Raw genomic sequence first — 72,089 nt, 5'->3', positions numbered from 1 at the left:
TTCTTACCAACTATAAAAGGAAGGCTACAAAACAAGAAACTTCAACCAACGTTCGAACTGACACAATGTCTAACAGGCCATGGCGCCTTTAACTCATACCTGCATCGTTTTGGGAAGAGAGACTCCAATCGGTGCGAGCTAGACACTGAGAACGAAGAAACAGTCCACCACTTTCTTTTTGACTGTAAAAAATATGACAACCTGAGAACACACCTGGAAAAGACAAGTATCGAAGAAGGATTCAACTGGCCACCAGGTGATTCGAACCTTTTCTCCAACAACAAACTGCTAAAGGCCCTGACAAAGTTTGTCCGGGATTGTGGGGCGCTGAACCCCTCCCTCAACAGAACGCAACAGACATAAACTGGTCTTCAAGTTGTTCATCGCGACTTTCTGTAACTCCCTGACTCATTTTGTCCAATTTTTCCTGTTCTTGAAAGTGACTTTTAATTAGCTGGACAACTTCTCTTTACACTGTAACCAGCTTTGTATTGTATTCCGGTACGGGGCAATGCTTGTTTACCAGCAAATTGCTGAGCTTTCAACCCGCGCCTTAAATGTGTCAAAAAAGTTTATAGCACATGTTTCCTGCACCACATAACTCTGTGTTGCACCTTGTATATATTGTATTTACTGTAAATGTCTTTTTGGTTCAATAAATGCCGACGCGGGTGAGCGTGGGGTCCGATGAAGGGCCCCCTGGTTACTTCCTTCACACTTTTCTTTCAATCTAACTTCCTCTTCCTTCTACCTTCTTCACTTTCTCCCCCTTCTTTCCATTTCAACAAGGGTAAAGACCTGGCCAATGGTCAGCCCTTCTAACCTTTAAAACTGAATGACTGGATTAGAGTTAAGGGTAGCTCGAACATTCGACTGATCGAACCAACGTCGGAAAGCAGTCAGCCGATAGTCATTTTGCCGGGTAGGTGGCTGGGCATAGGTGGGCTTCCAGAAACTGCCCCGATCGTTTTGTCTCCCCGAGGAGGTCCTATAATTGCGTGGAATAGTACCTCGAGTAAGCCCGTCCATTCAACCTCTAAGTTCTTCCAGCGTCTCCGTTAACTGCATTAAATCATCTAACGGGGGATAATCGGTTGATCGCAGGTTAATTGTCCGCATGTTCCTGCGCGAATGCACGGTGAGTTCTTCAATTGTTTCCTCATTAATCGCGGCATCTAGAGCCTCATCAAAGGTTTTAGGGGCACGGCTCATTACCCTTTGTTGAATTCTCGGCGTGATTCCGTTCAAGAATTGTACCTTTAAGCGTTCGTCTAATTCCAAGAATTGTACCTTTAAGCGTTCGTCTAATTCTTTTCTCTGTACTCGCTGAATGATAGCAGTTTCTGTCACATCCGCACCGGGTTCTGGCATGATTTCTATCTCTGTCGCTAGCGCTTGCAACCGGGCGGCATACGCTTGGACATCTTCATCCCTTCTTTGAACGCAAGAATAAAATCTAGTTAATCTAAAAGTAAGAGGCACTCGATCGAAGCGCTGGAGCATAAGTCTTTTGAATTCATCAAAATCGTCAACTTCCTTCATTCGCCGATCCTTTCGTACGAATTCCCAGGCTATCCCCGCTAGTTTTAACTTTGCTACCACCAGCATTTGTGCTTTCGACCATATGGCAACCTTCATGATATCCGCTAACGAATCAAAAAAAGTCTGTTACACGGGGGCCTTGCGGGTCTCCAGAGAATATGGGTAGCAATGGAATTATTCCGCCTAGACTGCCCAACGTAAGGGGGTTTGGTCCGGGGTTCGCTGGGTTAGCAGGCCCTGCCACGGGTTGAGGATTAGGTTCCATTATTCCCACTTATAATTAAGTCCCTAATTCGACTCAAATCGACCTCGTTACTCGAATATGGCCTTCTTTTCCTATCGATAGTGCAAAGGAGTGACCACCCCACTCCTGACACCAATTTGTGGGAACGCCGTGAGGTTAGACTGAGTCGTACCTCCTTCTTTTCGGCGTTTAGGTTGGCAAGACCCACCCCACTGTCAAGGATGGCTAAATTTTTCGCGCTATCCCGACTCGTCGGGATACATTAATGAATTGTCAGGTCAAGTGGAAGGAGTGTGTGGGGTCGTCGATAAGGAAAGGCAATATTTGTAATAACAGGACAACACAGATAATGGTTTATTCGAATATAGAAACTACTACAGAGAAGCTACGCATCCCGTCCCTAATCACGGAAGAGCGAGTTCACAATGTTTGGGGGAATCATACCTTTTCAATATATCGATAGCGATCGCCGGTTGTTCTTTGACGCTGGCGGTGGACTCGGGCAGTAGGCGGAGGGGTGGTCAGGCTCGTCTTCGGCGGTGTTGGCATCTTCGGATTGGCCCTCGCTTTCAACCCGGTTTCGACAGGACGGTTGTCGTCTTCGTACGTTCAGCCACCCCGTTCTCAGATATCGCCCCCCTATTTATACTCCCGATCTCGTCAGCTGCGATCACCAATCGCGACGGAGGGTGATGATTCGGGCTCCGTGACTCAGAAGTCGGATCTGGAGAGGAAGGAAGCGTGTTTGACGGCGGAAGGCTGTACATCCTTCGAATCTTGATCGCTATCTCTGATCTTGATCGTTATCTCTCGAGAGGTTTGAAGAATAAAATTTTAAATTTTGATAATTTTCATTTATAAAATGTTAAAATCGGACTGGCCGGCTTAATTCGGTCCTCACACAGCCGAACCGCATATGTTTGTACATCCTCATCGCATTTTTGTATACATGCATAGAATTTTTGCAGTCTAAGTGCATATGGCTCCTTTTCAAATCGCCGTGTCATCTGTTGTTTGAACTCATCATACATGTCGATCGCTCGCATTCGCTCGTCTTTCCACGCAAAATCTCTTGCTATGCCTGTCAGTTTTAGCTTCGCAAATCCGAGACATTGCGCTTTTGTCCATCCTGTTAGTTTTGCTATTTCATCTAGCGAGTCAAAGAAGTCCCTTATACGCAACCCTGATGTGTCTCCTGAAAATGTGGGAGTTAAGGGAATCATTCCCGACATTCCGGAGAATGCGCTTCCTCCTGGATTACCGTCTCCAGTTGTCTCCATTCTCGATTCTTAGAATTGCCGGAAAAGATGGATGGGGGTGAGATGTCGGAAAGAATCGAAAACAGATCCCACTTCTGACCAACCAGTGTGAGGTTAACCGAGGGTAAAAGGTGGAAGATGATTCTTACCTTCTCTACCTCTTAACGGCACAAGACCTTTAGATCCGACCTTGTTTGTCGAAAGGATGACTAGGGATCGAGCGGTCAAAGTTATTTATGGACGAGGATCGTAGGATCCTGTTCACGTCAGGAACTGACACCAATCTATCAAACTTCTCGCAAATAGATACGCGTTATTTTCCGAATCGTGGGATGCCGGATGATGGCAATGGAGGAAGAAACTCACACTCTTCTAATATTAAACAAAAATACCCGTTTATTTTGAGATTGATAGGGAATACATCAATTAACATATTTGGAAGTATTTATATCATCGAATCGAATTATTAAGCCGCGTCTCGATTGATTGCAGAGAGAGAGTTTACAAAACATCGCGAGTAGGATAAATACCTTAGTGATCCTGAGATTTGCACAAAGTCCGAGGAACGAGAGTTCGCTTAAATATAACAGTCAATGGACTGAAGATAGATGGGATAGACAGCTTCAACGGCGGGAGATGATAATCCACGGCACACACACACTTGACAGTTGTCGAAACTTTTTCTCTCTGCGTCATCGTTCGTTTTCCTTTTATTTCGGGATTTCGGGTTCGAGATTTTGCGAAGTACGTCAAGGGTGGAAGTCCTTTTTGACCAATGGTGAATTACATGATATAATTATTTTTCAACAGTTAACTCATCTTCTATAAGGAAGTATTACCGTGGGAACGAAGGTTTATGATTAATTTTTACGAGAAAATTTGTCGGGTGTTTTTCCGTTTTTGTTTCTGTGTTTGATTTAACCCTAACTTTCGAAAATCGGTTGGCAAATAAAATAAAAAATTTAAATCGAAACTCGTTACTCTTATATTCGGGTCCTCACATTATAATTCGAGAAGATATATAACTATACTCACATAATATACATGAAAATGTAGAAAACAAAATTCTCCTTCTAAATAGCATATAGCAAAACAGGAATTATAAGTTTATACGTTATGATGTTAGATCAAATTTCAGTAAATATACAAGTTTTTAATGTAAGCAAGAAAAACGAATTTTTTTTTTTTTAATAAGTACAAGCAATTGAAAAATATACCATACAAAACTACTAATACTTGCATATTAGCAATATTTTTTTCATATTTCTATTATAACAATTTGATTTTATACGAATTTTTAAAATAATACTAGTACATTGACCTTGATGACCTTAACATGAAATGGTCACAGGTAAACTACTTGAGACCACGCCCCCGTGATCTTAGAAGGGTTAAATAAATAAAGTATTTATATCAACCGAACAGTTAAAATAGATATATTTTTAGATTTAAACAATATATATATATATGTATTGAGAAAAAATAATTATAAATATTAAAAAAGTATTTTAATTAATAAAACAATAAACATTTCACATAAAACTGTGTGTTCCACGAAAATAATAATTTCATATACTGTAATTATATGTTTTTAAGTTCGGAAAATACGCAACGCCATTGTTCGTTTGAAATAGTCATTATATTTCATATAAGAATTTTTGTATAATAATAATCAGATGCCATCTATCGCAAATACTTTGAATTATTTAAACGTATTACGAAAAACCGGCAAACAAAATATATTTTTAAAAAGAAATGTGCTTACATTCTTGAAAAATAACAATAAAACATAATTATCTGAATTATATAGCTAATTTGATGTTTAAATAACTCGAATGTTTTATTATTTCGAAAATATCAACACAGTAATAAATTATATAAATTATAAATTTAAAATGTTTTTATATAATAAACTAATCTATCTATTAAGAAAAACCATTTAAAACAATTATGAAAAAATAAAAAATTAAGTGAAATTATTGTTTATAATGACGAAACACGAAACACCTCATCACCCAAGTTCACGTGAATACTCTATTTCCGCTACGTCAAACTAGTCTGACCAGTAACGGTTTAAATCCCTTTGTGTTTAAAAGGACAAAGAGAAATTTTTCTAACCGTTATATTTTAAAACTTTCTGTAATAAAAAAGAAATTTCAATTTAATAATACGCTAAACTGAAAACATATTAAATAAAATATATAAATGAATATTATACAACTAAAATTTAAAAAATAATTATAATATTGCTAAAAATCTACAATTTATGTTATTAATATTTACAGATTAATTAAGTAGGGGAGAGCGGGGCTTACAAGTTCTGTTTTTTAATCAACCTTATATTTTGTTAAGGAAACGTAATTCTAGCATAAGTATTAATGAGTTTAAGAAAATGTAAAGTGAAAGAATTGAAAATCACATTAGTTGCCAAACTATATGCTTCATTTAAGATTGCACATGTACGTAAGTCCCCATCGTAGCAAAGACAGAGTAACGTGAGTGAAAATAAAGATTAAGACTTAGCGCAGACATTACATATTTCGCGAGAACCTATCCACTTGATTAACGGGGCATTAATAATTCTAAAAGAAAGAATTTACACCCTTGTACCTTAGTTTGAGAAATTGAAAATAACAATAATAAAAACCCAACTTACGATAGATACGGTTCCGCCATTTCTTTAATATGGAATTTTTTTTTTTTTTTTGCAAGCTGAATAAACTGTTTGAGAGGAAACTAGAACAGTAGAACTGATTAGCATTATTGGTCATGCCACAAGAAAATTTAAAATTGGTTGCTATATACCTATAACGCGGGGAAAAACTATAAAATTTTTTTTAAAAATCTGCGCTCGGGTGATAAACAAAACGAGAATCGGGAAAACTCAAAACAAACATTAACAAATAGGTAACAAAAAAGAGAAGGCAACACTCTACACTATATAGTGTATTGTTTTTCTAATTTGTAAGAAATTGTATTTTTTGTGTAAAATGACTGTAGTTTGTAAGTACATGTTATTCTAATACTTGCTTAATTAATCTACTTTATTATTTAGGGCAATAAAAGTCCTTAGTACAGTAGAGAGTCGTAAATCGGCACCCTGGTAATCGGAATGGCCGGTAATTAGCACGATTTTCAGTCGAACTGTGTCGTGCTGAATCGAACGTTTTTGATACTAAATTTACTTCTAAAGTATAATTTTCATGTTTTTATATTCTTCAATATATTTATTTTGTTTGTACAAAATGAAGAAATAATTTTTAACGATACGATAGCCCCGATTATTATTATAAAAATTTTCGTTAGGCTTAAAATCGACGAAAGATTCAACACAAAGCGACACGCAACGGAGAAAAATTTGAACATCGGACAGGTTAATATATTTTTTCGTACATAGACCGTAATCGGAACAAATCCTTAATCTGAACAACCCCAGTCCCCAATTGATTCCGATTTTCGGTTCTCTACTGTAATTCAATTATGTGAAACTTTTTTGTGAGTTACAGTTAATTGTTCTTAAATATAATATATTTGTTTTCTTTTTAATGAAATTTCATCTAAAATTATTTGTTTTTTTCTGCACGGACACCGTTAAATACTAGACAATACAGAGGGGATATACCCAAAAAATTTCTCCCTCCAAAAAATGTCTGAACTGAACACTATACATTGGGCACACTTATTGAAATTCACCCGAATTCCATTAGGCTATAAAGCGATATTGCCAGTCCTAAAATAAACCAAATACAGCTTTCCATAAAACAAAGTTATGTTTTCTAAAAAGGATATTATGCAAACGATCGATTTCAATTTGATATTGCAGTCACGTAACGAAATTCAATTAGTAGTTGTTAGTATTAAAACATTAAAGCTACAATATCAATATCTTAAAAGGATCTAATGTATCTGAGTAATATATTTACCCATAATGAAGCTCACTAATGCAGTTCCTTTTACATGGCTGCAACATAACAAAGAAATCAATTGTTTGCGTAATATCTTCTACTTGTTTCCTTAACGAAATATTTTGCAATAGAACTGCGAAACTATAACTGAATCCAGATTCAAAATTCGTCATAGTTACATTACGTCCTTCCATACTAAAAGAAAAACATGTATCTAGGTTACCCGAAGCGCAGTTTGTGCTGTGTGTGTTTTCTACGACCAATCCTTGTAACATTAGAGATATTTGGTATTAAAATGATGTATTGCAATTGCGAAAAGTCTGAAGAAAAATGGAAATATCTGTCGAAGTTATATCCTTTGTACCAAACTGCTATCGAGATATTTATGTGGACTAACGTTGTACTTTCTGCTCAAGAGATAACAGACAATTTGGTTTGTGTCGGATGGATCAGAATGTTCCCTAAGAATCAGATACTAATAAAATTTATTTTATTTACAATTAGTATTTTTACAGTTTTTCAATTCAGTTTGTTTAAAAGGAAGAGACTCTATTTACCTAGAAATAACAGTGGATATGAAGGAGAAAAAGAAATGACAAATGCTATTCAGATATTTTTTATTGCTAGCCTTACAGTTTTATTTTTTCAAATAATTACAGTTATTACTGTAATTGGCTTGTTTCTTTATCCTACTTTAAAGGAAATAACTAACTCCGAGTTTGAACTGGCTTTCTGTCATCTGAATATCACATTAATGTGCATTTATGTAATTGGACAATTAGATTGCTGTATACTTGTTATAGGTGCAGCTGCAATCCTGCTCTCGAAAAGATTCATGTATTTATCTAATGTAGTCGATAAATTGAGAAAAGATGACATTTTCCTAAAGACTAAAATCGAAACCTTGATCGAAACTCATTGGGATTTATGGACTTATATACAAGAAGTAAACCTAGTTTGTGAAGCATATATTCCAGCCGTATATTGTTTCGGACTGTATGAGACAAGTTTTATCTTCTGCGCTGTGTTTTTCTTTGAACTTGATGATGTAATGCGTCTTGCAGCTTCTATTTTGTTAACAACTTTCGTTGTTTCATTTATAGTTCTATCTTTCCAATTATCTCGGTTCTCATCTTTGGTAAGTTAAAACTTAATTCTATCTTGTCTTATTAACTAGATTTAAAAACTCTTTTGAAAAATAAAATTGAAACTTTCGTTTACATGAGTTTTTAATGGTAGTTATAACATATTTATAACCAATAAATTAATATTTTATTCTATGGTAAGAGTTTGTTAAAAAGATGAAAATATGAAACGCTTTGCATCGTAATCGGTGAATGAGTGTTCAATTCTGTTGAATAAAAGAAAATGTTAACAATGTGTTAAATACACAGGCCTAAGCGCGCTCAAAAAATTCTTGAAAGTTAAATATATATATACATATTTACATATATTTGCATCTGAAAGTTCAAAATGCATTCCACCAGTTTGCCATTAAAATTTTATCACATTTTTTTTGTAGATGTTCGCATATAGTTATAAATATAAATTAGAAAAGTTATTTATGCTAGGCAATAACATCCATATTTTAAGAGGAGAAATATTCCTGTTTGTATTCTTCTTTCCTACCTCAAACACACACTCAATAACTGTATTAGAAAAACAAGTATTTCCGTCACATATTTTTGCCACTGTAGGTTTGGCACAGGCCATAATTTGCTATTGAATGCAAAGTTCATTGAAATAGGGGCAAATACATTGAACATATTGCGATATGAAAGGCTAGAGATAATGATTGAAATGGTATTTTACTTACATTTGTAAATTTAATCATTTCTTTGTAATAAAGCATTAAACTTGATGAGCATCGTTGTTTCCATTCCGAATATTCGATGACAATTTTTTAAGAAAAAAGACGTGATAACTAAATTAGTAAAACGTTCTGATTTATTGGGAAATGTACATTTGACTTGCATTTACAATAGAATTTTTACATTAATTGCGATATAGTGTATAAGAGCTTTATATACCAATTACACAATTCTTGTTTATTTACGAAATTAATTTTAATTTTTCAAGTTGTATGACAAGTTCATTGAAATCGATAAATTGTGTTCTGCTGATCTGCCGTTAGAAACTAAACTGAAGGTAATTGAAATAAATTCCAGTCATTTCCATTGGTTTATATATTTAGTATATTAATTAAAAAACGATTTTATTTCTTTCAAAAGATGCTGAATTTTATGAAAAGATTTGGTAAAACTCCATTTGGAATAGACGTCGGAGGATTCTTCTATGTTAAGAAGAACTTTTTTATTCGAGTAAGTTATGACAGTATATTTTGTTATACTGTACATATAATTTATAAATAACAGTTTTTAAATATCCATTTACAGTGTCTGAGTGCGATATATTCAACGATGTCACTATTAATAGAACTTTTAGTAGCAAAGAAGACACCTTCTTGTGACGTCAAGATTAAGATTAAAGATCTAATACAATAATTGCCTTAGGCTGAGTGAATAACTGTCGTGAGTCTGTGAATATATTTAGGTTTATTACGGTAAAATGAAACACAACAATGGGTTCGAAAATGGACTTTGAATGTAGACTTATCAGAAAAATCTGAAAATTGAAAATGTCAAAGATTTTACGACTTACGAAACGTCAAAATTCTATTCTCGGCGCTCACAGAACGTTATACGAGTATCTCTTCGACATTGAATTTAATTAAGCGTTACCTTCTGTTTTTTTATTTTTATTAATTTGTTTTGAATTATTTTAATGAACAGCATCTTAATTTGTTTTACTGTTGATTATTTATTTATTGGATTTTAAAAATATTATTTACTGATTGCATAATGAAGATATATACAAATCTTAGTTATTCACACACATTTTCAGCAGCAGAGTCCTTTGCAATTTGAATTGGTTTTGTTCGTATATTTTGGAGCTTACTTTCGCTTCCAAAGAACAACATCTTGCTCGACTAATATGTTTGAAATTCTTTTCAACTTATTTTAGTGAATGTTAAACTTTACGGACCGCCTCGTTGTTTGCTATCTGTCATTTTCATCGTTTTTCACTCACTACCAGAACATCAGCAACAGTGGTACGTTTCCAGTCTTTCTACGATTCTGTAAACTGTCCTTTGTGTCTACCCCATATCCACAAAATGCTTAACTGTAAAATGTATAATTTTTTCCAAATATTCGTAAAATTAGCAAACTGCAGTTCTTGATTGCTCTTCACTGGATTGTTAGATTTTCGCTCACGTTTGCAATATTGTTGCTTTGACAACATAAATCTACGGATTGGGAGCAAGAATCTATGACTTTCACATCTATTTTTGAAAAAAAGGATGGCAAATATGCCGCCTAAAATTGTGCAGATTTTATGACGAGTAAATCTATTTATTATGATGCATTTATAACATTTATTATTAAATTACAAGAAAAATCAGATTCTAGTTTTTCGTGATTTTGTGTATTGAAATACTACTAATTCACCAGTATATAATTCCCTTATTAATGTAGTCTAAAACAGCGTTTCTTAAACTATTGGTCGCTTTAAAATTTTAATGGATCGCGAAATAATACTACGTTTTTACAGAACTAGCTGTAATGCTTGTATTACCGAAACATTCTTTGAGAACTGGGGGCCCAGCTCTAGGGGCGGACAACCCGGACAATTGTCCGTGACGGCATTGTGACAAAGTATTTATAAGTTAAATAATTAATTAATCGAAATTTATATTTGTCGATTATTTTCTGTGGCTAAAATTACCATGCAATTTACATTTCGTATTTATTACTTTTGCCTAAAAGCTAAGAAAATATTTGCATTCTTTAATTCTAAAGAAAACAACCATAAAAGAGGGCTTTTGGGCAAAAAGGAAGGAATAAGCGACAATGTTAAACTTGATTGTTAATTGTCTACTTGGACTTTACTTATTAATAGGACTTTATACTGGTGTTTAAGGATTGGCACAGTAATGAAAGTTAGTTGAGGAAAGAACAAAATTTCTTTATTATATCACCTGTAGTAATAATTTTTGTATTATTACTACAGGTGATATAATAAAGAAATTTTGTTCTTCCTCAACTAACTCTCATTACTGTGCCAATCCTTAAACACCAGTATAAAGTCCTATTAATAAGTAAAGTCCAAGTAGACAATTAACAATAATATTAGATTTATTTAATTTTCCGTCGGATGAATAAATGTATTTTTTACACAAATAAAAGACAAGTCGCTCCAAAATTTATTAGACAATCACCATTTACTCTGATGTTCCAGAACAAAATTATAGACAGCTGGACCTACCTTTTTAGGCTACGCAACTGCCTACTCTTTAAAAAGTTCCTTTAAAAAACACAGAAAAACCAATAAAGTTTAAAAAATCTTTAAAATTGCTATAATATGGTATTTTTTAACTTTATTGGTTTTTCTGTGTTTTTAAAGGAACTTTTTAAACAGTAGGCAGTTGCGTGGCCTAAAAAAAGGTCAAGCTGTCTATAATTGTATTCTGGAACATCAGAGTAAATGGTGATCGTCTAATAAATTTTGGAGGAACTTGTCTTTTATTTGTGTAAATAATATTAGAATTTAAGGACAGTAAAGCTTTTACAATTAATGTTAAAGTTTGTCCCAAACCTTAGTGTTACCTTAATAAATGTGTGTTTTTCTTATTAAATGGTGTCATTTATTAGAATATCGCCGTCGTCTTATCGACAATCTCACTCTCACCTCCTCCACTCGACCAGACCAGATTAATCCGGATTTCTCGGGACCCTCAAACGCAGTGGCGTGCCGTCATTGGAAGCGGTGGAAGCGCCGCTTCCCTTGTATTCTCTAAAATATAAATTTTCATATTTTAACGTAGTTTGAATTAATTAAAATTAATATTTTATTATAATTGCATTATGTATCTTATTACAAATTTCTATACTACATGTGAAATAAGCAATAAGATTGCTATTGTATGTTCGAATATCAGTGGCGGAATGGAAGTGCTGTTGTCGAAACCGGGTACTTAGTATTAAGTTTAACATGATTAGATTTTTACAGCAATGGTGAGAAACGTTTAAAATTTACAACAACCCTGTCGCGTTCTTTGAAGTACACTAGTGATGCGACAAGAGGCATTTGACATTGACCGGTATCGGCACCCTCGGAATTTGGCATGCACACACTGCACACTTACATGAACCGTCTCTGATTCCATCCATTAGCCCAGTGTTTTTCAACCGGGTTGCCGCGGCACCTTAGGGTGTTACGGCGCCACGATTCGGGTGTCGCAAAGTTTAAGACCTTTAGGCATTTTCTTGGAAATTTACTTAAGTGTAGTTCAAGATAACTCGTTGTCAGTATTTCGACAAAATTCTATGGACTTAAATTTTGATCTTGAACACGTAGAATCACTATTTTTGAATTAAAATGCTACTTAAAACTACTAATTTTTAAAATTTTTCTTCCCGAGGAGGGAGTCTTCTTCCCGGACCCCACCCCAGCATTGCGCATAATATTCGTTTCCGCAAAAAATTCATCTGCTCCCCATTAGCCACTCTTTTTCAAATCTAGCTAGATCCATCGACGGTCAAGGCTGGCGGAATTTTTCTATTTTTTAATCAAAAGTGCCACTCAATGAAAAAGGTTGTAAAACACTGCATTAGCCACTCATATCGAGCTATTTGACTAAGTGGATTGTTTTAAAATTTGAAAAGTAAAGAATATTTTATGTTGTTTTTGTTTCTTTACAAAGCTACATTTAATTATAATTTTCTTTAAAAGTATATTAATACAATTGAACGATATATTGTACCAGGTATGTATATCCACCGCACATTTTATTTCACCAAGTAAGATTTTATAATTTATTTTTAATTTTAACCCTTATATAGTTACTAGCGATTCAGAATGTAATTGTGATATCAAAAATACATTTAGAGAAGTCTACAGTTTTTACTGGCTTATCGAACAAATGAATACGAATGGATCCTAGACAAGGGATGGGCAACCTTTTTCTATGTAAGGGCCGCATTTTAAGACTTGATGCGGGCCGCATACAAAAGAAACAGAAAAAAAAATGTTGGTAAATCAGAATTCTTTATTCATATATAGTGAATTTTCGTCCGATGAAGAACTTTTTATAATTAACCTCTTAACAGTGGAACAGTCGGACTCGGCTCTACCAGTTAGTTGTGGAGATAAACCGTGGGAATTTTTTTAAGAATTTTCCCACGCGTTTTTCTCGTTTCCGTTTAGGAAAAAAAATTTTTAAACAGTTACGTCTTGTAAAGAAAAAATCGTTCTTTATTGTCACATAATTTTTTTATATATGAATTTTTTTCGCGGTAATTTTTTGCTAAAATTTTTTTTTTCAAATTTATATTAAATTCTTTTTTGATTTTCCATCCGATACGATTTTTTCAAAACTTTTAAATTTATTTTCAATTTTATAAAATTTTTTAAAGTTTTAGGCATTTAAGTAATGACGATTTTTTCCAACCTGCGAATCAAATTCAAGAAAATGTAATTGACAGTTAACGAATTTCATCCACAACAATAGAAGACGTAAAGGTTGTTATGACTACAACTGGCGGCCTTTCCCCCCAGACTGAAATGTGGGTGAAGGTCGTCTCGTGTTCTACTTTCTGTAGAAGTGACGTAATCATTGTAAATAAAAGAAAATTTCAGTATATCTTTTATTTAAAATTTTAAAATTCGTTGTTCAAATTTACACCGAAATATTAAAGCGGATTAAAATATTAGCATTTTGTAAATAAACTTACTTGACATATAATAAATTTAAATAAATTAATCTTTAAGAAACAACAAAACAATAAAAAAATGTAGAAATATTTTTATATTCATTTTCACATTTATAACATATGTTATCGTCATTGACCGATATTTAATTTTAAAAACAATTTTCATCATTGGCATGCATCAGAAAAAAAATGCACAACTTCCCTAAAACACACTTCATTGAGAAGGTCCGCTTCACTCTGAAAAAGCCGACAGTTTTATGTCAGAAATCCAATGTGTGACCTACTTTCTCTAACATAGTAAAACAAAGTAAGTTACAGTACAACAATACACATAAACACAAATAAATTAGTAGCCCAATAATACATACTTTCATGTAAATCCATATGTTATATCCAAAAGTCAGTTTTCCCAAATTGTTGAAAAATAAATTATTTTCAACTTTTCTTTTTGTAAAGTAGCATATTCTGAAAAACAAGTTCTATATTCAGAGTAAAATTTCCACCTTTTATCCGTTAAAAACAACGCAAAATGTACGAATCCACGTAATAAAAAATTATCGCAGTGAACTTCGAAAAAACCAGAAACACAGATACACCAGACTGCACTGTACAAAATTTTCCCACGAACTGATTCATATTTTAATGCACCTGTGAATAATTTCATCACATGACGAAAAGTTTTTGAATAAAAGCTAAAAGTTTTTAAAAATTCTTTCATAAAATCCGATGAATTTAATTAATACACAATAACTAAATCTGTTTAATAAAGATTAATAATTTTCCATTATAATTATGCAAATTAGATATAAAAAAGATCATCGCGCAAATTCTCCCGCGAACCATGGATGACTCTTACGTCATCTGGATTGAAGTTTCCTGCAAAATACTGAAAATTTTTATATAATTATTTTACTAATCCAGTCAAATTTAAATAATATAAAATGTCTAGATCTGTTTAATAAAGATTAGTAATGTACTATCATTAATATGCAAATTAGATATGACAAAGATCACTGTGGGAAAATTCCCGCCAAGATAAAAATAGCTTTCGGTCACGTGATCACCAAGAAATACGAAGAAATATGCCTTAAATTTAATGTTTGTGTACAAATTAATACATTTTAACTAATGTCATCGTTTAAAATTTAATGTTTCTGTAAAAATTAGTAAATTGTAACAAATTTCATCAAAGACAACAGAATAATTTTCAGCTTATAAAAACTCTACAATAAATGATTATTTCTTCGAAAGACGTCGATATGCACGAATAAATAATAAATATACAATAATGCTTTTATCCATTTTAAGTGGATATTGTAAAAATTAAGCTATTTAATTTGTTTGGCTTTTATAATTTAGTTTCCGAATATTTTACTGTGAAATTCCATTTAGTAAACAGAAACAAAGACAAGCTATTAGTTATAAACAGGACAATAGAATAATTTTTACGTAAATTGAGTGAAAATACAGAAAAAAACGAATTATATCAAAGATGGGGACAAACAAGCTTACATCCCCAGAACAGAGCTTATAATTTGTTGTCAATTTCAGCCTGTTCCTACTTTGACTGTTTTCTGTTGGTAAAAACTTATTTTTTTAAAATAAAAGTACTTTGTTGTTAGTGAAGAAAGATAAAAGTATCGAAATATAATATTCAGAATTAAAAATATTGATGTATGTCCATATTAGAAATGTATATTTTTTTCCGATATTAGAAATAATATCACGAAAAAAACATTATATAAATGAAATACGGCCATAAACAATTTCTTTCTGTCAAATAAATTACGGATTAAACAGGCTTATCTAGAAAAATTCAATCGCGAATAACTGACTTTAAATATACAGAGGATACAGTATGCTTGTTATGTGATAGTATCTGCGTTTACAAATTAACAGAATTTTCCATTTTTTTTTTACACATTATTATGCTATAATCTAGGAAACTATGTTTAATAATAAGACATACTACAGAAAGGGTAAGAAAGGAACGTCAGTCATTGTAACTAATGTATTATTGAAAGTTTCATTCATATAGATAATTAATTTTATCAAGATACATTTCTCCAAAAGAAAATTATCGATATTTATCGTAAATATAAGTAAATTTTATTATAATTTAGATAAAAACTCATTTTTTCCCCACGCATGGCTTCTTTCCCCTCCCTCTTACTCCTATACTTGGAACATTCCATTTCATAATTTGATGTAATAATAACGTTTAAAATGATTCTAAATAAAATATTGACACTTAAAGTAGGTTAATATAGGCCTATATTGTCACGAGTCTCAGGTGTATTCATAAAAATGTAATAATCTATACAATAATACTTTCTCACATGCTCCATGTGTTAAAGTTTGCAGCTGTAATTGAAGGTAATATATAAAGAAACAAAATGTTTATATTATCAATAGTTATAAAAGATATCTTATTTTCACGTAGAAAAACAAAATAAGACAGAAGAAACAGACAATCACACGATATCTCTATCCAGGACATTCTATAATTGATTTCAAATTTCTAATGTCGACATACATGAATATTTTTGTGTGTGTGAATATTATATTTCGATACTTTTATGTTTCTTCACTAAGAACATCTTAAAACATTAACTTTTTACCAACAAAAAACAGTCGAAGTAGAAACAGGCTGAAAATAACAACGAATTATAAGCTCTGTTCTGGGGATGTAAGCTTGTTTCTCCCATCTTTGATATAATTCGATTTTTTTCTGTATTTACACTCAACTTACGTATAAATTATTGTATTGTGCTGTTTATACTTAATAACCTAACTTTGTTTCTGTTTACTAAATTGAATTTCACAGTAAAATACTCGGAAACTCTAAATTATAAAAGCCACACAGATTAAATGGCTTAATTTTTACAATATCAATTTAAAATGGATAAAAGCATTATTAAATAATTATTATTTATTCGTGTATATCGACTTCTTTCGAAGAAATACTCATTTATTGTACGGTTTATGTAAGCTGAAAAATTAAATTTTAAACATATTTCTTGGTGAACACGTGACCGAAAGCTATTTTTATCTTGGCGGGAGATTTCCTAGTGACCTATCTCATATCTAATTTGCATATTTGTAATAATATTTGTGATAATCTTTATTAAACAGATCTAGACATTTTATATTATTTAAATTTGACTGGATTAATTAAATAATTATATAAAATTGTCAGTGTTTAGTGGGAAAGCTTCAATCGCATTGACATCGTAAGTTTTTCCATGACGTATAGTTGGCGGGAGAATTTGCGCAGCAATCTTTTTTATATCTAATTTGCATAATTATAGTGGTAAATTATTAACCTTTATTAAACAGATTTAGTTATTGTGTATTAATTAAATTCATCGAATTTCATGAAATAATTTTTTAAAACTTTTAGCATTTATTCTAAAACTTTTCGTCATGTGATAAAATTTTTACAGGAGCATCACTATATTAATCAATTGGCGGGAAAATTTAATAGCGTGCGGTTTGGTGTTTCTGTGTTTCTCGTTTTTTCGAAGTTCACTGCGATAAATTTTTATTACGTGGATTCATAGATTTTGCGTTGTTTTTAACGGATAAAAGGTGGAAATTTTACTCTGAATATAGAACTTGTTTTTCAGAATATGCTACTTTACAGAAAGAAAAGTTGAAAATAATTTATTTTTTGACAATTTGCGAGAACTGATCTTTGTTTGGATGTAAATGAAGGCATGTATTATAGGTTTACTAATTTATTTGTGCATATAATTATGTAGTTCTAGTTTCGAGACATTTATGGTTTTTAGTGTTTATAAGCGTGTTATTTAGACATGTCTACCAATTTAGTGCTAAAACGTAGAACTACGTCAAAGAAGAATACAAACTTTAATTAGCAAGTAGTCCCTTTATTAGCAAACTAATTTGTTGGTAGATTTTTTTACATTTAAAGTGTAATTAGATGAAACTAAATGGATGTGAACATAGAAAGTAGAATATGGCAAGACTAATAGATAAAACTATTATTACATATTACTCGATCAGAAAAATTTATACTTGAAGAATTTTGTTTTGATAATTATTGCCTAGGGTTTATGTCGAAAATATTTTTCAGTTATATTTGTAATTACAGTTAATTCGAATAGTAATGGCGCTTAAATATTTATAGAATTAATTGAAGTTTTCGAATTTTGTTTTGAGGAAACTGAGGAAGGCAAGAGTATCTACAGTTGTATAATGAACTGAATTTAAGTAAATTAGGTGACTTTGTATGTTTCGATGTAGTTTTTTATAATATTACGATATACGAACTTTCGATTTTGTAAATTGTATTATACTAAAAAATAAAGTTTTTCGTTATTCTCCTACTTAATGATGTATTTATAATGTTTCTGAACTAAATAATACTTATTAAATTGAAATCCGAGCTTTACAAAGTACTATGAATATTAGAGAAGACCGTTTTACTATAAACTACTACGTTTTACTACAGCTTACTCCAATGTTGATTCTACGAAAATTAGGTCAGACAAGGACCGTTAGACTAATGACGTAGGCTGTTTACTTTTTCCGGTCGCATCGGTGCACTCCCGATAGCGTCATTTACAGAAGTCACACCTACTTTTTTCTGACGCGAGCCAATTAGGAATATTAATTTTTTTAACCAATCAGATGACGGCGGGAGATTTAAATTCGATTTATGTCGATAGATGGCCGTCTAAAATTTCATATTTATTTTAATTTTCTTTCTTTTATTGTAATTTCTCGAGAACTAAAGGATATTCCAAAACAAAGTTGGAGAACCCAACTACTCGTGAAAATTCTACGACTTCACGAAAACCGGTCGGACTTTAGAATTACGGATTCAAGCACATGAAGCGGCCATACGATTAAAATATAATAATTCTCCTTGGTTCAACCATATTAAACTGCCAGATAGCCCAGGCATAAAAAGAGAGTGCCATTTAAGAATCTAGCTCAGTTCTCATTTCTTGGGTGGTTTTCTTTCATCTGAATTTTCTGAATAATTTTGAATACGTCTTCTTTATGTAATTCAATAATTAGTTTTAAGGGAAGCTCCAATTAGTAAATAACTAATAATTAAAATTTTATATAGGACTCCACTGTATAAAACTGGCGAAAGACGTGGCACCCTATCCACCACGGGTCATTCCACCAATTACGTCTTACCAGTATTACTTCCTACGAGAAAACCTGCCCGACATTGGGTAAAGCGTGGAACGGCATTATTATGCCAATTAGATCACTAAGTTTTTTATTCCATGTAAAAATTTAAAATGTAAATAATAAATTTTAAAGTTTTATATAATTTATTAAAAATAAATAAATCAGGAATATTTTATATATGTGTATAAGTATAAATATGATTAATTTTTATGGCAAGTTTCAAAAATTGTAGACTTATAAATCCCCACTGGTGTGTCTGTCGTGTATGTCTTTCTTTAATCTCGAGAATTGAGTTAGTCACACGAAAGCCAAGACCAGTAAGGAAAGGTTACAAGAAACAGGACCCAATTAACTATATAAGAACTGAATAAAGGTTGAGATGAAAAATGCCAACTGGTTGAGTGATTGCACTACAACGTGTTTGAACAAAGGTATATAAGAACTTGACTTGTGGTTTGCATCCAAAGGGATGCAAACTGCAAATCACATTATTTCAAACATTTTTCCCCGAAAGCAATTAGATAGATAACCGGCATATAAAAAGATAAACTAATCACCTTAGATCCCTCCCGTTTGGAAATTGTAACCGGTGCTACCAGTTACAATTTCCAAACGGTGTTACTGGTAACACCGGTAACTGCTGGTAGTTACCCAGGTGTTTAGAAAATGTGATCTAAGTAACCAACCACGTTTAAAAATCGCTGTTATGACGTCGTCAGTTGTCCTGCAGTACTTACCGAAGTACCCACGTTGACAAAGTAGTTACAGCCGTTCTATTGAATTACAAGATGGCGGACACATTGTATCGTGTGACGAATGTAACCATGATTTTAAAAATTTAGAGAAAATAAAACATTTTGTTTCCACGACACAAAGTGACCAAGATCAGAAAGCCAAGTCGTCCCAAATTTTAGATGAGACAAGACAGCATGGAAAATGGGCAGCAAATGCTACGAATTTATTGATTTCCCACTATAAACTAAACGGAAGTAATTTTTTCTCCCATACGTGTTAAAAAAATTCTACAAGTTCATTTTCATCTTTTGATGAACTTGTCGAATCATCATCGTAATATGATTCTGAATCGATATTCGAGAGCAATGATAGAATTAATATCATCTCCTCTCGACTTTCCACCATGTTGAACATCACAAAATAATCAGCGTGTAAAAAATGCACTAATAGCCCGGAATAACTGGCTATGACCGTGGTGCAATAACCAGTAGAATTTCTGGTACACGTCAGTGGTATTACCAGTAGAATTTCCAAACGTGCCCTTACAAGTCATTTGGATTTATGTATTTATTAAACTAAAATATTTAAACAATTATTTCTACAATCTTGTTTTAATATACATAATTAAATTATGTCTATGATATTTGTAGTTCATCTGCTGTTTTCTTGTCTGGCGATGTGTGTGGCCTATTGCTATTTGCAACGTTTGATCTCCTCTATGACATACCTTTGTTTGATGATCTCTGATCCAAGTAATTAGCTTTGTCTGTTCTCGTAATGCCCAGCATTCATCTTTTCATACTTTTTTGTGTAATCTGTAGTCTCTGTATTGTTTTCTTTGTTAGTGTTCAGGTTTAGGCTTCATAGATTAGTTCAGGTACAGTACAACCGAAGCAAATACTAAATACCGGTATTTACATGTTCCAATGTGTTGGGTATCGAACACCAACGCTCCCTTGAACAAACTGTTAAACATTTACATCTCATTTATTGAATGCGTCTATTGAATACATTCTGTGAGGCCGGAGCGATATTCGAGCTCACGTGTTAAAAATTTAATAAACGTGTCAAATTAGGATATGGAGCTTTGATTCTAACGCTTGTAAAAACTGGAAGATAAACGTAATTTTATTCTTTCCCGTTTTTATTTATCAGTCAAGAGAGGAAAGAGTTTTAAATTACCTTAAAATAAGATCTAGTGCAGAGTCGAAAAGTTGAATATTTTAATGGGAGTCGTTTTTAGAAAATACCGACTCGAGAATCTGAAGTCGTGTATTTTTCTGCCGACTCCCAAACTCTGGTTTAACATGCAACGAGTGCTCGCATTGTAGCTAGGCCCGACATGTCCAGGACAGAAATTGCCTAACGAACTCCTGAAAATCTTTCATTTGTAATCATATTATGCGACTTTTCATGAAAATTTCAGGAAAATTTTTAAACTTTAAAGATTAAAATTGTCTTCGTACAAAAGTCACAAATTAAAAAAAATGATATTTATGAATTAAAGCAATTCATTTATTAATTATATTCACTGCAAGAATTTTCAATGCAAACTTACGCATAAACGAAATTAAATTTGAAGAATTAAAGTAATTTGGAAAAATATAAGCAAAAATTTTAAGCGAAAAATAAAGAATTTATAATGAAAAATGTTGACTATGGATCATCATCATCATCATCATCCAAATCATCGCTAACCGGAATCAACAAAATTATCATTAAGATTATGGAAATTACAAAAAATACTATCCTGGTTTCTCACAAACACACCTCCCAAAAACTTTTCGTAAAAGTTTTGTGAATTTTTATTGTAAAATGATTTTTAAAATTTGAAAATTCATAAAAAATACAAAATCAAAATACAGAGTGACAGACATAAAGGCTGTTCGTCTTTTTCACATATTCAATATAAATTATATTATTTATCACGCTACATCATAATTACATTTAGAATTTATTTAACAATTCACAATCAAACTTTAAAATTGATGCAGGAATTGTTCGTTTTCTTCATTAAAAATCAAAAAGGAAATTTCTTGTGCACTTCACTCTCAAATCGAATCTTCTTTTCACAGAAGAGATTTTTTTGAACAATTTACAGTTTCTTGCTGCGCACTTCTCAAATCCAACAGACTCGAATAAATCGAATACAAAGAATTTGCCATCTGCGAACAAATCAAATACGACTATTTTAATAAGTCTTTAAATATAATAAATAATCAAATACATTTAGCTCTAAATTTTTCTCTATAAAATATTGAACAACTTAAGGTTTCTTTTTTAAATCTTTTTAAATACGAAAAGTTATAGAATTTCCTCCTGACGAAAAATTGCAACGAAGAGTCGCTGGGAAAATTATCATTCATAAATATATTTCGACAAAAAAATGAAATATTGTACTTTATTTGAATATCTACATTCGAAATGTGTGAATTAAGTTTAACATTTACGTGATACTTAATTACACACATTTCGGTAAAACAGTATTAAAGTAAGACATTAAAACAATGAATTACTTATCTCTAAGATTTTGCGTTTTTACATTGATGGGAAATTTCTTTGTTACAATGAAGAAGTCTTGTGCGGAAAGCGATAAAGGAGCTTTTCCGAATCTCTTCATAAAAGTCAAAATCTGTTAAAGCAAATCATTTACATAAATTTAATTTCTGATACAGTATTGTATTGTCATAAAAGAGAATTCAACAAATTAAATTCAATAATTGTTTTAGGATAATTGGTTAATGTTACCTATGGTTCCAAGATGGCGACTAGTTTTATTCCAGCAAGGAAACAGTGGAGACGCACGTTTTAACATAACCTAACCTATTCTAATAATTTCGTTGGTAATAATTATGGTAATTTATTGGAATATGTTAGGTTAGGTTAGAACGTGCATCCCCACTGTTTCCCTTCTATTTGCTGGAATCACAGACGAGCCGCCATCTTGGAACCATAGGTAACATCAACCGGATAATTGTATAAATACTGACTTTTAGCTTCTGTTCGAGATCCAAATGATGATTGGCGAATATCCAAATGTCTTGGAAGCCATTATGCATCTGAAATAAATGTTAATTTATTTGTTTTTACTGTCACAACTAGGTGTATAGACAACACTGGGCATTTCTGACATCAATCTTTATTCGGCTAACAAGATATTCCCTGAACCGAAGACACGATTTCAGAATACGCATCAGTTAATTTATTGAAAACTAAATGTTCAATATGAAAACAATTATGAATATACTTACTGCGGCAATAAATTTAGATGTTAAAAAGGCGACTATAAGACAGATCTCCGTGAAAAGCAACGTATTGAAAGAAGATACAAACATCGCGATTTCGTGCATTTTTACAAATAAAAGACTGTAAATGAATAAACAGGTCAACAACATCAGAATAAAGTAATCGAGCGAAAAAGCAGAGCCATGGATTTTGTTTAGGTCATTTGTAAACAGCCACAATTGATCGTGACAAAGGATTACGGGTTGTATTTGACGAAACAAATCTCTGTCATTCTTGTTAATTAATAAAAGTTCTTTGGATAAACTCAAAAATCCAGTTTTTAGTATTGAAACAATTATAACAACAATAACCCAAATAGAGTTTTGTCCGGCAAAGAAATACATGCAAGAAATTTCCGTTGCAATATTGCAGAATAATGATTCATTACGTGAGTAATATCCTCTTTTGAGAGCAAAATAAAACAGAGTAAGTATTACAATTAGTGTCAGTACAACTGTATAGCAAATGACGAAAACCAGATACTTGGATAGTAAGTTTGTTAGACGATTAAGTTTTTCTTTATTCGAGAAAGATAAATTTCTTAATTTAATCGTTGTATTCATTTTTCCCCGTTTCATCAAACTGTTCATTATCGTATACATCATCATGCTACCAGTAATTGTTAATTTGATAATTGTTGTGTCGTCTCCAATTACTTTAAATACTCTAGCGCAAGGAACCCACTTGTTTATTACTGGAACATTACAGAGAATTAATACAAATGAAGAAAAATAAGAAATATATTCGACCACTTCGAAATAGATGGCCTTCACCAACTTGGTTAGAGAATTGCTTCTACTCGAACACTGGAAATTGCATTCTAAGAAAGGATCCACACCAAACACTAAGGCCATGGATAGCAATGGATGGAGATAACATCTCAAACATAGTTCAATCTCCTGTACCATAGTTATTTTTTACTGAAATTAAACACTAAGCTCTGTTATTTAAATATAGTGTGAATTAACGAATTCGGTCAGACTCTTATATGCAACATTTTTTTTAAAATTAAAACTAATACGAGTTAATACAAATTAAAAGTTGTACATTGCATACATCCTAATTCTTTCGTACACTGGTACACTGTAGTATACGCGTTTAAGAGTTTTGACATAATATATGGTGCTTATATAATGCTAAACAACAGGATATTCATAAATTTTTTAGGAGTCTTTCAAGTTCTGATATAAAGAGATGGAATAAGACGAATTCCAATATTGATATTAAAATTTGGAAGTTTACTTTTTTCGATTACAAACATAGAAAAATAATAAAAAAACTTCGTTACTTCTTAGCGGTTTCGCCGGGTGCTGTGATTCTGTGTATTCCTCCACCTTATGGCCAAGACAACAATGTCACACAAAAACCTCCAGTATCTACACATTGAATTGTTACAATGTGCGAGTGTGTATTTTTAGCTTTTGTGCGATTTTTCTAACAGGAAAGGTTTGTTATGTGCTTTAGTATTAATAAAAAGCTAAAATTGCCGAATAAACCAATTTTTCTGTAGCTAGTTATTACAACTAACAATTCTTAGCAGAGACTTACTTTGACAGTGCTTCTAGAAAGACGAAAACGAGACCTAAAGTCCATATCGCTATACCGAGGAACAATATTTTCCACATAGTCTTCTATTTTGGCTTTTTCGATTTTTCAATTGCAGCAGCATATAGAAATGGAATATCCTCGTTATCTTTGGTTTTTGATTTAAAGTATATGCAATTTTTTTGACGAGGAGTACTCAGCATTAAGAAAATTATACAAAGGGTACACAGATGTCAAAAGTTTGGGAAACACTGCACTAAAGCAACATGAACTTTCAGTGTTGTTGTTAGAGTTTAATCCACAAAATACGATGTGTCCAGCATCCAAAACGGCTTCACCTTTTACAAGACAAAGTTTCCTGTCGCCGATAGTCTAGAATTTGACATAAATTCAATGATTTGTTCTCCATTTGGTCATCGCAGTAGTCGTCACCGATGGAAACTGAATCGGCTCAGGCATTGAACAAACGCATGGTCGGTTCCTTACCTGTTTCGGCAGCCATCTTGAGCGCCCTCTGTCGGATTTGGCGCTTGCCCATAAAATAAAAATAGCAAATAAAGAAAAAAAAAATATCAGAAATTTCTTAAATTATTTTTTTTTAAATTAATTCTATTAAAGTGGAAAAATAAATAACTGTTCAAAAATTTAAAAAATTAACTTTAAGATTTTTGGCTATATTTGGGAGATATTATAGTTTGTTTTAACGTGGCATTTGGTTATTAGTTTCTCCATTTTGGTCGAGGTAGAAGCGGAAATATGAAGTGAGAAATTATTTTTAAATCCGTTTTAATCTTATTTTAAATGTAATAATATATTTATGTAATTTATTAAATTTTTTAAAGGGTCGAACTGTGTTCGTTTAGTGGGTATAAAATTTATCCCGGCCATGGGAAGAAGATGATTAAAACCGATGGAAAGGTACAATGTGGTTTTCTATATTTTAGTTAATGGCATCAATCATAATGCATGTAACATCACAGATAATTTGTATTTAATTTTTTGACATCATTTTTTACTAATGAATCGTTTTCTGTATATTTTGAGACATGTTTTGAGCACGTGATTGTTTCATATTATTTTCAAGAATATAACATTATAGTTGATTTTGTCTCACTCTTTTTTATCTCAACATTTATGAATACACTGCTTATTTAGGGAATAACCGAATTGCCTAAATAAACAGTATTCTTAAATGTTGATATGTTTGTGGAACTAAGTTTAGAATTTGCATACAGTGGAACCTCGGTATACAACCTTAATTCATTCCTGATGTTTGGACTTATACCAAATAGGACGTATACCAAACCAACCTTTCCCATAAGAAGTAATGTAAAAATGATTAATCCATGCTCATGTAAAAAAAACCCTCTTCATATGATATATTAATGGGGTTGTAAAATAATTTAAACATTGTTTGAGCACATTAATAAAAAAAATAAATTTTATTATAGATTTTTAAAGTTATTATAGTTTATCTATATATATAATCGAGACGAGTTGTTAATAATAATAATAATAATAATAATAAGCACAGAGCCCAAACAGTTAGGAGTTGAAAGTTGAAATTTGGTACACAGTTAGGGTACGTCATGAAAACGCACACTAAGAAGGGATTTTTCAAAATTCCTCCCCACGGGAGAGGGACAGGATTAAGTCTTAACACTTCCATCAACAATGGAAATGTTAAGAGCACAAACGGTTAGGAGTTGAAAGTTGAAATTTGGTACACAGTTAGAGTACCAAAGTGTTAAGTAACGGTGATACTGTGAAGTATCAATGGAGAACAAGAGAAAGCGACGTGCAAGATTTACGGGCTCTGGAGAAAAAAAAAAGAAAAAGAGTAATATGTTAGAACACATTTGATTTTCAAATTTAAACAAATTAGTTCGTTTTTCTCGATCTTTCTTCTTTAGAACATCCAATGAAAATCGAACGATATAACCAGAATACGTCGTGAAAATCGAACAATATTAGAATATTCGATTTTCAAATTCGACCTTTCTTTAGAAATACTTAGTTCGTTGATGAAATTACTCTTTTTCTTTTGTGACTATAACGTAATAATCTTAATCTTCGCTATCGTTACTTTTGCCCGAGCAACGCCGGGCCTACCTGCTAGTTGTATTATATTATTTAAATCATAAAATCAAATCAAACTTTCCTTAATAGTAATAATCTGTTTAGAAATTGATTAAACCCCTTACGCAACGTTAGCAGATTTAATGTCTTTATTTTTCACGATTGTCAATATCGTCGTTCTCCGAATACGGTATGCAACAGCTAAATCTCGAACACCCATGCCACCTTCATATTTCTCAACAATCTCTTTTTTCAGTTCCATTGTGATTCTAGTCATTTTTTCAGTTTTCTGTCGCTTTTCATTTGCCTTTTTGCAATTCATGATTAATAAAAACAATAAAATTTTACTTACAAATTAAAATCAGTAGAAATTTAACAAAGTTATAAACTGTGGGACCACAAACGTCTAGTCTGGTCTAGTACACTGATAGTGCTACTTGTTCATAGATGGCGTATATAATTGGATTAAGTCGTATTCTAAAGCAGACATATACCGAGGTTCCACTGTATTCCTATTATTATTAATTAATTTCTTTTTGCTAAATGTGGAATAAAGAAATTGGAGGGATTTTTAGAAAATGATATGAAGAAAATTTAGAAGTGTTGTAGTAACCATGGAAATTGTATCATCTACAATATATACTAAAAGCATTCAATATATTTTGCATGTTTATGCTATGATTACAATTTAAAATAATAGAGAAATCAAGGAAATGCACGTTTCTTATAATGCTATATTGAATTTAAATGTTATTTCACAACATATTCTCACCAGTACTGTTAATAAGCACTATTGCAAGAAAAAAACAGTTCATAGTATAAGTAAGTCTGTAAAACATAACACGAAAAGTTATTTTTTATTGGATGGGATCTTAATCCTAATGATTGAGCTTTAACTGCGCTGCAGCCCATTGTCATAGGTGAATGGCAGTCTTCAAGTATTCTATACCAAGCTTATGATATCAAATATTTCTAATACATTCCTCAATTAGTGTTTATTTTCAGGCTTCTCTGCTATTCTTGTGCCTGTAATTTGCCAATAGTTCTCGGTAGGATTGAGATCATTACTCATCTGGCCAGCTTGGTCATCTGATCTGGATCTCTTGTAGAATTTTTTTTAACTTAAAAACAATTTTGTGTGTTAGTTTAACTGACAATAATGCTAATAAACTAAAAAGAAAGAACATGCTATACTTTTTACACTGTGATGCAGCACAGATTCATTCTAAAACATGCAGAATTTTGACATCACAAAATTGTTTCTTGATTGTTGGAACTAGATAAGCAGATATGTTTTTGTAGCACTTTGCATTTAAACACCCATTTATAAAGTTAGCCTGCTGATAACTTTACTGAAAAGACATCACTCACCATTTAACTCACTGGAAACTTTACTATCTGCATCAAGCAAGTTCTATTGTAGGTCTTGCCTTTTCTATGCTTAACATAGAATTTACCATCAGATCCAGGCAGATTAAATTTGAATTTATCCAAAAACATCAAATCCCACATGTTAACAAATTAGTCTGCATGCTGTTTAGCCAGATTATCTGCAATTCTTACACTTTACTTCTCAGTATCGACTTCTTATGTACAGTAATGATATTCAAAATAGTTAAGAAAGGGTTCGCTAGCAGAAAATTTTTCCCTGACAATCACCGACAAACAATATGGAAGTTCTGGCTAGAAATAAATACAATACCTTTTCTTGCGATATATCTAATAATCAGTGGCGTATTTGGAATGGAAGGGGCCTGGGCGAAGACCAGGTAACAATAGTATATTAGTGCTGTCAACCTTTTTTTTAGGCAGAGAAATTTTTCACCCCGAATGGCACTGCTGATAATAGACAGATGTCATCATCTCTCAAAATACAATATCCTTTTTATTCTGCTGTCCATAGTCCAACACGTGTTCCACAGCCATCTTGTATTATCTCGCACGCGTGAGATTGTGGGATCTCTCTTATGACTGGATCTAGTTTCAAGAACTCTCTTGAATCGGTCAAGATTAAAACGGTCGAGAGAGATCGCACCAAGACATAGTCCCTGACCTTGCTCACAATCTAGATTGAAATGCTTGGTGCGAATGGGGTATAAGGCTCTACTTTAGTAGTATTACAGAGTATAATACGTATATTTTAATATATTTAAAAAAAAAAAACAAAACCACTGAGAAATGTTCCATGTGTTTAACAAGGTTCGGAAAACTGAAAATTTTAACAACGGGTTCGGCCGAACCTGTGCGAACCCGCTGAATATCACCACTGCTTATGTAGACAGTAGACTTTTAATCCTGTCTTGCACAATTCATGCACTTTTACATCTGTCTTCTACAAAGTCAGTCCCAAAAGTAGGAGTACTGATTTTTTATTTAATGATTTAATGACTGTGCAGTTTAATACATCATTAATTGGTATTTTCATGTTGCTAGATATCTTAGCAGCCTTTCTATAGTCTATTTATCATAAGTTGGCACGTACTGTAAACAAAGATTTTGTCATATCAATCTGCTGGAGATTTCATTGGTCAATCACAATTGGAAGTGGCTAGACACGTGTTGACCAGTTAAGCTCCTTTCTCTGCACATGTTAAAGTAGGTCAGAGTGGTCACAACAATTTAAAAATTACCGAGGTAATACAGTAGAGCGTCGTTTATCCGAAAGCCCGTCAACCGAAAGCTTTCCAGTCAGACTGTGTTGTAGTATCAAAAACGTTCGATTCAGCACATTAACTTCTAAAGTATAATTTTTTGGTTTAAGAAATAATTTTTAACGATACAATAGCCTTGATTATTATAATAAAAATTTTCGTTAGGCTTAACACATTCACGGCATTATGAGGCACATGTTACTTGTATGGACATGTCTAGTTAGGACGACAGACATAATTGCTTGTTTTTTCTGTGGGGTGGCACATATGTTTTGATAACATTATTCTACAAATATCGTACTTGATATATCGATATTATTTTATTATGTGCAATAAGATATATTAATTTAATAGTACGAAGCACGGGTGACTCGTGCCGCCCTGTATTAAAATAGACTACGAGTCACCCATGACTCGTAACGCCCAGCAGCTGCCTAAATGTTTATCTACTGACGCCATGTGCCAATGTGTTAAAATCAACGAAAATTCAATGCAAAGCGACACTCATGCAATGGAGAAAAATTTCAACATGGGATAGGTTAATATATTTTTTCGAACATAATCGGTTATCTGAACAACCCCAGTCCCCAATTGATTCGGATAAATGACGCTCTACTGTACTTACAAAGGTTATTATAGCCAGCCTACTTTAACACTTTTATGTAACCATTTAAATATAGTTCGTCAAAGATTAATATTAAATGTATATTATTAAGACTTAATTATTTTTCATTTTTTAAAGTATGTCACTTGAATGTATGTCATAAGATATTTTGTATATCTTAAAAATTATTAATTCTATCCTGGGACAAGCAAAAGACTGGGAAATGCAAAACCCTAGTAGTGGGCATACTGTATTTATAGATGAAAATTCAAATTATTTTTTAATTTGAATTATGAAATAACAGAATAGAGAATGTTTGAATGTTGTGATTACTTTATATTAGTTACTGTTTTCGAAAGATTTTTTTGTGTGACTAGCAAACATTACTGTCAGAAATAAAATAAAATGACATTTTTAAAGTTAATTAACTATTATTTGAGTTATTTTTGTTCAGACAATTGTTTTAAATATGTTATAGATGTACAATAATTAAATTTTCTGGTATTTTTTAATATACATTTCTAAAATTGTTTTTTCAACCAGACTTTCCAATTTTTAAATGCAAAATGTGAAGCTTCACATTTAATGAAACGTAACCCGCGTAAGATAACATGGACAGTATTGTATCGAAGAAAGCATAAAAAGGGAATAGAGGAAGAAGCTGCTAAGAAGAGAACCAGAAGAACAACAAAGTTTCAACGTGCTATTGTTGGAGCTAGTTTGAATGATATTATTGCTAAGCGTAACATGAAACCAGAAGTGAGAAAGGCTCAGAGAGAACAAGCAATAAGGTAATTAAGTTATTTACTTTTAAGCTGTAAATTTTATTAAAATAATTGAAATATTTTTATAATTAGGGCTGCGAAAGAAAAACAGAGAGCTTTGAAATCTCAGAAGAAAGTTGTTCAGGCTCCTGCAAAGGTATTTTATCATTTGTTTTACTGTTACATTACGGTAAAAAATTAAAATCAGTTTTTTTCTTGATATTTGCTGAATTTCTAATTACTACAAACTTAAACTAATGAGTTGCCAATTTTTTATCTGTTAGTGAAGCGATTGATTTTTCTTACACTAATGATTTTTATTAGCCATTAATTAAAACATGTCATATATTATAACTGTAGTAGAATTTACAATAGAACAGAATAATGTCAAATAGTTTCTTAGAGCATTTAGTGAGATTGCATTCCACAGTTGCTTGGACGTACTCAGTGGTGATATTCGAAATATTTAACAAGGGGTTCGCTAGCAGAAAATTTTTCCCTGACAATCACTGACAAATGAAATGGAAGTTTTGGCTAGAAATACAATACCTTTCCTTGCAACCATATATCTAACAATCAGTGGCGTATTTAGAACGTAACGAGCCATGGGAGAAGGCCAGGTATCAATAGTATTTTAGAGCTGTCGACCTTTTTTTTTCAAGGCAGAGAAATTCTTTACCGCAATATGGCGCTTCTAGAAATAGGTACATGTCATCATCTCTCGAGATACATTATACTTTTTCTTTCCCTGTCCATAGCCCAACACATGTTCCACAGCCATCTTGTATTGTCTCGCGCGCATGGCATTCTGGGATCTCTCTTATGACTGGATCTACTTTCAAGAACACTCTTGAATTGATCGCGATTAAACCTTGTTTCAGTCGAGATTGAAACGGTCTAGAGAAATCGCACCAAGACATACACCCTGACCTTGCTCACAATCTAGATTGAAATGCTCGGTGCAAACGGGGTATAAGGCCCTAGTTTAGTAGTATTACAGAGCATAATACGCATATTTTAATATATTAAAAAAAAAACCCCACTGAGAAATGTTCCGTGTGTTTAACAAGGTTCGGGAAACTGAAAATTTTAACAACGGGTTCGGGCGAACCTGCTCGGAAAACTGAAAATTTTAACGAGTTCGGCCGAACCTGTGCGAACCCGCCGAATATCACCACTGGACGTACTTATTTGAAGACATTTATCAGAGCTTTATAATAAACAGAAGTATAAAATCGCATGTCAGTGATTAACAAAAATATTCCTTTTTGTAATCAAATATTGTTATATATCAATCATTCATCAGCATTTAAATCTATTATTGATTTAACAAGATTATTGAAAGGGATGATGAAGAGTGGGATACAGATATTGCTAATGTTATACATTTAAAATAAATTTTGGTTTAATTTAAAATAATTCAACCAGAAAGGACAAATATGTTTACAAAATAAAAATAAAAGTAAATAATCATTCATTGATTTTTTTTTTTTCTTTTTTCTTTTTAACAGCAGCAGAAGTTGGCTCCTAAACAAAAGGCAGCAAAGCCTATTCCTGTGAAAGCTCCCCGTGTTGGTGGGAAACGTTAATTATTGTTAAAATTATAAAGCACAAGAATAAATAAATTTTGTGTATAGATGAAGTTGTGTTTGTGTATTATTTTGTTTAACAATTTCTGAATATATGCAATTTAAGAGTTGCTGAAAAGTATGCAGAATAATCTGTGAACATTTGAAACTATAACTTATACAGCTTAAGATATAGAAAGACAATAGTGGATTATCAAGAATTATAATTTTCAGTGTGTATTGTCATTGGCTGTAATTTGTATGCTAAAAATTTAATCCTCGATGAGTTTTGCTCTTATGACTAAGTTGTTAAGTGAGGGGCTTAATTCTTTTTATTTATTCTGGATAAAGAAAAGGTCTAAAGGAAACTCTAACTCAATAACTTCATTTTAATTTGCATCTCTTACATGTTACAGAACAAAAAATACAATCAGCAAAAGCTATAAAAATGACGTGCTAAAAACATTAAAGTCCTTTCATAAAAAAAGACATTCAGATTAATATTTTAGTGAATCCTTCAAATGGATGCACAATACATTTCCACTTATAAACAAAATATATAGTTTTAGAAATTGTGAATACTGACAGACTGCTGACCTAGGCTAAGCAGGTCTGCAGTCTGTCAGTACAGGCAAGATTAAGCAGGGGATTTCCCATGTGGGAGAGCTGGTTGTAGCTGGTCCCAAGTGATTGAATGAGGAGTAGCTATACAGGTATACCTCGAGTTACGTCGTTTGTCAAAAAAGTATATGGAAAAATAAAAATCAAGTTTAAGTCAGTTTATTTGACTTTAGATCCGTCCGCCATAAATATTGAAGTCATAATATCACTAGAAAAGCGTTGAAAGCACATAAAATCATATTAAAATATGTACATTTACAGTAAATGTTAATACAATCATCATAAATCCTAGGGAACAAATCATGAAAACATCTGTGTTTCTGTGTTGTCTTATTTAGTGGTCTAAGTGCTCATTATTGGCATTTAGTTACGACATAACTCGTAGTTTCTACTTACGTCGTAACTACACAAGTAAATTCAACTTACGTCGCCTCTCCTGGAACCAATTACCAACGTAAGTCGAGGTATACCTGTATTGACTTTGAATTTCTCACTGAAAATTCAAGTGATTATTATAATTTAGAAAAATGTAAATTTGTTTAATGACAATTGTTGTAAATGATTTAACTTGATTTTTACACAATCAATTTCAATAATACAGTATTAGGAATGCTATTTTAATGTATGGCTTTCCATACTATTCCAACATTTTCACATGTGCAATCTTAAACTTAAAATATTTGAGTTGGCAAATGTAACAAATTTATAAAAGAATACATACAACAAACAGGATGAACATTAAATTTTTAACACAAAAACACATCGATTTAGTACTAGTTTTATTATAAAAAAATATAGGCAATATTACTGCATATATTGCTATTGAATTTTCTATGGCAATGACAAAAGCAGTATGTAAAATAAGCTAATAAAAATAAAAATGAAAGTTAATATTTTTGATGGGCCTTTTTAATCATGTAAAAATAAAGCCCCTTCTTGTGGGATGAGGGAGCAACTTCAAAACTTCAATGGAGATAATTTTTTAATTTGAAACAAATCGATGTGAAAATATATTTTTAATTATTTAAAAATTAATTCAGAAATCGGGCTCTTAGAAACATCTATTTTGAAATCTTGTTTCAATTAATTACCTCTCAAAAAGTTTATTTTTATTAGCCTGTTATCTTTCAAAATGTGATAACTATAGAAAATTATTTTCTTCAAAAAATATTCTCAATAAAACATTATTATTTTTACCTTCCCAGCTGTTGTAACAGAGGGAAAGTGTGGCAACCAGTCAAAAAATGACCCCAAGATTTTTCATTTTTGGACTCAAATCTCAAAATGTCAAGGGAAACAAAAAAAACTTTGAGGGTTTTCCTGTGTGGGAGGTATGATTTTGTTCAATCTATTTGAAGCTTAATAACTCGTGTGCTGTGCTTTTTGTCAAAAATTTTGCAGGGAGGTTTGTTTATTAGAGGAACTGATGCTATTAAATTTTGGTGGGTATGGAGATAAAGGGAGTTGTGTGTCATAGCTCGAGTAGGGTCGGACTTAACAATTTTACTCATTATTGGGGATGTGTGCTGGTTGCCGGAGGTACTGGTGAACTTTTTAGCAGAGCTTGTCGTGTATCAGTGAATTGGAAAACTTTAAATAACTGAAACATGGTAGATTTAAAGCCGCGGATATATGTAAATAGATTATCCTTGGATTTTATAAGGTGTTTATTAATAATTGCTGGGATTGGATCAAATCCAGGACCTTTACCTTGATCTCTGCAAGAAATGGATATACAAGGAAGGGGACAGGATAGACCATGCAAGGATAATACTAAAGAAAAACAACTAAAGGGCTTAATTAGTGAAGATTATCATCAAATAGAGGAAGAGGTCAGTAGGAATAGTCCTAAGACATCGAGAACAATGAGAATTTATGATTATTTTTCGATACATTATGAGATTCAGAACCAAAAGTACTGCAGTGGACTCAGTACACATTAAAGTCTATATACAAGGTGCGTCTGAAAAGTTTAGTGAATGGTCCCAAAGTTGAATAACCGTGCTGATTAGATGTTGCGCTCATGCAGACGTAGTGAGAGACTTGCCAACTAATGTCCCCTAGCATCGAAATCACGACAGTTAAACAAGTGCGAGCAACAAACAATGCAACGCAGTCAGTGTGAAAAGGAGTGTCACTGTGAAATGGAGCAACATGTGAACAAGTTTTGCTTCAAATTAGGCAAAACAGCAACGGAGACACATGAAATGTTAATGGAAGTGTATGGTGTGGAAGCAGTGAGTAAAAAGTGTGTTTTTGAATGGTTTTAAATGCTTCAGAGACAGAAAGGAAGATGTTGATTGCCTTTTTCGACAGTAAGGGCTTGATCCATCGTGAATTTTTATCCAATGATACAACCATCAACACAGAATTCTACGAGGGAGTTTTGAAACGGCTGCTGAAATGCATCTGGTGACTTCGGCCACAGTTGTACCAGAGTGGACAGTGGACTCTGCTCCACGACAACGCCTGTCTGCACACTGCGAGCCTCATACGGCACCTCCTCGCTACATGCCAGGTGACAATTCTTCAACACTCTCCATATTCTCCAGATCTGGCACCTGCAGATTTCTTCTTGTTTCCCCACCTCAAAGGAGTCCTGAAGGGCCTATGCTTTTCCAACATTGTGCAGATCCAACGTGTGACAACGGTGCTTCGTGCGATACCGAAAGAAGTGTTTGCTCACAGCTTCCAGCAGCTGTACAACCGATGTCAAATGTGTGTTGTCGCTAATGGCGATTACTTTGAATGCCAGTAAAAGTATTTTGTTTGTATCTCTTGTTTCCTTTATTTTGTGAGACCATTCACTGAACTTTTCAGACACACCTTGTACAATCTGATACAGGACAAATTTGCACAGTCCATATTGAAATACAAGGAATTAAAACCAAGGTCAATTCATTGAAGGAGGAAAATAAATATTTTCATGGGGAGCTGACAAAACTGTCCCAAAGAATAAAAGAGATGGAAGAAACATCCAAGAACGACGACCAAATAAAAGGTATGTTGGAGTTTGAAATAGATTAATTGGTTAATGAGAGGAATAATAAAAATATCATAATTATAAATTTCCCATTTAACCATTTAAAATTTCCAATTTAACATTTAACTTTGCCTGATTGTGCAAAGGAAATTAAACAGTTTGTAAATAAGGAATTGGGTATAACTAACAGCTATATTGAAAGTTTGGTAACTAATGGTGAAATAAAACAGATAGGGACTCAAATGAAATTTTCACTACATGATAGAAATTTGATTCTTAAAGCATTTTGGAAAAAGAAAGGTAATTTTAGCAATGAGAGGAATAAAATAATTTTAACTGCAGATTTATGCAAGAGATCAAGATGGAGAAGGAAGAAATTATATGCAATAATTAAACAAGAAAAACTCAATGGGAATACAATAATTATAAGAGATGACTATTATATACAGCAGGGATGGGCAACCTTTTTCTATGTAAGGGCCGCATTTTAAGACTTTTGAACTGATGCGGGCCGCATAAAAGAGAAAGAGGAAAAAAAAATGTTGGTAAATCAGAATTATTTATTCATATATAATATTTGGTTAAATATTCGTCACTGCTAGTTTTAAATTAGTTTCCATGTGTCTGTAAGCCGGTTTCTTGTTTTAATTTTTACTAAATTCATTGCGGGAAAAACTATTCACATACATAAGTTGTAAAAATAACGTTTGAATTTTTGCTGTATACTTCTTTAAGCTGGGAAATTGATATATTTATTCACATTTTATGCATCGCGGACCGCAAAATATATGAATGCAGGCCGCAGGTTGCCCATCCCTGATATACAGGATAATCAAAAATACACATATGATGTTAATCTGGATGAAGTGGTTCAACTGAGTGGTATTGTGAGAAGGAACTAATTAACATTTCAGATTAATGCTAATGAATTGTTAGAAACAATAGATATTTGAAAGGTTAAAACTAGGAAAGTAGAAAATTTAGAAACAGATATACTTGTTTATTCTGACGGTGATACTTATCAATAGTGTTTTATGACAAAAAACTGTGAAAAAAACATCAATGATACTATTGAGATGATTATATTGAAAGTTAATTACCGCTAGAGATTGTTCTTGGTATTTACCTGTCTCAGGATATCACTGATTGTTATATTTAAAAATTGCGCAGTATAACCTAATTTCAGAATACTCTTATATTGGTGGTTACTAATTGCTGATGTCTTGGTGTAAGGGTTTGTTTTTTTCTTTTTGTCAAAAATTCACATGGTGTAAATTTTGTGAGGAGGCATCTAGAGTTAGGAGATAACCAACACACAGAGGTTGTCTCTAAGTTTGTCAATCAAAATATCATCTACTTATTTTTTCCATATAGTAAATGGTAATGGATAATAAGACAATTGTTTGTTTGTAACGGTGCAAGATGCCATACAGTTTTAAATAATTAAGTTTATAGTATTAAAACTGTATATTTAAGTTAACGAGAATAGACACAATGTCAACTATATTGGAATAAATGTTAAATAAGGCAAAGCCAACTGTGGTTGGTTTTCATTTGTATCACCCCTCTGTAACAGGTGTAAAGCTATTACGAATAAACATTATTTACTTACTCATTATTAGCATTTAGAATTTCTTATAAAACCCAATCCTACCCTCTAAATTAAGCTTTATGCCATTTTATAATAATTAATATATCATAACAGATAGTGCCACACATGCAGTTTTAAATGTTGCTAGAAAAGTCAAGAACCTTGTTCATGGATTTTTTAATACAGAATTCAAAAATTAAAAATTTGGGGGTGTCCATTTGAATATTTGAAGTTGTCTTATCCCATCCAAAAAGGGGATGGAAGATGCTTTGCTTTTACATCTTAAAAAAAGCCCCTTGAAAATATTAAATTTTCATTCTTATCAATTTTTTCATTAGAAGTGTTTTTTTCCAAGTGGTTGACTTTGTAATACTTTATTTAAAATATATTATTAGAGAAAGTACATTTTCTTTAACAAAAGTGACAATACTAAATAGATACAAAATTTTTAATTTATTATAAAAAAGAAAAATAACTTTTTTATTTACAATCATATAAATTTTTACAGCTATAAATAGATTGTGTTCATTCAATTTATATATTGTCTTTTGGCAATATGTTATCAAAGCCTAATTACTGTGACTCGAAGACGAAAACTGCCTACTTTTGCTGCTCGTAGCATGCAGTTCGGAAAGACGTTTTTCTGTAAAGAGAAATTCAAATTTAAGTTCGAAAGGGAAGCTGAAAGTATTGTTTAAAAACATAAATTTCAACTTACGTTTTAATATTAAAGTATTTTTCACACCCACAAATTTATATGCAGGATAGAAAATAATCACAAGCAAACAAGTTATAACAGCTATGATGTATACAAATGCATCCTGATTATAATGTGGTATACATTTGTAAATATTCCTCCATTCGTGGCGAGTGACATTTATCTGTAAATTAAGATATGTTTCATCATTTATTACAATTATTTATATCAATTAAGTAAGGAAACTATAAATTACATAATTCTACATCTTAGTACAGTATTGCTTTAACAAAATTTATGACTACATGTAAAGTATGAAGTCGAGACTATAAAAAAAGAAAATACAACATTGAAATTAAAATGACAAATCTAACCATTATGAGTGTCTGTTTAGAAACAGACGAAAAAATTATATTAATTTCACATAAAACAAATTTTAAACTGACATTAAAATTAAAATTAAATCTTTATTTATTCATTTTGCAGATGTCTTTAAATTCAAACTTAAAAACAAATGATATTTTTTATAATAGATTTTAAAGCAGAAAATGTGTTCTATACTATAACAACAAATAACTTGGGAAAAGACACTTTACTGCTGTTATAAGGATATATATATAATAGTCAAAAGTACAAATAAAACTTAATTTAACAATAAGTAAGAAACAAACATATAAAAGAAATACAGTATAATGAAATCAGTGGCATGGCGTGGGTGTCAGCCACTTGGAGCGGAGGAAAATTTCACCCCTCTTAAATAAAATATGGGGAATCCCTACAAGTCAGTACAGAGAGTGTTGTCAGTCGCTATAATGAGCAAGATGTCATTATTATACATTCATTTAAAGAAAGGGGATTCTCCAGTTTCGTCAGAGAATAAGTAATGAAAAATTCCGTGCTCATTTCAATCGGTCCGAATCGTAGGTACGACAAAAATATGAAATGAAATGGTTCAAATTTTTACAAGATATTATTATTTATTGTGAAAAAATGCTGCTCCCTAAAAGTGCTGCATGGGGCAGCCCACCCCTGCCACCCCACTACGCTACGCCACTGAATGAAATACATTCAAAATTTTAATTTGTTTTCAAATTCACGAATTGGGCATATCTGTAGAATTTATATTTAAAGATTCTGCTTTGTATATTTTTATTAATGTAGTTTTGTAATTTGTAAAATTTCATTTTTCATTAAAAGTTTTAATCCATGCAATTAACATACGTAATTTATATAATATGCTTATATTGCTGTTAAAAATTAAAGTCCAGAAGTCATTTTTCATAAAGATTAAATCATTAAATAAGATTGGTAACAAAACTTTTTTATTCAAATTAAGTGCAGTTTATTCTCAATAATCTCAACTAATTTTGCTTGTTTTTTTTTCTTTTCCAAATTTTACAAAGTTAACAACGTATTCATTGAATTATATTTAATTACAATTAAAAGCATTTCTACTTGTTGCAGCACAGCATTTGCAAACAAAAACAATAAATTTTGTCTTCAAACAGTGCACATTCTAATACAGAGATTCGTTAATTTAATTTCAGCACTTGATATTTTAGTTGTTTTAAAAAATGATAAATTTGTTTATAAAATTAATACATACAGCAAATTTTAGCTAGAGATGATATGATACCGAATTCTGCCGATACGATCTGATAGACCAATTTGAAAATTATCCCTAATACTTGTTTTTATATCCATACTCTACGGGTGTCAATAATAAACGAAAGCCTGAAAGCTCGTTGATTTAGAGACTATTTACTTTGTTTACTAACCTTTTAAATTCAAATATAAAGAAATAAAAGTTTACAAATTGATTCACAGGATCCTTTCGAATCCGGGTCTTAGGCAATTATAATTGTCTAGTTTGCCTAGACCTGACTCTGGTCCTGTTTTTAGGAATGTGAGTGCACTGTACTTCCCCAACTACTGTTTTTAGTACATTCCAGTCTGTACATCCATGCATGAAGAATATCTTTTCATTTACCTGGTATTGTATCTTGTCTGTATTTTTATATTTAAAATTCTGTTGTTATTTTATAATAAATCTGAATTTTTGCATTTCCATTATTATTAAAATTAATAAAAGTAGAGTTTCACTTTACAGACATTGTGAATAGAATATTGTGTGAAAGATTTATGTTAATTTGAATCCAAAACATAATCTTGTAAACAAGTTTATTGTTAGTAAAAATTTCTAAAAACTCAATTTAAGGAATTTGTTCTCTGACAGTTGTCCTTAACATATGCGTATATTATAAACAAGTATCATCAAATTTTACAAAATGCATTTTGGATATCCTGCATTCCTCTCCAGTTGTGAAATTCCTATGTTTGAATAAGCATAATACAATAAGCAAACACAAAAATAAAAAAAAGGTTCTTGAGCACCTTTCTTAATTTAGTTCTTATAACTACATTTAAAAGTTTCTACACTTTTAAATTTCCTTAGAAGTCTCCATATATATTTTTAAGACAGCTTCCTAGTAAAATAAGTGAACAGGAAGCTGTCAAAGGAGGATAAGTACTGTGCAAATATGTAACTGTGAAGACAGAATTTGAAAATATTGTGAGATAGCAAAAGAGAGGCTTATTTATAAATAAACTGAATGAGAAAATTATTGAATGAAACTAAAAGAGAATTATAAAAATTAAATAAATTATTTAAAACAATGGAGTCAGAATTTTTCACTCTTACTTAATTGGTGTACAGATTACAATGCACGTGTGGAATTCCAAGTTTTTATATGGGAGAAATTAAATGGAAGGTAAAGGTTATAGAAAATCTTGCAGAGAAAGTTAAAGGTTATAGAATATTCTGGTAGATATTCTATATCTACCAGAATATCTTGCTGCAGTACAATTAAAAGTTAATACTTCCCCAGTAATTTTACATCGCAATGCTAATAATTGTCAAATTAATATTAATAAAGTAAAGATTGTATACAAAGAAACAAATATGGTTAAAAGGAAATTTATTTTGCAATTTTTATGCAAAGTAACTCTGTAAATCTAATAATGGCGTGATACCAGCGGAATGCTTGACGGGTATATAGATTGTAAACACGAGGTAGGAGACTATAATGGATATTTATCATAGTTGGCAATTTGAACTATATTGTGTATTTGTAAGCCCTACTGAAGAGGCCAGTGAACTGGCAAAATGCATTTAGGGATAAGTGTGAGGTAATAAAAAGTGTTTTTCTCTCTACAAAAAACTGGTTTGGTTTTTTTAACCTTTTAATTCTAATTATATTTCATTTTTAGTAAATGGTTTAAAGTTGAGAAACATTTAGTCCTCCATAAGTCAGAAAAGAAGGAAAAATTAAATTTTTGTGTACTCTCTAATAGTACAATTAAGTAAGATTAAAAGAGAATTGTTTATAAATACATAATTCTCTCTTTGCTTTAATATATTATTTAATAATTTATTTATAAATAATTCTCTTTTATATTTAATTACTCACATTATTTCTTTTTTCTTTTTGTTTTAGTTATTTTGAATTTTGGAGTGAACTGAGTTATGTTAAACCGTAACTGTTCTCTCAACACTAGAACTTTATTTGCATAATCTCATACTAACATTTGAATAATGTTAGTATGAGAATAACGACAAAATTATTATCTGGTTATATGGTGGTATATGTTAAATATTTGTAGAAACACAGTTAAGAAACATTTTATTTTTTGCAATCATGTTCAATATACTAATTAACAATGTATAAAGGACCATTGTCAAACTGATACAGAAAGCTAATCTCCACTTCTCTTGAATTTTAAGTGTTTAATTAATCAACCTGGCTGATTGAGTTTATCTTCTGCTAGGTTATTTTCCTTAACCAGGTTAACTGTTTGAGATTTTGAATAATTAGAATTTTATAAATTGTACTAATAATTAACTATATTGTTGTAAATACTGAATTCGAAAGTTATGCGGTAATATCTGAGTTTTATACTAATTATTGTTGAAATTATAAGTTTTGTTTTATAATCAAATTCTAATACTGGCAGTTATAATTTAATACATTTTTTTTTGATATTTTATGAACTCTGATTCAAGGGTCATTTCTTTGTTATTTTGGACCTTGCAATATATTATACATCAACATTTATGAGTACAGTAAAGAAAATATAGGTATCCCTTGTATAACACAGTAGTTATGTTCTGAAAAAAATGTTGTTTATACAAATCCGTGCTATACAAAACAAAGGACTAATGCAAAACATGGGGTTAGGTTCCAAAAGTTAACAAAAGTATACTATATTCTTTTTTGTTACTAAGAAAAATATGTTTATTAAAGCAATCAATAATTAACTAACAATCACAATTCAAGTACTGTATTATACATTAATATTAATTTTAGTTAAATGTAGTGTTTTCTTTTTACATAGTATTGTCATCTGAGTTTTTTTGTATATCTTGATCAGAAATATCATCAATATCTTCATTTTTTCTACGTTTACAATAAAAATTTTTTATGTATGACAAAATAAAAATAAATGTTATTAATTAAAAATTTGTTCTAGTGGGTTGCATTTGTTCAAATTGAGGAGTAAGCAACTTTTTTTTTCCAGAATTTGTGTTAAAATACCAAATTGTTCAAGTACTGAGATACCGCTGTATCTTGTTCATTTTTATAAATGATTACTTACCTACAGGTAAAAAAAAGTTTAACAACACTTATCTAAAAATGTTTAAATAAACTTTACTAAATACAAATATTAATCTATAAAAACAAAACATAGTGACAGTGTTAAAGGCTAAAATTTAAAAGCAACAACACGACCACCTTGTTGATAGGAAAGCTAGGACAAGGAAGAAAAAAATTGTACTGTCAGTTTTCATTAATTAAACCTGATAAAAGGCACAAAACAGATTAAAAACTTCAATATTCTAAAATCCATGGGCAAATTTGAGATAATGTATGCTTACTTGAATAAAAAATATCGGTTAATGTTACCTATGGTGCCAAAATGGCAGCTCGTTTCTGATTCCAGCAAATAGAAGAAGGGAAACAGTGGGGACGCACATTCTAACCTAACCTATTCTAATAAATTACCATAATTATTACCAACAAAATTATTAGAATAGGTTAGGTTAGGTTAGGTTAGAACGTGCATCCCCACTGTTTCCTTGCTGGAATCAGATGAGCCACCATCTTGGAACCATAGATAACATTAACCAAAATATCAAATAAAGAGTTTGCACTTAAAAGTTATGAAATTTTGTATGGAGGATTTCCCAAATTTTTGAATTATGTTAAAACAAAACCATGTTGTAGAAGTGCCATGTTGTATGAGGGAAATCTGTATGTGGACTTTTAAGGAAATTTAAAAGTAAGGAGACTTCTTACATTTGGAAAAGAAGCTTAAACCTTTTTATCTGTTTGTGTTTTTAATTGTTTATTTTATTGTATTACATTTACCCAAACATTAGAGTTTACAAAGAAAGAGGCATGCAAAACACTCTAAATGCATTTTTGTAAAGTTTGATGATTATAATATTTGCCTATGTAGCATAACAAACACAGAAATAGGATAAAAAGTTTATTCTAGTTTATTTCCCTGCACTGAGTTTTTTAAATAGTTTATTTTCAGAAATGTTTTCTAGATTGAGTTCAAATTGAGTAAGATATAATATACAGCTCATCCTAAAAAATAGAACCAAATTGTAGTTATATTAGAACTAGAAATTCTCTCATCAAAGCATGACAAAATATTTTTTGTGAGAAAGTAGAGTTTGAAGAATTGAGAAAAACTTCAAGTCCAACTTGACATTGTGATGCTGTTTCTGCAGCCCTTGACAAAGCAATTCTTACTCGATTGTTGCTCAAGTTGACTTCATGGACTTCGGGGGTGTCGGTCGTACTTATTCTTTTAAATATAGAATTTACTCTTATGCTTTCCCATAGGCATTTTTTTTATCGACAAAATAGCAAGTCATTTTAATTCCACATTGTTAATTTAGTCCAAAGATGTCCTGTACATATGTTAATTAAACAAGTAATAACACTTTCTAAATAATGGGCTTGTTAGATTGTTACTTCCAATTGGATAATAGAACGTCACATGGTCACTATGGAAGGATTTTTTTTAAATGTATTATAGAAGTGACACGGTGAGGCCAACATTTTTCAGTTTAAATTTTAAATTTAATATTAAAAGTATCTTTAAAATAAGCCATTTGCCAGAATATTTTAAAATGAAACTTAAGAGAAATTTCCTCGTTAAGCATGAACGTCACATGGTCACCGACATCACTGCAACAATAGTGCGATCACCAATCAGAAATCAATAAAATGTATATTCTATATCTAATATTTCCTATATTTTCCATCAGAACATAAAACGAATATAACCAAAATTTCATCTGAATTGCAGAAGTTATAAGCAATTCACACACAGATGATGGCTTTTATATTAGTAATTAAATATTAAATTTTGTATTTTTTTTCTTCTATGGGATTCATGTATAATAAATTGGTAATAATAAACAAATATAATCTCCATTTTATGAACTTTATATATAAACAAGAAAATTATATAGCATAATTCTATGGCTTCAAAGAATAAGAGCCAATGTTAAAGGCAAATGCACATGACATTGGCCTTTATTCTTCAAAGCCACAAAATTATCTTACAGATAATCTTCACTTCCTCAGCAAATTACTTACAACAATACTCAAACACCAAAACACTTGCTGAGCTTACTGCTACCTTTAATTTCTAACGTTTTCAACCTAATTTTTATAGGTCATCTTCAGGAAAAATTTATTACATTTCCACATTCGAACATAAAGCTTTGAATGCTCGCGACATTTAAAATTTTTCGAATCTTTAAAAAATTTTTAACGGTTTAAATAATAAAGGATTATATATTAAACCAACCACAAACAAATTATAAACACACTACTAATCAACAAACATAAAAATTATTGTGTATTGTATTGTGTAAAATCTGTAAGATTTTACACGATACAATACACAATAATATATTTATTTCAAAATGCCATATTTTGTTCATAAAATGTTTGATGATAAACCCAACAAATTTCATTTCAAGAATTCTTTAAATTATGATCAATGAACTTTTTATAATTAAATTTCTTTTTACATTACACTTTTAATTTTTATCTAAAGTCATAATTGTCTGATAAGAAAAAAAAATTATGTCAAACATCTTATATACTTACAAGGGAACTGTCGGAATGTTGCCTAATAAATTTTAATAAAATTTGGTTAATAATTACATTAAAAGTATACAAACTCTATGACAAATTTGTAGTATTCACTAAAAGTGTTAATCAGAGATATTAGCAATCAAATGTCGAACTATTTTAAAGCACTTTAACACAGATATGCAAATTTTTAGAAGTGAAAGGGTCGTGGAGGAAGACGGCAATATTACATTTAGAATAAATTCTGGAATTTTCGAAATGGGAGAATTAATAAAATTTAGTTTGATTACTTTAAAAATATACAAACTCTATATTAAATTTGTAATGTTTACTAAAAGTGTTAATCAGGATTAATAGCAATCAAATGTCATACTATTTTATAGTAGTTTAACACAAATATGAAAATTTTTAGTAGTGAAAGGGTCATGGAGGAAGATACAGTAATACCTCGATTTTTGTTGAGTATGGTTTTCGTCGATTTTTTGCAAATTTGCCTCGGATTTCGTCGGTGTGCCACATGATCTCGTTGCTAATTTTGCGAAAACAAAGCGACCCACGCGTTTTTCTGCTCACAAATCATTGTGGCATTGTTTCTTGCTGTATGAGCATTATGCCTCATGTCTAGCCAAACAATTCCATTGCTTCCATTCTTTTTAGTTCCATCATGGGACCAAAGAAAGTTTTCAGAGCCAGTACCCTTCGAAGAAGGCCAGGAACACGATCGAATTGAAGAAAATCATTAAGAAATACGAGAGTGGCATTAAGATTGCTGAAATCGGTCACATGTACTGTACGGGAAGTTGCCATCCACAATAAGTTTTGTTGTGGCGAAAAAGGAAGCAAAAAAGGAGGCTAATGTAGCAAAAGGTGTAAATGTGCTAATGAAACAGAGACCACAAACAATTGAAGATACCAAACAGTTGTTATTAATTTCCATCAATCAAAACCAGTTAAATGGCAATTCTGTTTCGGAGACCATTGTATTAGTTTTTTATACTCATTTTATATTAATTTCTTAATTTGTTTTTTAGTATTAAACACTACGAAAACCGAAGTATCACTGTATTACATTTACAAAGTAGAATAAGGAATAACTCAAATAGGAAAGTCAATAAGGAAACTCAAATAAATGTTATAAAAGATTATATATATATACTACTTTAACAATGAAATTTAATATAAAAGTAATGATAGAATAAATATAAAGAAAACAATCGAAACATAATAAATAAGTACATTTTAATAGATATATTTAAAAGTTATTATATTCACAAATTATTAGATAGGCAACTATTTACGTGATATTTTTCAACAAAGCAAAATAAAGAATCTGTTGGCATCGTGCACATTTAACACCATATTAATCATTCCACCATCGTGGTGGAATAATTAATATTTCGCATGAATTTTGATTTGTAGATGTTTAAAATACTGTATTATAAATATTAATATTTGTTTGTCCACTCCACGAGTCAATTATTAATAAAGAATTTTCTGTTATATTTGGAGATAATACGTCTTTTACATAGTTTGTAATAACTGCTGTAGATAATTTGCCAGATGAGCTAGCTGTAACAGTTACGTTTGGGGCATTGAACAGTGATGCTTGAACTCTACGTCCAAACGTTCCGTGAGCCTCTTGTAAGCAAATAAATACATTACCTACAACTTGTCCATTAGCATTAATTAAACATTGAACAGTGTAGTAATGTGTAACTTTATTACTTGGAGAATGTGCAAATCCAATAGTATTTCTTTCTCCTTTATATGAAAGTGTTCTTGGTGTAATCACTTTGTATGAAAAACCACACTGATCCGTATTAAATACGAAGTTATGCGAATAAGATGGCAATAAATTTTTTACTGTTGTTTGAAATTGCGCAGCTTTTACTAAAATATCCTTTTCATTCACTATTTCTGTTTTATTTACAAGTTTTGTAATCTTTCGAGATACTAATCTATATTCTTTTTTAAATTTTGCAACCCAAGAATCACTAGCTGTAAACTTAATTGAACTATTCAGTTGAAGAAATTTCTGTAATGCCCATAATTTTAATTGATTTCCTTTAACAATTTTATAGCTGTCTCGAGCTTCATCAAACATTTGTTTAGTATGTTCTTTAATGATTTTTAACATTTCAATTCTATGCTTTCGAGATTTAAATTGTTTTTCCCATTTATATAAATCACTAAAACGTTTTAATTCTTTAGCTCCTTTCCGCTGTAATGTGAGTAATTTCCATTTTGGGTGTTACTTATGCAAGTTAAGAATTTCTTCTTTTAGTTTTGTTGAGATTATATTCTTATCGGATTTTTCATCATCATCTGAATATCCTGATTCACAGTCAGTGTCTACTTTATCAATTTCTTTCTCTAGAAGAGGACGCGTTATTTTATTATCTGAAATAGGCCTATCTATAATCAAATTATTATTTTTCATTTGACAAAACTCTTCGTCATCTCTACTTACATAACTACTTAAAATATCACTAAATGCATTAAAAAGCAGTTTGGCTACCTGTTTATCAACGTCTGAAATATTAGGCCTACAAATATTTTCTGTAGGCCAAACATTATCACATAAACGTTTAAATTCTGCTATAACGTTTTGAATATTTACATTTGATTCTCCCATTTTTGAAAACTAGAATTTATTCTTAAATATAATAGCGCCGTCTTCCTCCACGACCGTTTCACTACTAAAAATTTGCATATTTGTATTAATAGTACCACATTTGATTGCTATTAATCCTGATTAACACTTTTAGTAAACATTACAAATTTAATATAGAGTTCGTATACTTTTAACGTAATTAAACTAAATTTTATTAATTCTTCTCCCATTTTCGAAAATTCTAGAATTTATTCTAAATGTAATATCGCCGTCTTCCTCCACGACCCTTTCACTTCTAAAAATTTGCATATCTGTGTTAAAGTACTATAAAATAGTACAACATTTGATTGCTAATATCTCTGATTAACACTTTTAGTGAATACTACAAATTTGTCATAGAGTTTGTATACTTTTAACGTAATTATTAACTAAATTTTATTAAAATTTATTAGAAGACACTCCGACAGTTCCCTTGTTAGTGTATTATATTTAAAACACAACATATAAAAACTGAAATAATTTCATAAATACATACCTTATCTAAAATATCTGCACAAACATTATTATTGATATCCTTGCTTAGTTTTCTATATGCACTGTTTAATTTATGATATAAATCCTTGCAAGAATGACACACTGTTGAATTCACAATCTTTCCTTTCTACAAAATTTATGACTTTAGATACAATTTAATGAAAATATAACATTATACTGATAAAATACCGTTACCTCAGTCTTTGAATAATTTTTGAAACATTCATCAAGGGAATGAGAAATGTTGATGATATTTATTGACTCATTGGTTAGAATTTCTTTATCATCATCGATTACTTTGAAGCAATCTGTTAACAATTAACAATTAGTCTTTTAGAGATAAATGTTTACAATTCAAACAGTGGCGTAGCGTAGTGGGGGCAGCAGGGGCGGCCCGCCCCGGGCGGCACTTATAGGGGGTGGCAAAATTTCACAATAAATAATAATATCTTGTAAAAATACCTAAATAAGGGGGCGGCAAAATTTTCCTCCGCCCCGGGCGGCTGACACCCAGGCTACGCCACTGAATTCAAAGTATACTTACTATCACAGTTTGCTGTGTACCAAGTATTCAATATAAAATTACAAGTTGTGCTAACAATGTGAATTCTATCCTGGTTAAGCAATTGCTTTTGACAATTATATTTGTCTGACTAGAAAAAAAAAACAGTATATTAATAAATTAAATCATTCATTCTAAATTGATATTTATTTATATTTGCTACTTTTAAAAATATTATATAAATTTATAAATATTTCTTGTTTATAAATACTTTATAAACAAGAAATTTTATCACATCTAATTTCAGTTATAATCCTACTTTATCATTACAGTCAGAGTTTTGGAGAATGTTATATCTTTTTATTCTAAATACAAACTAATTTCAATACTTTCTACTGCCTTTCTACCCAATAAAATAAATTTTTGTAAAATATCATCAAGTGAAGTTGTAATGTTCAATATGACTAATACTTCATCTGCCACTTTCTAACCGAGACTATCGAAATAATAAACAGGAGGCACCTTTATCAAAGAACACATTTATTTTATAATAAAATTAATAAAATTTTAAGATTTATCCAATGAAGCCAGAAATTTCAATTTAAAACAATATTTTTAAAATAAAAAATAGGAGGAAAAACCCTCAGCCTGTTCTGATGTTAGAGATGATCCATACATTCAAACAACACAAAGAAAAGATTATGTATTCTTACTTTCATCATATAACTGTAAGTTACTTATCAAAATTCTTGTTGTATGATGAAAGTAAGAATAAATAAAACTTCAGACCTGCTATACACGTTCAATACAGAATTCTACTTAACATGACACAAGGTAGCCAAAAACTTTGTTTTTAATCCATAAATGCTGGAAAATGAGAGAAAGATGTGAATTTTAGTATTTAGAAAATAATTCCAGCTTTAGAATTAACAAAGTCATACATTTTATAAAAACTGTCAGTAAAACAATTACAAATTTTTAACATTCCTCAAGCAAAATACTGTACACATTGCACAATGCTAAATATAAAATTTTTTATAAAATAAATGTGGTTCTTTGATAAAGGTGCCTCCTATTCATTGTTTCAATGGTCTCAGTTAAAAAGTGGCAGACAAATATAATGATGTATTAGTCATATTCAACATTACAACTTCACTTGATAAAAATTTTCATAAGCCTGCCCAAATATAAACAATTTTTATAGAAATTTTGGAAATTATTTTGCTGAAAATCTACAAATAAAATAACAATAGATTGATTAATCTTAATCAAATATTTCTTACCAAGCAAGAAAGATTAGAAAGAAGCTGTCAATCAAGAATGAATCATCAAATGAAACAGTCAACATATAATAATTAAAAAAAAAAAAAAAAGAATTCAGTCAACTTCAAAATCAAATGTGTTAATTTGTAATGTTGTTTGAATACTATAACTACAATTAAAAAGATTAAAAGTAAAACTTTTTCCCCCAAGAATTATTCTCTTTCTTTACCAATTTTTGGAAATGAATCAATATATATGAGGCAAAGTATTTATTAGAAATAATCAACATACCATAAGCATTTCATCTGAGTAACAAAGTTCAGGAGAAATATATGTGGTATGTTGATTATTTCTAATACATATTTTACCTCTTTCTGCCATATTTATTGACTCACCTCCAAAAGTTAGTAAAGAAAGAGAACTATAATTAACTGTAATTATAGTGTTTCAAACAACATATCAGTTATAATGTTTCAGATACATTAAAAATTTTATAATTTTAACTTGTAAAAAATTGGTATTTATTTACCCAAAGGTTGGGACTATTTAGAGTAAACAACAAGTACACCATACATACATATTCCGGCACACATTTTCAAATGGCTTAATAACCTAAATCAGGTTCCTAAAAGCAGCCAAAAAACATTTTTTTTTCAACTAAAGCATGCTGAAATAAATATATATGGTGTGTTGTGTTGTTTATTTCTCCATATAAAATTTTTTATAGAAAGTCAAATCTCAAAACATCATTTATAAATGTAATGATAAATACCACCATAAACATAAGAAATATACAGAGCGCTTACAAATAATTGAGCACATTTCATTAATAAATTATAAATAGACCAAACAATTTAGGAAGATGTACTATATATCAAATCATATAGCAACTCAAACAGTTTTTTGTAAAAAATATTCACCTTTAGAAGAGTTCAATTTGGGCTGCTTGTGACACAAACAAACATCCAGCCAATATTTGATTTCATGCCATGTGTTCCACAGCATTTCAGATTAACTGTTTGGATGATTTCCTTAATTTGTCATCTAAGTTCATCAAATGTCACTCACTTTTGATGTGTACACATGGTCTTTCACCTATACTTGAAAAAAAAATTCAGAGGCACAAGGTCTGGTGATTGTGGTGGTCAAGGCAATGGTCTGCAGATTGCCTCAGCTACCATGATTTGATATATAGTATATCTTCCTAAGTTGTTTGATTCATTTATAATTCATTAATAAAATGTGCTCAATTACTTGTAAATACCTTGTAGTTCCCTATGAAATTCATATTAGCTTAACATAAAACTTCTACTATGATAAATCTCTGTTTGATTTTTCAGTTTTTTATTGCACTATTATATTGTAAATTACACAATATATTCCTTTCTCTATAATGCAGTAAATTAAATTTTAATTTACTTTTCATTTTTGAAATCAAAATGTTTATTTTTTTAGTTTAGCAACTAAATACTTGCTTGCTGTTACTGTATTAAGAGCTGCAACTGCTTCTCCAGATCCCTCACTCTTAAGTGGCTAAAATTGGTAACCCATCTGGTCCCACAAATGTTCAATGAGCAACAAATCTGAAGACTGTGCAGATTAAGAAAATTTCGCACACCTGATACATTTCTGAGAAATCCTAGCTGTATGTGACTGAGCACCTCTTTGGGGAGACAGAATTTCCATACCTCTTTGGGGTTAACAATTTCCATACAGGATCAGGTCATAAATACTAAAAATTACAGAAAAAAAAACTCACAAACAACACACGCAGAAATGTCACATCATGCCAGAAACTATACGATACATCACTTCTGGTTGCAAGCTCTTGGCACAGACAGATTTACATAGACATAATCAAGTAGCGAGGAAAACACGGAGGCAGTTCGATCTAAACAAACGAGTTAACACAGCGCCAACAGAGTTTTCACTTCAAATTACAAAGTAGCCATATTTCAAACTAACCAAATTCCTTAACATGTAAATCCGTACATCCCCAGCCAGGACAAAAGTACAGTTACAAATTAATGGGATTTCGAACCATCGAGTTCAAATTAACGAGGATTTCCCGTATATATATTTCAGTTTTTTCCGTTTTGTCTTTTTCTACGCCGCGGGCATTAACAGGGTATGTTTTAATCGCGTTCATTGTAGGTTTGGCCTGGTCTGCAGAGGGGATAGCAAGACGGCGAGGGACAAAGTCCGACATATTCGGAACAGACTACCCGAGAAAAATTCCCCACGTAGTAAGGATAGAGTTTTACCATTTCACATACTATAATAACAATAATAATAAGTTAAGACAATGAGACTTACTTTATTGTATAATTGTTCACGAATATCCCTAAAATCAGTATATTCTTTGTAACAGGCGATACAAGCTGTAATAGGCCTGGAATGAATGACAAAACAAGAAATAAAGGCAGAAGACATTTGAGCAAGATTTCCAAGTATTTCAGTACATTTAGGGGAAATATTTTGCATGTAAGACACTTCGGAAATTCTTTTTAAATCGAAGAATTCATCAAAATTTGCAGTTTCAACTGCAATCGTTGGATCATGAGATGCTGAAAACCTTGCAACTTCTGTAATATGGTAAAATATAAAAGTCGTCATCATCATAAACATCATCATCGTCGCAATATAAAATAAGACAAATTACCTATTGTTATGACAGGTAGAAAAAACTTTAAAGTAAATATAAAAGTTAAAAATAATTTCATTTTCAATACAAATAACACACATCACATGACTCATTTCAGAATCGAACGCGCTCTGGCGGATTTACAGTAAAAGACAATTTTGCAGTCCAATGGCGTGCCGTGACATTTGATGACAGGGAAGCTGTGTTCTGTAACAAGCCGACTTCCAGGGGCAATCAGTTAATTGCGCTTCAGTAATGGTCTAGGACAGGGATGGGCAACTTTTTTCTACGTAAGGGCCGCATTTCAAAACTTTTGAACTGACGCGGGCCGCACACAAGAGAAAAGAGGGGGGAAACTCGGTAAATCACAATTCTTTATTCATATATAATTATAAATTAGCATAGGTATGCTTAATGTAGCTTCTGGCACCGATCTAAACGTAATATATCGGAAATATTTGGTTAAATATCAGTCACTGCTAGTTTTAAATTAGTTTCGATGTGTCTGTTAGCCGGTTTCTTGTTTTAATTTTTACTAAATTCATTGCGAAAAAACTTCACAAATATAAGTTGTAGAAAATAACGTTTGAATTGTTGTCGAATATCTCATTAAGCTGGGAAATTGATATATTTATTCATATTTTATGCCACGCGGGCCGCAAAAAATATTACTACGGGCCGCATGCGGCCCGAGGGCCGCTGGCACACACGTACGAATGGTCCCTGGTCTAGGGTCCATTCGTACGTGCGTGGTGGCAGAAGAGACGTACCTGACAAAAACCGACAAAAAAGAAACATAAAATAAACATATACTATGTACAAAATAGTTTGCTTTAGGATAATCAGCCGTTCGGACATCCTGGGCGCAGTGGCGTAGCGTGGGTGTCAGTCGCCCGGGGCGGAAGAAAATTTCGCCGCCCCCTTATTTAGGTATCTCAATTCAAAAGACTAAAATATACAGTAATTCTAAAGAACTTTTCGGCAAAGAACAATCATCATTATTGTGTATTGTACAGGTGTATTTATTGTGAAATTTTGCCGCCCCCTAAAAATGCCGCCCGGGGCGGGCCGCCCTGCTCTCCCACTACGCTACGCCACTGCCTGGGCGTCGATGTGGTTCTTCGATGGTCGATCGAAGGTGGCCCCGGGATAGTGGCGTTGACAAGTCTGTACGGCACGGGGAGACTTCTTCTGTTGGCTTCGGGGACACAGTCTAAGTCCGAAGTGGCACGAGTTACAGGTTGGCACAATAGACGAGAAATTGTATTTTTTTTTTTTTTTTTTTTTTCTTCTGCGCGTTGACACACGGCGTTTTGGTTATTCGGAACGTTAACCGAGTGCCAGGTGTCCTCGATTGTCGGGGATTATATCAATCTCCGTTCTTTCTTTCGTCCATTTTGATTGGTCGTTCTCCCTCAATCACGCTTCCCGAGTGGTTGGTCCCTCGTTACTAAACGTAACGAGACTCTTACCTGGAGCGGGAGAAAAGTCAAAATCGAAGATGAATTCGATCTTCCACCGATCATAGGACGACTTCCTTCCGCGATTTATGGTTTCTGCCTGGCAGTTTGATATAAACAATAAACAAACGACTTTTACCTATGTCTTTTAAACTAATACATTTTTCTCTAAATTAACCGTTTTTTCGCGTATTTCGTGACGGGTCGGACCTGTCCGGAACCTCACATTTCCATAAAAGTTTTAAATAAATACTGGAAATGACAAAAATAAACAATTTATGTATTTTAGTTCTAAAATACAAATAATACATACATAATACAAATTGATACGATACAAACAATAATAGAAAAACTTGTTTTTTTAATTTTTTATAAACTAACTATTCGGCGATTTTTTCCGCAAAGTCGTTAATTACTTTATCATAAAATTCGCTGGTCGTCGGCTCCATCAACGTATTTAAAAGCTCTTTTTCTATCGAAAGCAACGCTAGCGACGACAATTTTTCCTCGGACCGAGTGTTCCTGCCCAATGTATGAATTTGCTTCGTGGTCGAAAAACTGCGCTCAACAGACCCACTAGTAGATGGTACCATAAAAATTAATAGTATTAAATCATGTAATTCTTTTAGTATTGTTCGGATCGACATTAATTATAATATGTTTTATGTTTAAGAGTTACTTGTCAATATATAATAGTCCGGACACGAATATAAATATTGCGATTCACTATGTAATTTAGATAAATCAAAAAATTTCCCATAAAATTTACTTAATTTAAAGAATTAAAACACGCTTGGAAAAATTCGTTTTCAGAATATTAAAATTATTAACATCTAAAAGTGATAAAAATTCTAAAGATTTTATGTCTGAAAATCTGTCAATATAATTACAGTATAATCAAAAGAAAATTATAATTAAATATAACTTTGCAAAGAAACGTACATAAGAATAACATTGAATACTCTTTACTTTTTAAATCTTAAACAATTCACCTAGTCAGATAGTTCAATACCCAGTGGCTATGGGATAGAATCGTTGGAAGCGTTACACGTGTGTAGCTTCTACCAGCTAAACCGGCTAAGGTTGGTGCTCTGAAAAGCGCATGCGCCAATTCCCTCTAGCTGCTTTACACTATTCAGTTATTCTCGCCGTGGAAGTTGTCTCGTAAGCGCTTCCATTCCGCCACTGATATTCGAATATACAATAGCAATCTTATCGTTTTTTTCACATGTAGTATAGAAATTTGTAATAAGATACATAATGCAGTTATAATAAAATATTAATTTTAATTAATTCAAAGTACGTTAAAATATGAAAATTTATATTTTAGAAACTACAAGTGAAGGTCATTGGAAGGTGAAAGCGGCGCGTCCACCGCTACCAATGACGCACGCTACTGCAATTTTAAAATACAAATTTATGAATTTTATTCCTTGAGTTATCATATTTGCCGACATTTTACTTAATAAATAATTAAAATAATATTACGAGTAATTATTGCTTAAAATATTAACTTTATATTTAATAAAAAAATTTGTTATCGTTATGCCATAAAACTTTGATTAATCTTACCCTAGGTATACAAAATGGCGGCTCGTCTCTGGCTCCAGCATACAGAAGCGATGAAACAGTGGGGTCGCACGTTTTCTAAACCTAACCTATTCTAATAATTTAGTTGCTAATAATTATAGTAATTTATTAGAATAGGTTAGGTTTAGAAAACGTGCGTCCCCACTGTTTCCTCGCTTCTGTATGCTGGAGCCAGAGACGAGCCGCCATTTTGTATACCTAGGGTAAGATTAACCAAAACGTTATTGAATAACCGCCTTGAATGTCAAACTGTTTAAAGCGTGATTAAGTTAAAAAGCAATTATTCTTCTTACCTATTATATTAATATAAAATAAAGTGACATTCAAAGTATCGAAAAATAATAATCACGTGATTTAAGATATTACCGTTTTATTAGACGAAAAAGAAATAACCCATACATCGAAATCATACGTCACTGACCTGTTTAAGAACTAAGAATATAAGTAAAAGATATATAAATTTGTTAAAATGACCTTTACGATTGTGCTAAAAATGTAAAAAGCTTTCATGTGAAGATTGTTTCACAATGCACATATTTTAAATACACCGATAGAGAAAGCATTTAAATACGTTGCAGAACATTTCATTTCTTGAGTCGTTTATCACCTTAACACTTTCAGAATAAATTATTACTTTATTGTTCGTAAACAGTTTATGAACATCCCGTTTTAAATCATGAAAGTTTCAATTTTATGTTTTTAAGAGTGTTTCTAAATCTAATTAACAACACACGATAGGTTTAAGTTTAATTTACCAAAGATGAGAAACGTGATAGTTGGAACCTTCAAATCGTAAATAAAACTACGAAAATTATCAAAAATATAAAAAATACAAGACCCATTGTATCATCAAGATCAAAGAAAAACATTGCGAAGAAGATAAAACTTGTCACGTACACTCCGAAACAATATGCGGCTGAAAGATATATTTCACAAACTAGGTTTACTTCTCGTATATAAGTCCATAAATCCCAATGAGTTTTGTTCAAAGTTTCGATTTTAGTATTAAGGAAATTTTCTTCTTTTCTCAATTTATCGACCACATCAGATAAATACACAAATCTCTTCGAGAGCACGACTGCACCTGCCCCTGCACCTATAACAAGTATACAGCAATCTAATTGTCTAATAACATAAATGCACATTAATGTGATATTCAGGTTACAGAATGCCAGCTCAAACTCTGAGTCAGTTGTTTTCTTCAAAGTTGGATAAAGAAACAAATCAATTACAGTAATGGCTGGAATTATTGTAAAAAATAAAACTGTGAGGCAACAAAAAAATATCTGAATGATATCTGTCATTTCTTTTTCTTCTATTTCATATCCACTATTATTTCTAAGTAAATAAAGTCTCTTTTTTTTAAACGAACTGAATTGAACTAGTATAAAAATACCAATTGTAACTAGTATAAATTTTATCAGTATTTGATTGTTAGGGAACATTCGAACTAATCCGACACACACTAAATTGTCCGTTATCTCTTGGGTAGCAAGTACTAAGTTCGCCCACATAAATATCTCTATAGTAGTTCGGTACAAAGGATATAACTTCGACAGGTATTTTCATTTCTTGTCAGACTTGCTACAATCGCAATATATCATTTTAATCCCAAATGTTTCTAACGACCAGACAACTGGTCGTAGAAAGCAAACAATGCACAAACTGCGCTTCTGGTTACTTGGATACATATTTTACTTTTAGCTATCGAAAGAGAGAATGTAAATACTATAAATTTTTGATCTTCAGTTCTGCGTCTCTAATGCAACATATTTCTCTACATAAACTAAATGCAGGATTGCTTAAAAGAGAAAACTTTTTTAATACGATATTACGCAAACACTTGATTTGTGTTGTATTGCAGTCACCCGGCTAAAATTGCTTAGTAAACGTATTAAGCCAATGTCTTAAAATCCTGTTATTTTCTTTTTAAATTTTAAATATTCTGATTTAAGTGAGTATTCTAATTATCGTTTATCTTTTGTTTCGCTTGGTACAAGACAATTGAGTCAACTGAAATTTGTGGAACCTTGGATAAAAGTTAATTAATTTGATGCGTTTACATATCGATATTGTGTATTTATTATTTTACTATTGAAGGCCACCGATGCGGTTTTGACATGTGACTGCGATACAAACAGAAATCAATCGTTTGTGTAATATCCTATTCAATAATACTCTGTGTTTTAAGAAAGTCTGCATTTGTTTATTTTAGGGCTGCAAATATTAATGATAAATTACGGAATTAACCGTTAAAAATTTTAATTAAAATAAAGTTTGTATTTTGTTCAATTAAATCACGATTTATTTAGGTCTTATAATATTGCTAATGATGAATACAACAAGTAATAATAATAAATCTGTGAAAGAGCTAAAATCAAGTTTAAATTAAAGGTTAATTTATAAAATTTTCACTTTTTACACATTAAATTAGTCTGTCACTCATAACTTTTTTAAACTTTTTTCACCCTGTGAGAAAAGTTTTAAAAAGTTCTGATTAAATTTAGATTCGTCTGCCAGAAATAATGCGGTCTCAGAATAAAGACGAAGGGATTACGAGTAATCCGAAAGATCAATTGTTTTTTTTCTAATATTAAAGCTGTAAAAAAAATTGATGTCCAGGAAAGTATTTAAAACTTATAAAATTTTAAAAATTAAGCAGGTAACGCTTAAATTAAATGTCGACAGAATGTATTAAACTGCGACAGAGTCGAGAGTCAAATTTTGAAGTTTCGTTAAAACGTTCACTTTTTGAGATTTCAAATGTTTCCTAAGTCTTCACTAGACGACACTGAATGCAGTATTTCATTTTTCTGTATTAAGTCTGCTTACATTCAAGCTTTCACGTCAGTGTCTGAGTCAGACTGTGAGACAAAATTACGTTATTGTATTAAATCTCCAATGTTAACTTTACAAGATGGCTTCTTTGCAGCTAAAAGTTCAGTCAAGACAGACAGCGCTGAATCTATCGCACTCAGACCCTTTAAAAAAATATTTAAAAATTATTATGTATACATAAACAGATTTCTGTATTTAATGATTTTTAAGAATAACTTACAAATATATTTGCACAGATGTGGTTATAAATGATATTTTTAACGACGTGTATACTCAATGTTTAATAAAGAGTAAAAGAATATACTGAAAGAACTTACTCGAATAAAGAAGTTCTTTTTAATGTAAAAGAATCCGCCGACGTCTATTCCAAATGGAGTTTTACCATATCTTTTCATAAAATTCAGCATCTTTTTAAAGAAATAAAACTTTTTAATGTATTACTTTTATAGGCCAATCGAAACAATTTGAATTTATTTGCATTACCTTCATTTTGGTTTCTAACGGTAAATCAGCAGAACACAATCTATCGATTTCGATGAATTTTCCGTAAATCTACGAAAATTAAAATTAATATCATCAATCAATTATTTTTCGAAAATATCTTATTTATATTAATTAAATAATTATAATAATAATTATTATTTATTAATCATTTGTGAAGTCTAAGCCAAGGGTGTCCAACCGTTTTGTTTCTCTGGGCATCATTGGAAGAGGTCATGGAGTTTTGGCCGCAAGTATATATAATATACGGGCCGGGGTTTAACAATCAGAGGTCCGTGGGCACAAATACGGTGGGGGCCCCCTTCAAGAGTAGGCAAATTTGATGATTTAGAAAATTTACACAAAATGCATGTACTTTCAACTAGATTTCAACTAGGAAGTTGTAAATTTCATTTAAAAATAAGTAATGTAAAAAAAATTTTTAAAAGTCAATTCCTACTTAGGTCAACAAAGAAAAATTTTATTCTAGTTACTTTTTATTAAATAATTACAATTAATATAAATATGTATATACATATGCTAAATATCTTATATAAGAGAAATTTTTTCTCCCATATAAAACTAAAATTAATTAATTAAATTTAATTAATGAATTAATTTTTGAAAAAACTGTATTAACATCACGTGTCATCCACTACAAGTTTAAAAAAATGTATTTGAACTTGAGTGGATGAATAAAAAGTATTTTATTAACGATTGAAAATTTGAACAAGATATATAAATATATATAGGGAGAGTGTTAACTAATAGTAGGAATTTAATAAGGTTATTTTAAACATGCATATATTTTATTGTGTAAAACTAATTATTTTAATTTAATTGAAAAATACCTATATAAAATTTTTTCCCGAAATTTTCCGATGTTTCATAGGATTTTTCCCGGGTTTGGTTTTCTCTGCCTGTGGCCCTCATGATTAGGCCACATTAGGCTGTCGCGGTAATTAAAAAATAAATTATGTTTAAACATAGTTTTGTGGGGGCCCTGGGCACCGGCCCCAAATGCCCTTATGTAAATCCGGCCCTGCTTGTGGCTAAAGTAAATTGTAGCCCAATCCTTAAATATACTTGTATATTTAAGGATTAACATGTCTAGATTATAGTAATAAGTATTAGAACTTTATCACGAAAAAGGAATATTTTAGAAAATTGCTTCAATTTTTATTTAGAAATAGATACATTCATTTATTATAAAGGAGACAAACAAGAATTTATTTGAAAAACATAAATATTTGTTTTATTTGGGTCTATAATTAATAGAAAACGACGAACACCATTTTAAAGTGCATTTTTACTTTACTAATAAATTTATAAATAACGTGTGGCCCAAAAAGTAGTCAATGCGCCAAATGATATTTTTTACGTCGAACTAAAAGAAGGGTAGCCAAATTTGGCGCAAAGTAGTCAAATCTTGCAACGCCAGAAGAAATACTAAATAAAACTGGAGTTGGGACTCAAAGGATGGTAGATCCAAATGTGGGGAAAAGAGAGAAAGGACAAAAGATGGAAAAATGAAGGGTCAATATTTGCATAACAGAAAGACTATTTAACCTTTTCACTACTTTTTATCTTTTGGCCTTTCTCTCCTTTCCCCGAATTTGAGTCTATAATTTTTTGAGTCACAACTCCCAGCTTTATTTAGTATTGCTTCCTCATTCACACGTTTCCAAGTATTTGAAAATATTCCTTTCCACTCAAAAATAAAATATGTACAAGTTTACAGGTTTGTGAAACTTCTTTTTTCAGTTTATGCCGTTGAGATAAATAAATAAAAATAAAAATTTTAAAAAATCTGTCGGTTTTGTTCACACGTTTATTGGGCCGCGGGTTGGACACCCCTGGTCTAAGCCTTCTGTGGAATATTCTAGCTCTTCGGGCTATGCAAAGGGACTTTTTCGAAAATATGGTGTTACATTATAACTTATAAGAAATAACAGAGAAAAACCATTAAACTTAAAAATAAAAATTTTAAAGAAATTGCAAATCATTATCTGAGAAAAATAAAAAAAAATGGATTTAGATAACGATTTGTGTGATGTCTGAAATACATTTGAAAATCAAAGTATTCACTTGTAACAAAATGTTACGTATGATTGTCTATTGAACAAACGTATGTATAAAACGTTCACTAAAACATTACTCTTCATTCTAAGAAATTAAGCACTTCTTAATTCATATTTTTCTTTCTTTTAGACGTCACAAGACCATTGGTACCCTCCCCGAAAATAACACTAGTAACAAACGACTAAAATCAATAGAAATGTCAATAATGTATACTTAAATATAAGCAATATACATATATATATATAGTGTTTCTCAAAAGTTTCCATACATATGTGAGACAAGCAGAGGGTCAGAGGCACTTCTAACGCGTTTACAAATTTCATTGATGATTTACAAAAATCTTTGACCTTGCAGTCACAGCTGCTGATTGTGGCTGATTGTTGACAGTTGAAACAACTCAAAGTTTTTTGATGTAGCTTCTATGTGGTCGGTGTTTGTGGACTGCGATCGACGTGGGTCTCGCCTTTCTGATGTCTGCTGCAGGATCTCGATGCACAAAGTGAATTCGGCCTTTAGTCCTAAAAAAAATGTCCGACGACTTTCTTTCTATGTATGAGAGGTAAACGTGCTACCAAAAAGTCATAGCTAAATACTCTCTCTCTCTCTCTCTCTCTCATTGTCAGGGTTTACACTTTCGCCCATCTGCTCCAACTCTGGCCTATCTTGCTCATTTGCTCTAATTCGCCTATAATTTACGTTGAGCGCATTTTCTACAGGAAGGGATGTGCAGTTTGGTCGACTTCTCTTTGATTCTTCGTCTTGGGAGTTTATTTTCGATCCTCTAAGACCTAGTATGAACAATATGGTCCGTTACAAGTGTCCGAAGTGAAGCAGTTTAGCGTGAACTGTTGCTTCTTCACCTTGACCGGGTTTTTCTGTGTCCAACGGGGGCTCGTCCTGTCCGTCTGGACGTTAATTCTTTTTATTTCTGTCTTCGTATACCCTTCCATTGTTCTCCATTCTATTGTTCTTAGCCTGACTGATCCTAGGTGCACTGCACGAGACTTCTTAAATTGTCCCAAAACCTGTCTAAGGCGGACAAACCTATCTAAGCCGAACCTGTCTAATACGGACAAACCTGTCGAAAGCCTGGAAGGGGGCTTCACCTTACTTCCGACACCAGTGTAAGATAAGCAGAGGCTCAGAAATTGATCCTCTCTGATTACTTACTCTGCACGAGTTGAAAAAACCCGATCTCTTTGTCGTTGGATGGCTAGGAGGGCAAAAAGTGAGTGGGGAGGTGTGTGTCGGTAAGTCGACAGGCGGTTCGAATTGACAGGAGACAGGTTAACAATGACTTGCAAATTCTTGACAGCTAAGTGTCAACTTTGCCACCTAACTGTTGTTAGTTACTGGAGACCTCTGCTCCGTTTCTCCGCTAGGAGTTTTTTCTATTGTGATTGTTTACAATATTTTTGAACAAAAAATGAAAGTTTTCTTTCATTTACAAAAATTTTCCCGCTAAAATCCGCAGCCTCACACCATGCTTCGCTTTCTTTCTATGTGTGTGCACATGTCACGCAGCGATGTTTGGACTCGTCCCGCGCAGATTTTTGTCGGGAAACGTCTGTATTTCCGTGAGAAAACCATGTTGGTCGGAAATTTTTGTCGACTCCAAAATTTCAGAAGCGAGAGAAAACTCCGAAGATTAAAATTATACTTGGATTATAATTTTAAAGAATGGTGTAAGACCGCAGATTTTAGCGGGAAAATTTTTGTAAATGAAAGAAAACTCATTTTTTGTTCAAAAATATTGTACACAATAACAGATAGAAAAAAACTACTTGCGGAGAAACGGAGCAGAGGTCTCCAGTAACTAACAACAGTTAGGTGGAAAGTTGACACTTAGCTGTCAAGAATTTGCAAGTCATTGTCAATAACCAACCGCTTCCCACACTAACACTATAAAAGCTCGCGGGACCGGAAACTTAGCGCGTTCGCATAGAAAATTGTTTTTATACTTGTGTCTATCTCCATGCCCAGGAATGGAATCCCGTCAGAGAAGACCTTCAGTGACTCTTTCATATCATTGGCGACCGCTACACTCCAGCCATATCATCAGCGACTATATCATTCTATCTCACACCAAGAGGTATTTTGTTAGGACCTATGTAAACTCTCTCTCCCGCAACGACAATAGGCTTAACGCATAGCCGTCTTAGTTAGGATCTTAACGCATAGCAATCTTAGTTAAACTTGCATATAATTGCATTCAAGCGTATGTAAACCGCATTTAATCTCATAGTTTATCGTAGAATAGTTTGTAATCGCTTCGTGTTTTATTCTAGTTATTCAATAAATGTTTTGTTTTGTTAACCTGTCTCCTGTCAATTCGAACCGCCTGTCGACTTACCGACACACACCTCCCCACTCACTTTTTGCCCTCCTAGCCATCCAACGACAAAGAGATCGGGTTTTGCCAACTCGTGCAGAGTAAGTGGTTAGCGAGGATTAACCCCTGACCCTTTGCTTATCTCAGATATACAAAGCTGAAATGTAACTTTACTCACAAAACATTAAAATGACAGCATTAAGATTTGTGTCAGTGGATTGATAGAGTAAGGCAGTAACGGAACAAACACATGGATGATCTGCCAATGGGGTAACTTCTAGCAGGATTTCCTACGTGGAAACTAGATTCTGTTTAGGTGTGAAACACGTAAAGAAAATTCAGAACACTGCATGGTGACCACTCATTAATCAGGTACGAATCAATAACCAACTACCAGTGTTCAATAGTTTCATTTATTCGGCCACTAAAGGGCTTGATTTGTGTCAATGTATGGAGACTTTTGGAACAACCTGTATTTGTTAAAATAATTCCTACAGCTGTGCTTAAAATGAAAAACTCTTCATGTAAAGATTGTTTCACAAAGCCGATATCTTGAATACACCGATAGAAAAAGGGACTTTATTATGTTAAAAGACATTTTATCTTTACAGACGTTTATCGTCTTAACACTTAGAATAAATTATTACTTTATTGCTCGTAAATCGGTTATAAACATCCCATTTTAATTCATGAAAGTTTCAATTTCTTTTTTACGAATGTTTTTAAATCTAGTTAATAAGAAATATGTTTAAGTTTAACTTACCAAAGATGAAAACCGTGATAGTAGGAAAGTTAAAATCATAAAACCGACCACGAAAGTTATCAAAAATATAAAAAATACAAGAAGCATTATATAACCAAGATCAAAGAAAAACACTGCGCAAAATAAGAAACTTGTCTCATACACTGCGAAACAATATGCGGCTGGAATATATGCTTCACAAACTAAGTTTATTTCTTGTATATAAGTCCATAAATCCCAATGAGTTTCGATCAAGGTTTTGATTTTAGTTTTTAAGGAATTTTCTTCAATTCTCAATTTATCGACCACATCAGATAAATGCACGAATCTCTTCGTAATCATCACGAACAATGTTGCTATAACAAGTATAAAGCAATCTAATTGTCCAATTACATAGATGATCGTTAATGTGACATTCAGATTACAGAATGCTAGCTCAAACCCTGAGTTAGTTATTTTCTTCACAGTAGGATAAAGAGACAAGTCAATCATAGTAATGATTATAATTATTGAAAAAAATAAAACTGTGATGACACAAATAAAAATTCTGTGAATCATATCTGTCATTTCTTTTTCTTCTCCTTCATATCCACTGTTATTTCTAGGTAAATAAAGTCTCTTCCTTTTAAACAAACTGAGTTGAAACACTGTAAAAATACCAATTGTAGCAAAAATACATTTTAGGAGTATTTGATTGTTAGGAAACACTCTAATCAATCCGACACACACACACAAATTGTCCGTTATCTCTTGGGTAACAAGTACTAAGTTAGTCCACATAAATATTTCTATAGCAATTTGGTACAAAGGATATAACTTCGACAAATATTTCCATTTTTTGGCCGGCTTCTCACAATTGCAGTACATAATTTTAATTCCAAATATCTGTAATGTGACGACGACTGGTCGTAGAAAACACACAATGCACAAACTATGCTTCGAGTAATTTGGATACATGTTTAACTTTCAGCTATATAATGACGGAATGTAAATACTAAAAATTTTAGATTTGGATTCAAGTTCAGTTTTGGCGCCTCTAATACAACATTCTTCTAAATAAACCAAATGCAGATTTTCTTAAAATTGAGAACACCTTTGAATACGATTCGCAAACACAAATCACGTGTTTGCGTATCGGTGACGCAATTTCATCTTTCGATTAGTGAATGTATTAAACCAATGTCTTAAAATCCTGTTATTTTCTTTTTAAGTTTTAAATATTCTGATCTAAGTGAGTATTCTAATTATCGTTTATCTTCTGTTTCGCTTGGTACAAGACAATTGAGTCAACTGCAAATTTGTGGAACCTTGGATAAAAGTAAATTAATTTGATGCTTTTAGATATCGATATTGTGTATTTCCTATTTTACTATTGATGCGGTTTTGACACGTGACTGCGATACAAACAGAAATCAATCGTTTGCGTAATATCCTATTCAATAATACTTTGTGTTTTAATAAAATCTGCATTCGTTTATTTTAGGGCTGCGTATATTAATGATGAATTAGTGAATTAACCGTTTAAGATTTCAATTAAAATAAAATTTGTATTTTGTTCGATTAAATTACGATTTGTTTCGATCTTATAATATTGCTAACGATGAATACAACAAATAATAATAATAAATTCAAAATAAGGCTAAAGAAAAGTTTAAATTAAAGGTTAATTTATTAACTTTGCAGTTTTTACACATTAAATTAGCCTGCCCATACTACAGTCCCACGGTCATACCGATCTCACGCAAACATATTTGACAATCACTAATAACTTTTTTAAAACTCTTTCCTGCCCTGTGGGCAAATAGAGGCCCTCTTTTAGAGAGCCCATTATTGGTTCGGCCAAGTCCACAGTAAAGTGGCCAAGATGATGCCGGAAGGGGTGCGACATACCCAGACAGACCACCAACCGAAAAATTGTTGGGGTTTTCCGGCCAGTTGAGATTCGATTCTGGATCCCCATAACAGTATGTTGTTTGTACTATCTCTCGAAAAGAGTTTGTTCTATCTTCATCTGTTGTTACGTTACATTCATTTGTGTAAACATGGGTTAATTGCGTTTTGCAATTTTCTTTTAATGAATGCAAATTAGTTAAGAGTTTTGGGACGGACTGGATCTGTAAATACTTTCATGAAAGACATTATCACGGAGGATGAGACGTGGGTCTTTGGGTACGACGTGAAAACAAAACCTTAGTCATCACAATGGATGGGAAAATCTTTACCGCCACTCAAAAAAGGCGCCACAATTCCGGTCGAATTTTGCTCATGTTTTGTTTCATCCTGATGGTGCCATTCTACAAGAATTTTTTTCAGATGATTATACAGTAAACAAGGAATACCATCTGGAGATGACGAAATGTCTGTGAAATAGTGAGAAAGAAAAACCGCCTGCTCGGAGAGAACAGCATCGTTCAGAGGTTCCACACAACACTGCTGAGTACAGAAATTTTGGCCTATAACTAGACGCTACTTGTTCTCCAGCCTCCAAATTCACCAGACTAAACCCCACCAGACTTCTTTTTGTTTCCCAAATTAAAATTCGCTCTCAAAAGTCGCCATTTTGAACCCGTTGACACCATTAAGGAAAATTGTCTAGCGTAGTTGCGCATCATTTCAAAAGAAGCGTCTTTTGATGGCAGAGATGCCGAATTCAGTACATAAACTGAGGAGAACACTACTTCGAAGGCGACAAAACTGATTAGCTTCTAGGTAGATGCAAGCAACTTCTATTTGCAAGTTCGCGAACTTTTCAAACAGACCTTGTATATATTGTTTTCCTGTAACAAATTTGGAGTATCTGCTATAATAGCTGTATCGTTTGTAAACTTTAACTTATGGATTTCTTTATTATCAGAATGGGGCAAACTCGATAGACCAGACAATTTGATACGATCCACACGTTTATATACCTGTAAAAAAATAACATAGATCTTCTAATATGTTATTTTCAACTAATTTATATCGTATATCCACTTACAGATTTTACTCTTGCAGTTGTCTTCCTACAAACGTCTATTATCAAATTCAAAAAAATGTTTGCTCATCATCATTTCTTCAAGCACAAACCACAACTTAGAATGTTTTATACCATCTAACGCGGCTTTAAATGATATATTTAGCATTTGACTTTCGACAAATGCTGAATACAAGTTTCTTCTATTCGTTGCTAAAACTGTTGCAATATTAACCAATTACAATAAATACTCTGGTACTATAAGATAAAGTCTGTCCGAAACCTGCTTGACCTTGGCGTAATATTTTTATTTTGTTAACCCAAACAATTAAACGAGAAACAGCTGTAATTAATTTACCACATGTTGTTGCAGGCTTGCATTACAGCGATTTGTCTGCCTGAGCGCGTTTACAGAAGTAACAGGCGCGATTTCAGTTTGTTCCTAGCGGTACGCTGGTGAGACAATTTCTCGTGTTATCGACAACGGCTTCACCGAATCACTCGCCTCGCTACTGCAGTCAACATTTTCAGTGCAACTATTGTTTTGGCAACAATTGTTACAAGGTTTGTGCCCTGGTTGGCGAGAGTGCATGAATCGAAAGATGCCACTTTTAAATGCAAATGAAAACATAATGTTAATTGCTTTAATTATGTATATGAAAATTAACTATTGTTTAAGCTTTCGTGACACCGTGGTTTTTACGACCAGCTGTTAAGTCTGTTTTAAAATATCCCCAGCGTGAAGAATACGCCGGTGAGCTTAAATTGAATTTTTGTTGAAACTATACATCATAGACATAAGCAGTTTTCGCGATCGTACACTTCCGTACTTATTTTACATAGTTATTTTTGATTTGGATTTTATTTTTAAATAAATTCGTCATTTTCGATTTTTTAAATGAACATACTGCTTAGATAGAAGTGGGTCATGTTTAGTATTGAAGTAAGTGTTTCATTTTCTGTCTGTTTCTTTAATTCTTTCTCGCTTGTTTTGTGATATCACGTGTTTATTTAGTTAATTACATGTTTGTGTTATACTTTTCGTAATTTCTGATTATTATTATTATTTTTTTTAATCGTAAATGCAATGTATAGAAGTCATTTCTGTTATTTTATATTATAATAATTGAAAAATATTGTTCTATTTCAAACTAATGATTATCACATGTTTATAAAGGTCAGGATTATTAGCAATTGCAGCTGGAGGTTACGTAGAGTCATTTTGACACCAATATAAAAGTACGAAAACTATTTTTTTTTTCTTATCAATAAAAAGCTTATTATTTTGTTAGGAGTCGTTTAAATTAGTGTAATTTTTATATTGTACTTGGAAAAATGTTTCTAAGACTAAACAATTCGTTTTGTCAGATTAGAATGTAATTTTTTTTTAAATTTTATAATCAAATTCATTTGCTCTAATTAATGTCAATTTTTTTTTATATTTTGTTAGTTTTTGTGCTAATTTATGCTGTTATATATTTGTTATTCATCGCCCTTTGTAATTTTGAAATTTTATTCGATTTTGTTAATTAATTTACAAAATATAATAGTCAAAAATATTGTAAACAAAAACACGTGTTTCCGCGGTCACGTGACAGGTCATGTGACCGCAGGAACACCTGCGGCAGGTAAGGTGACGCCATTCTATTTCCTGTGACCTACCCATGACGTATTACGTATGACGTAGAAGCTATCTAAGAAATCAAGATAATTTAAAATATTAAATATTTTCTATTATTTAAAAGCATTATTTCAGTAAATAAATTCAGTTTTTATTGTTTAGATATTAACGATAAATTAAATTTAAATATATTAGAATAATAAATAATGAATTTTATAATAATAATAAGTTATCCAAATAAAAAATACAGATAATACATTCTAGTTATTATATTGTAATATATTAATAAGTTAATTTTTTTATAATATATAAAATATATTTTTTGTGTATGTAAAAGATAGTTACTATTGTGATCTCCAGATGGCAGAAATGTAAACGTAATATGTCAATTCTGTTCTCAATTTTTTTTTTTTTAATTAAAAAATTTAAATAATTCAACATTCAAAATATTTCACATATTTTGAACGTATTTCAAAATATGTGAAAATACATAATTCTAAACGTTAATATATTTTTTAACCAAATTAGAAGTAACATTTCTTCTTTTTTCATAAATAGTAACTTTATATATAGCATATTTTTTTTGTTTAATAAAAAGAGAGGCTGTAAAAATAAGTGTATAAATATTTTAGTTATTTTTAAAGGCGAACATATAAAATTTACACTACAATGTATTAACAGGTAAATAAATAATTTGGGAAGGCCTTTAGTTTAAAATTTCATTACAAGATGGCATACATATAGCCTGTCATAAATGGAGATGTGGAGAACCCGATTTGAATTACGGATTCTGCCCTGCCGATTCGTCACAGAGAACTCGAACAACCAAATATCATAACAGAAAAAGGAGATTCCAGGCACTTTTACTTCCGTGATTACCCGTCGCAAAATATTATACTTTTATAGTATCTGCATGAGAATACACTCGAGTGAAAAATGTATATGTATAATATTGATATGCTTTATATATTCCGATTTAAAGTGATACACGTCTAATAGAGATTTTATATTACACATAGAAAAACTGTAATGACACGTATAGGAGTTAAATGCCTTATACAAATAAAGCCAATATTTGCAAAAATTAGAAATAAGTTTTATATATTCACGAATATTTATTTGACCAACCGTTACCTAAATTGGTTTAAAATTTGCAGGAAATAAATGAAACTTATTTTGTACATTCCACAATTTACGTTTATTTCCATGTAAATGAGTCTGAAGTGAAAGCGGAAAGGGAAGCTACGTCAACTTCCTTGCAACTTTTCTGGCGACGTATATGTCACGTGATACCAGTTCTAATGTGAATTATTTGTGAATTATTCAATGAACGGCTTTTTTAAATGTTTAAACATACTTCGTGAAAGTGGTATTTTTGATAATGAATAATGACCGAAAAATGCAGCCAGAATCTATTTATTATAAGCAGTGAAGAAAACAATTAATTATTATTGCCTTACTGTCCTTTAGTTCCTTATTATATATTTTGTCAACGTGGACATTAATTATTAATAGGACAACTATGCTGGTTTTAAGATTTTACGCAAGAATTGAAGAAAGTCTGTTTCATTAAGAACTTTTTCCTTAATTCTTGGTGAAATCCAGTGGTGTGCCGTGACACTTGATGGTAGGGAAGCTGTGTTTCTGTATGAAACCGACTTTCAGGGGCAAGAAATTAATTGCGCGTCATGGCCCGTTCGTATTCGTTTGTTCGATAAGCCAGTAAAAACCGTATACTTCTTTAAATGTATTTTTAATAGATTATCTGACGTACATAATAAATTAGAAAGTTCAATATAATTACCTGAGTTATTAGATCAATATAATACCTGAGTTATTAGATTCAATAAATTCCCTACGCTTTCTAAATGTCAATTCTTGCTTTGAGAAGAAACATATAACATCTATTAATTTAAATATATCTATTAATCGCAATTATCTTGTTATAATTTTCAATATTTATTTTATATTGTTTACCAATGTTAAATTCTGTTCCGCTTTGATTTCCAAATTGCTTCAATTTTACGAAAGAATCGTCATTCGTCATAAATTTTATCGTCAAAATGTCCAAATTTTTTTGTTGACGTATTTATATTTAGTTTAGGCATTGGTCTTTCTCTTTTAATAACGTTTTTTTTCATTATATGGTCTCGAGCCAAAACTTTTTTAAAATAAATTATTTAATCACTAGCCACGACATAAGGGCTAAAATTTAAAATAATAAAAAAGCTTACTTGGTAAAACAAAATATGTGACGAATACACATACCTAGTACAGAAAATTCTTCAATTGTATGAATATACTTTTAAAGAAACTTACTAATTAAATCATAACTTTGTGAAGAAACGTACATAAAAATAACAAAATATTCTTTACTTTTTAAATCTTAAAATAATCCACTTAGTGAAATAGCTTCCTACGAGTGGCTAATGAATGGAATCAGAGACGGTCCAGGTAGGTGTGTGCGTGCCAAATTCCGAAGGTGCCGATACCGGTCAATGTCAAATGCCTCTTTTGTCGCATCACTAGTATATCTCAAAGGACGCGACAGAATTGTTGTAGATTTTAAACGTTTCTCGCCATAGCTGTAAAAATCTAAATATTTTAAACTTAACAGATAGTTAGAAAACGAACGACAGACAAATTCGTTTTAGGACCAAGTGTTTACGAAAATTTTTAAAATTTACAACTTGTCGGTCACTCTCATTAAACTGGAAAAATTTCTGTCTTTATTACATCTAATATTACGAAGAGAACAGACCCCACTGTACTCGGCAAGAGATTGGTTCAGTTAAGCTTTCGTTTAAGTAAAATTTCGGCTCTTTCATCAGGATTTTATTTATGTTTTTAATTCCCTAATCGCTTAATTAATTAACTACTACTTAAGTAGAAATAAGTTGAAACCGGTTACTTTGTACTTGAATATCTGTAGTCCTGGGAAAGAAGTGGAAAGAAATTTTTATGACAACCGATACATAAATCGTAAATTTAAAGAAAATAAATTCTAAAGCTTTTTTGTACCATTGTACGTCTCATTCATTAAATTTGGTTGTAAATGATGCTGCCAAAGTAACAGTTAATTTTTAACACTGTACTAGAATTGTACACGTTTTTTCTGCATCCCCTTACAGATGGCACATATTAAATCGTAATATCACCGGTTTAACATTGAAATCCGTAAGTAATATAAGATGGGAGAGCAGAATAAACTCAGAATAAATAATCAAATATTTTA

At 31.6% G+C, this 72,089-nt stretch overlaps 3 protein-coding genes and 1 long non-coding RNA gene across 4 annotated transcripts in view; 2 read left to right on the top strand and 2 right to left on the bottom strand.

The window, feature by feature from the left end:
* Positions 1–363, top strand: part of LOC136977698 (uncharacterized) — a 1,674-nt gene extending 1,311 nt beyond the window's left edge. The window contains exon 1 of the mRNA XM_067273241.1: positions 1–363. This exon is cut by the window's left edge and continues 1,311 nt beyond it. Coding sequence (XP_067129342.1) covers positions 1–363 — 363 coding nt within the window.
* Positions 364–25,153: 24,790 nt separating this feature from the next.
* RpL24 (ribosomal protein L24) lies at positions 25,154–32,200 on the top strand. Its single transcript, XM_067273236.1, has 5 exons — positions 25,154–25,221; positions 25,303–25,378; positions 30,338–30,585; positions 30,652–30,715; positions 32,070–32,200. Exons 1-5 carry the CDS (start codon positions 25,217–25,219, stop codon positions 32,145–32,147), a joined length of 471 nt encoding a protein of 156 aa, XP_067129337.1. The 5' UTR covers positions 25,154–25,216; the 3' UTR covers positions 32,148–32,200.
* Positions 32,201–32,497: 297 nt separating this feature from the next.
* LOC136977694 (uncharacterized) lies at positions 32,498–33,066 on the bottom strand. The gene is made up of 2 exons (XR_010881127.1): positions 32,756–33,066; positions 32,498–32,707 (listed from the first exon to the last, which is right to left on the bottom strand). It is a non-coding gene; the product is annotated as an uncharacterized lncRNA (long non-coding RNA).
* A 4,689-nt stretch (positions 33,067–37,755) lies between these two features.
* On the bottom strand, positions 37,756–52,889 carry LOC136977699 (osteopetrosis-associated transmembrane protein 1). Its single transcript, XM_067273242.1, has 7 exons — positions 52,775–52,889; positions 52,429–52,697; positions 48,892–49,000; positions 48,543–48,655; positions 48,349–48,474; positions 38,040–38,202; positions 37,756–37,964 (listed from the first exon to the last, which is right to left on the bottom strand). Exons 1-7 carry the CDS (start codon positions 52,833–52,835, stop codon positions 37,891–37,893), a joined length of 915 nt encoding a protein of 304 aa, XP_067129343.1. The 5' UTR covers positions 52,836–52,889; the 3' UTR covers positions 37,756–37,890.
* Between the last annotated feature and the right edge of the window lie 19,200 nt (positions 52,890–72,089).

The sequence above is a fragment of the Centruroides vittatus genome, unplaced genomic scaffold (assembly GCF_030686945.1).
Source record: "Centruroides vittatus isolate TY-2023 unplaced genomic scaffold, ASM3068694v2 contig_468, whole genome shotgun sequence".
Classification (NCBI taxonomy): domain Eukaryota; kingdom Metazoa; phylum Arthropoda; class Arachnida; order Scorpiones; family Buthidae; genus Centruroides; species Centruroides vittatus.
The sequence above is the reverse complement of the archived record's forward strand: the minus strand, read 5'-3'. Positions and strand labels throughout refer to the sequence as shown.

Excerpts from the sequence above, each read along its gene's own strand:
- LOC136977699 (XM_067273242.1), bottom strand. The coding sequence starts at position 52,835 with ATGAAATTATTTTTAACTTTTATATTTACTTTAAAGTTTTTTCTACCT. Across the intron at positions 52,698-52,774 it reads TCTACCTGTCATAACAATAG|AAGTTGCAAGGTTTTCAGCA; the intron begins GTAATTTGTCTT and ends ACCATATTACAG. Across the intron at positions 37,965-38,039 it reads AAATACTTTAATATTAAAAC|AAAAACGTCTTTCCGAACTG; the intron begins GTAAGTTGAAAT and ends TTCTCTTTACAG.
- RpL24 (XM_067273236.1), top strand. Across the intron at positions 25,379-30,337 it reads TGATTAAAACCGATGGAAAG|ACTTTCCAATTTTTAAATGC; the intron begins GTACAATGTGGT and ends TTTTTCAACCAG. Across the intron at positions 30,716-32,069 it reads TTGTTCAGGCTCCTGCAAAG|CAGCAGAAGTTGGCTCCTAA; the intron begins GTATTTTATCAT and ends TCTTTTTAACAG.